The sequence below is a fragment of the Macaca thibetana genome, chromosome 10 (genome assembly GCF_024542745.1).
Source record: "Macaca thibetana thibetana isolate TM-01 chromosome 10, ASM2454274v1, whole genome shotgun sequence".
NCBI classification, from domain to species: Eukaryota; Metazoa; Chordata; class Mammalia; order Primates; family Cercopithecidae; genus Macaca; species Macaca thibetana.
Window position 1 is genome coordinate 27,092,419 of NC_065587.1, and position 62,904 is coordinate 27,155,322.

At 48.0% G+C, this 62,904-nt stretch overlaps 1 protein-coding gene and 1 pseudogene across 1 annotated transcript; both read right to left on the minus strand.

Annotated features, from left to right (window-relative positions):
- Window positions 1-9,927: 9,927 nt before the first annotated feature.
- Window positions 9,928-29,800, minus strand: LOC126964054 (aspartate-rich protein 1-like). Its single transcript, XM_050806910.1, has 9 exons — window positions 29,137-29,800; window positions 23,969-24,036; window positions 21,914-21,935; window positions 19,177-19,280; window positions 17,739-17,760; window positions 14,679-14,745; window positions 10,620-10,690; window positions 10,373-10,488; window positions 9,928-10,047 (listed from the first exon to the last, which is right to left on the minus strand). Exons 1-9 carry the CDS (start codon window positions 29,336-29,338, stop codon window positions 9,928-9,930), a joined length of 792 nt encoding a protein of 263 aa, XP_050662867.1. The 5' UTR covers window positions 29,339-29,800.
- A 6,495-nt stretch (window positions 29,801-36,295) lies between these two features.
- Window positions 36,296-56,219, minus strand: LOC126929545 (immunoglobulin lambda constant 6-like; annotated as a pseudogene).
- Window positions 56,220-62,904: the final 6,685 nt, after the last annotated feature.

Consider the following 62,904-nt stretch of genomic DNA (forward strand, 5'->3'; position numbering starts at 1 on the left):
TCCCAGTACCTGCACCCCAGCTGTGCCATGTGGAGCCCCCTTCCCACAGAGCCCGAGGTCCCTTCAAGACCCCTTGGCCATAGCCTATGGCTTCCTGTCACCCTTAGTTGGGGCACAGCTCTTTTTGGTGTGTGAGACACCGGCCTACACTCTAGCTCTTCCATCTCAGAGTCGAACCCAAGCTCTTCTCAAGGGCTGGTCTGACCAGGCGTGAGTCTCCAACCCCTTTGAAATATTTAGGATGGGAAGGGCGAGCTTTGTTGGCTCCCCTACTCTGGGGCGGTGGTAGGGAAGAGTGGAGGGTCTCCTGGTGTGCCTGAACCCCACAGCAGTGAGCTGCCAGATCTCCCAGGGGTGGCTGCTGCCTCTCAGGCCACTGTGCCCTGCTATGGCAGATGCCCCCTGAGATGCCAGTGACCAAAGGTTGGCCCTTCCTGGGTCCTCTGTGCCTGGCCTCCCAGCCCCTCACATGGCTTCACCCACAGCCTCCTGCTGGCTTCTCAGGCCCCGGGCCAGGCAGCTTCAGGGGGTGACAGGGAACTTGCAAGTTCTCTTTTCAAACCCACCCAGTTGCTCTGCAAAATCCTTCCTGAGCCCTGAGGCCAACCAGCATGGGAAGGGGAGTGGCCGGTCCACCCTCATTGCCCTTTCCTGTCATGCAGGGTCCCACGGTGTCATCAGCAAGGGTCTGATCCGCTCACTGGTGTGGAAGCTGCAGAGGAAGGAGCAGCTCCGGGAGCTCATCCTGGACCCGCTGGCCCCTGCCTGCAGGAGGATGCAGGAGAGGGTCTGGCACCTCCTCCCCATGAGGAAGGTGAGAACAGGAAAAGCACTGGTGATAATCCTGACACCTAGTGGTCACTGAGAGCCTCCTGTGTGCCAGGCATTGTCTCCAAACCTCACATTTAGACAACCCTCCAGCGAGGTGATGTCTGCCTTCACAGGTGAGGAAACGGAGGCGCAGTGTCTTGTCTCTCACCCCAGGTCACATGGGATCACAGTCTACATCCTGGCCTCAAAACTGGGGGAGCACAAAGACTCAGAGCTTGCTGTGGTTGGGGGGTGTTCCCACACTGAGCCCCTCATTGTGAGGATGGGCCGGTCACCGACCCCCAGAGTCCCTGCCTTGGCCATGGCCATGTCCCCTTGCTAGGGGGGCCCTCTTGCCTTCCCTAAGTCCTGGCTTCTCTTTCTTCTGAGAGTCTCATTAGAGGCCTGGGTGAGTATTTCTCCAAGTGTGGCCACTGAACCAAACCCCGGGTGGTCTGTGGAAATGCAAGTTCCCAGACCCCACCCCAGCCCCGTCATCTTAGGTTTGCACAGAGGTCCCTTTCTGTGGGACCTGGAGAGTGGCTTTCCAGGAGAGAGCTTTCTCTCTGAAACTGTGGCCTCCCCAGCCTCCCCGCATCCTCCTGTGTCCACTGTGACCACCATCCTTGCCATCACTTTCTGTCATCCCCAAGTGGAGCTCCTGAGGACAAGGCTTTGCTCTGTTTGCTGCTCCAGACCCAAAGGTCGCAGTAGGAGAGCTTTAGCTCCAAGTTGAAAATCACTTGGCCCAAAAGAGCGCTGAGATGGGAAAGCCCAGCTCTTGCCTCAGCGTCTTGCTGTGTGAATGAATCAGTGAATCACTGCAGGGTGGGGACAGGGTGGCACCTCCCCTTGAGGGCTAGGTTGTAAGGGGGTGAAAAGAGGCCCACTCAGGCTGTTAGGAATGCCCTGTGTTGGTGGCCTACTGGGAAGTACGTGGCCCTGGACGCACAAGCCATTAGCCTGCTCCTGGAGCTGCTGTACTCACCCATGGGCAGGGTGTGCCTGAAGGCCACCAAGGCCCTCACCATGCTGCCAGAGGCCCCCGAGGACTGCAAGGTCCTGCAGGCAGGCCCACATGCACACCTTCCATGTCCCTGAGGAGGACTCTTACAACAAGGCTTACGAGGGCAAGACCTTATGACAGGCGACCCAGATCGCCATCGATGTCATTGAGTGGAAGCCCTGAGCCCCTCATTGGGTCAGATCTGATCAGCCACCTCTGCACCTGAATCAATGCGCTCAGACTCTTTATTTCAAGTCGGAATGGCACTTTTTGTTCCTGGAGCACAGTTATGTCTCTTCCCACTCTCTTGCCAAAGGGGAAATGCCAGGCCCAGAAGCACCAGGTCCTGGGTGGTAAAGGCCAAACCCAGTGCTGGGGGTGGGTGGGAGGTGGCCTTGGAGTTTTACTGTCTGCTGGGGCCAAGAGTTCCCCTCAGAATGTAGAGAGCAGGATTGAGACTTCCAGGGACAAAGCTGGGGGCAGGAACTTGGGCTGGGGGAAGGAAGGAACCCAGCTGCAGCAGCCACCACCCAGGTTTCAGAAGCTCCAGTGATTGACCCATGGGGTGTGGCTGGGTGTCACTCTCCTCAGCCAGGTTTGCCTGTTCCCACCCTGGGTGGCAGGAAAGAAGGCAAAAGGTGAAACCCGATGCAGGTTCTTTTGACTGAGGATGACTCTGTCTTTTGACTGAGGATGACAGGCTCCCCCAAGGATGAGAGCTTGGGAGAGGGAGAGGTTCTGGTTTTCTCCTTAAGATCTTCCCAGCAAATAGCTGCATTCTTCAGTCACCCAAGCGCGCCCTCAGGCTGGCCTGAAGCCCAGCCACCTCAAAGGCACATTCCTGGTGCTGTCCAGGAGGGGAGCCTAGGAATCACACGAAAGTCTCCATCACTTCTTTATGCCAAGCCTGGGAAAACACCTGACTGCAGAACTTGAGCCTCCCTCAGATGTCACTGCAGCACGCACTGGCCTGCCCTTTGGGTCAGCACCCTGGTCAGCTCCTCGGAAGGCCTTCACCCTGGATGAAGAAGAGACAACCCCTTTTCAGTGAGAGCAGGCTCCCAGCTTTGTGCATTGTGACATCATCCCACTAAGCAGCCTCCACGCCAGCATCTCCTGGGCTCCTGCCTCTGCAGTCCAGGCTGAGAAGAAATCAGAGATGTGGGAACTCATCAGCCAGGGACAGAGGTGCCTCTGTTACAAGGGGAGGGCCTCTGTTACAACACAGCCTATGTTGGGACCTAGAAGTCCTGAGCACCACACCCTTGCCTCCATTCTCCAAGGCCCATTTACCACACCGTTATCAGCTTCCAGGATTTAAGAAGCTGCTGCTGGGAGAGGTATGGGAGCCAGCCTAGAAGAGGCAACTGGTAGTTCAACTGTAGCCCAAAGGCACAAACTGCCACCCCAGACAGACAAGGCTGGATAAGGGCAGTGGGACAGCCAGTGGCTATAAGCCCACAGTGTGGAGGGAGCCACCTGTGTTGAGACCCCAGCTCTACACTGACTGTTTATCTTGCCTGGGGCAAGTTGATTAACTGCTCAGTGCCTCAGTTTTCCTAGTTCTAAAATGGGGATAGTAATTGTCCCTATCATAAGTGGGTATGATTTTGGCAGTGCCAGGTGCATCATACTGAAAACAAGTGCCTCGTACATTGTGGGTACCCAGGAAGCCAGCTTACAGCCCCTCAGAGGAAACTCATCAGCAGGCATCTGAGGGAGCCTGGATCCCTGCATCCTGCAGGTGCCTGGGGTCCTACGCCCAGAAGAAGCTGCTCCCTCACTCCACAGCAGTCTACACAGCACCCCCTGACCAGGGGTACACCTCCTTGTGCAGGTGTCAGGAGGGACCCCTGGGCTTCTCTGGGCTCTGACCTTCCCTGGCAGGACTGTAGAGGGCCCAGAACCCTGCCTTCTCCCAGCCAGGCCCTTCCCTCCCTTTCCCAAACTCACAGCCTCCTCACCGCTCTCTGCCTCAGACTCAGGACTAATCTCACTATGTCCTTCATCTCTGTTTGCATCAGGGGCTGCAAGAAGCTCAGTTCACCTCCCCTTCATGGCCTTGAATACTCCTTTTCTTACTCCATCTGCTGAAACCTTTTTTCCAAGCCCTCTGGAGGCCCCAGGGCCTCAGCCACTCCCTGGAACATTCTTCCCTTTCTTGATTAGACTGAAACCTAGCTCTCCAGAGACCTGCTTCCCCACCCTGGGCATCCTCCTATGTGGGGCTGCTTTCCTCCCTGCCTGCCCCTCATGCCCTCACTGGAATCGAACAGGTCCTTACAGACCATCTCCTGTGCCTGTTCTGAGGAGCCCTCTGGTTCGGAATCCCTGCACAGGCTCTGTGGTCCTGGCCCTCTCCCCTCCCCAGCACCACACCACCAGATTGCTCTTGTAGAGCACCACGTGGTCTCCATGTGAGGGAAACAGGACTGCTAAGCTGCATGACTACCTCCTCCTCCAGGATGCTTTTCACATCTTCCACGATCCCCTCACTGGAGACCTTCCACGGCCCGGACTCATCTTAGGCCTCCCTGTTCTCTCCATGTGCTACTGGGGTGCCTGCCGATCAGATAATGAGCGGTGCTGTCACTGAACTGACTGCCCGCGGAGACTCGTGGTCTTTGGTGCATTCCAGGCTCCACCACAGACTCTGCATCCACAGACAACTGTGGTCCTGGCTGCTCTCTGCCATCAGGTTACCCTTCCATTTTTACTTATTGCCTAAAGAACTTCATACAAAATTCTATTTAAAACCAGTTTAGGCCGGGTGCAGTGGCGCATGCCTGTAATCCCAGCACTTTGGGAGGCCGAGGTGGGCAGATCACGAGGTCAGGATATGGAGACCATCCTGACTAACACAGTAAAACCTCGTCTCTACTAAAAATACAAAAAATTAGCCAGGTGTGGTGGCGGGCGCCTGTAGTCCCAGCTACTCAGGAGGCTGAGGCAAGAGAATGGCATGAACCCAGGAGGTGGAGTCTGCAGTGAGCAAACTCTTAGCTCTTAGCTGAGACTCACATTCCTCATGTATATAATGACTATAACAAAACTAATTCTGTCTCAAACTGATTGTGACACTTGAAGGAGGCAACATAGAGAAGTGCCCATATACTCAATTTATATCTGTTATTATTTTCATTCTTATAACTTAAGCACCTGCTTATTAACTACAGTCATATGTGGCAGAATGACATTTTGGTCAATGACAGACCACATGTATGACAGTGGTCCCATAAGATTATAACAAAGCTGAAAATTTCCCTTTCCCTAGTAAAGTCGTAACTGTTGGAATGTCGGCGCAGTGTGTTACTTACGTGTCTGTGGTAAGGCGGTGTAAACAAACCTACTGCGCTGCATCATTAGAGTCAAACAACATTTCTTTTTGGTAAAGATTTTAAGTAATGTGTTATATAAATGAAAGACTAACCACGGTGATGGAATTTTTAGAAACAGATAAACTAAGAGTCCATGAGGATTTGGAGAAACGGCTATTCACATATGATGTTAGAGGAGCATGAATTGGTGTCATCATTTTGGAAAAAGTTTGGCATTATTTATGATAATGAAAGATATGCCCCCTTCTAACAGTCTACTCCACAGAAGTGCGTGCTGGTGCTATTCCAAAACCATTGACAAAAATACTCAAAGCACCATTACTTGAGATAGTCACAATTATATTAAAAGTAACTCTGGCCAGGTACAGTGGCTCATGCCTATAATCTGAGCACTTTGGGAGGCTGAGGTGTGCAGATTGCCTGAGATCAGGAGTGCGTGACCAGCCTGACCAACATGGTGAAACTCTGTCTCTATCAAAAATACAAAAAAATTAGCCAAGCGTGGTGGTGGGCGCCTGTAGTCCCAGCTACTGAAGAGGCTGGGGCAGAAGAATGGCGCAAACCCGGGAGGCAGAGCTTGCAGTGAGCTGAGATCACACCACTGCACTCCAGCCTGGGCGAGAGAGCGAGACTGTCTCAGAAAAATAAAATAAAAAAAGAAAAAGTCTAGAACTTAAGTGATGAATATCAACTTAGAGAACAAAACCAAAGCCAAAGTTTTGAAGATAGGAAATAGTGTGATACTATCTTTTGTGGGAAGGAACTATTGGCTTCTCCAAAAATTAGAGAACTGGGGAGAAAGAAACCTCATCTCAGAATCTGTGACTGGGTTGGAAGTGGAGGCTGGAAATATGCTCAAGGTCAAACATTCCTCCTCCCTTCAAAGGAGACTGGAGTTTTACCAGTGAGCCCAGCGTGAATATTCACTCCATCTACCCCAGGAGATTCCTTTAAACCAGGAGCGCACAGTGAGGACAGAAACATGAATGTGCACTAACAAGTCCTGAAAGTTCACAGGGTGATTCTCGATTTCCCCTTGGCACACAGCAGAAGAACTGTTTCTCTAGGTTCCAGGAAATGCCTGTGAGAGAGCTGTGTCCCCCAGAGTCCCTTCATCACAGATGACACCCAGTGCTTAAGCCTACACCCTTGTGTACAATCCCTAGGAGTGCTGACTAATCCAAACCAAAGGCTCTCATGTTCCACAGGCAGAAAAGAGCAGGTGGACTGCAAAGAGAATCTCTCATGAACGTGGCACCCCCATAGCCCATAGAGACAGTTCTTACCATGATGCCAAGAAACTCTGGAAACAACAAGCCAGACCTCACACATATTTCCATTTTCCTTCTGATTTCATACCCCCTCCTTCAGCCCCTCCTCACAAGCAGCAGGGATAACCTGGAGGCTCCTGGGAACCTTTTCCCATTGGGTTTTTCCTGGCACGTAGTTCCCTACCTGGATGAGTCTCCTCATCACTTATGCTCTCCAGCGTCAAGTCTTTAGAAAGAAAAACACCAGGATAAGTCATTAGAGAGAGTGACTCACCCGCTCCTCCTACTTTAGCTGAAGCTGATTGATGGGCTATTCTCCCACCCCACGCTGCTTCATACATGATCCCCTCATCTTTCTTCTGGGTTGACAAACTGCCCTACAGCTCCTCGGGCCAGAGTTCTATACTGGCAGAATCACTTTCATGAGAACCCCAAGCCTCTTTCCCAGCAGGAACCCAGAATCAGGTTTCTATACACTGATGCTAGCAAGTTTTTCCCTCAGGAAGTGAGTTATTTCATGGTACATACCGTTTTCATTCCAAGCTGTTCCCTGCAATTATATAAAAGAAAACATCGTGAGAATCAGATTCTGCTGTGTGCTTCACACAGATCTGTTATTCTCCAGACAACGATAAAAAACCAGAAGGTGGTACAGCGATTGAACAATAGGTCAAAGTCCCCAAAGCCTAGCACAGAGGATAGCTATAGAAAAACAATACCTTAATTCACAGAATTTACCTTTAATTTTATATTCAAATGCACAATGCTTAATCCAAGGAGGAAAAGTGGTATTGTGGAAAATGCCTCAGTATTCCAGTTGATACTGGACGCTGTCATTGAAAAGCACCCTAGCTGACCATGTATCAGTTGGGAAGACACGCCTACTGAATTCCAGCCCCACAAAGAGAATAGTGTACAGTGTACATAATGTGCACTGCCAGATTTTCATATCGAAATTAATTGAGAAGTAAAGAATCAGGAAAGCAACATTGCTGTAGAAGACAAAAAAGGGGAGTCTTACCTGGACATCATTATTATCATCATCATCATCTTTTTGTTCTTCATCTTTGCGTTGTGGTGAGCCTCTTAAAAACAGGCCATCCTCAGGACAAACTGGAAGGACACAGAGGAAAGATCAGTGCACTGGTGGTTGGTGACTGTGAGTCACTCAGGGAGCTTTGCTGGATGTGGTGTATGGAGGTGGTTGACAAGCGTGAACTGAGTTGATGCTGGGCTATTCCCGAGTGGGAGAGGGATGGCAGAGAAGGAGAGCAGGAAAGACAGGAGACGTGAAGGCGTCGGCCTCGTACTAGAGGCATCAGGCAGCAACACAAAACATACAACCCCAAATGGATCTAAAATGCATACTGAGGGTCAATGGAAGAGTCCTTTTCTCCCTCTCAAATGTTTTGAAACTCTTCAAAACAAACAGCATTTTCTTAACGTATTCAAGACCACTTCAGTACACTAGGATCTAATTATGCTGATACCACATTTAGCATCTGTTTTAAAGGATTTATTACTTGATTAAAAGCCAATTTTATGGTAAAATGGACTCAATTTTACCCAAATTACTCTATTCTATTAATCGCACATTCTTTTTCATAGAGATCATTTAAAAATTCAATGTTAAAATGCTGCAATTAAAAATAGTCATGATTTCCTCTTTGTAAGTCTTCTTCTGGAACCACTTCTACACACCCTTTTGGACCCCTGTGATCAGGCGCTCCAGCAGCTCCTGTGTGACTCTCCCTGAGGAGATTCCCTAAAAATCAGGCTTCCTTCAAACAGGCCAAGCTCACACAGCCTGCTCTACCTACACCAGTGAAGCTGAGAGACGTGACTCTGAACACTTTCTGCCATGAGGATAAGCTTCCAGGTTCAAATACACCTTATCTACTGAAATGAGGAAATGTATACCAATAGAAATGAATGAATTCATGAAAAAATGTTCATGAGTACGGGGGTGATTTTTGGTTAACTAGCTTACATAAAAATTATTTTTTTGGCTGAGCACTCTGGCTCACACCTGTAATTCCAGCAGTTTGGGAGGCTGAGGTGGGCGGATGACCTGATGTCAAGAGTTCACGACCAGCCTGGCCAACATGGTGAAACCCTGTCTCTATCAAAAACACAAAAAAATTAGCCAAGCGTGGTGGTGGGCGCCCGTAGTCCCAGCTACTCGGGAGGCTGAGGCAGAAGAATGGCTCGAACCCGGGAGGCAGAGCTTGCAGTGAGCTGAGATCACACCACTGCACTCCAGCCTGGGCGAGAGAGTGAGACTTTGTCTCAGAAAAAAAAATAAAAAAAGAAAAAGTCTAGAACTTAAGTGATGAATATCAACTTAGGGAACAAAATTGAAGCCAAAGTTTTGAAGATAGGAAATAGTGTGATACTATCTTTTGTGGGAAGGAACTATTGGCTTCTCCAAAAATTAGAGAACTGGGGAGAAAGAAACCTCATCTCAGAATCTGTGACTGGGTTGGAACTGGAGGCTGGAAATATGCTCAAGGTCAAACATTCCTCCTCCCTTCAAAGGAGACTGGAGTTTTACCAGTGAGCCCAGCGTGAATATTCACCCCGCCATCCACCCCAGGAGATCCCTTTAAACCAGGAGCGCACAGTGAGGACAGAAACATGAATATGCACTAACAAGACCTGAAAGTTCAGAGGGTGATTCTCGATTTCCCCTTGGCACACAGCAGAAGAACTGTTTCTCTAGGTTCCAGGAAATGCCTGTGAGAGAGCTGTGTCCCCCAGATTCCCTTCATCACAGATGACACCCAGTGCTTAAGCCTACACCCTTGTGCACAATCCCTAGGAGTGCTGACTAATCCAAACCAAAGGCTCTGATGTTCCACAGGCAGAAAAGAGCAGGTGGACTGCAAAGAGAATCTCTCATGAACGCAGCACCCCCATAGCCCATAGAGACAGTTCTTACCATGATGCCAAAAAACTGAAAACAATAAGCCAGACCTCACACATATTTCCATTTTCCTTCTGATTTCATACCCCCTCCTTCAGCCCCTCCTCACAAGCAGCAGGGATAACCTGGAGGCTCCTGGGAACCTTTTCCCATTGGGTTTTTCCTGGCACGTAGTTCCCTACCTGGATGAGTCTCCTCGTCACTTATGCTCTCCAGCGTCAAGTCTTTAGAAAGAAAAACACCAGGATAAGTCATTAGAGAGAGTGACTCACCCGCTCCTCCTACTTTAGCTGAAGCTGAATGATGGGCTATTCTCCCACCCCACACTGCTTCATACATGATCCCCTCATCTTTCTTCTGGGTTGACAAACCTTCCTACAGCTTCTTGGGCCAGAGTTCTATACTGGCAAAATCACTTTCATGAGAACCCCAAGCCTCTTTCCCAGCAGGAACCCAGAATTGGTTTCTATACACTGATGCTAGCAAGTTTTTCCCTCAGGAAGTGAGTTATTTCATGGTACATACCGTTTTCTTTCCAAGCTGTTATCTGCAATTATATAAAAGAAAACATGAGAATCAGATTCTGCTGTGCGCTTCACACAGACCTGTTATTCTCTGGACAACAATAAAAAACCAGAAGGCAGTAGACTGATTGAGCCATAGGTCAAAGTCCCCAAAGCCTAGCACAGAGGATAGCTATAGAAAAACAAGACCTTTATTAGCAGAATTTACCTTTAAATTTAATTTTATATGCAAATGCACAATGCTTAATCTAAGGAGGAAAAGTGGTATTGTGGAAAATGTCTCAGCATTCCAGGGATACTGGATGCCGTCATTGAAAAGCACACTAGCGGACCATGTATCAGTTGGGAAGACACGCCTACTGAATTCCAGCCCCACAAAGAGAATAGTGTACAGTGTACATAATGTGCACTGCCAGATTTTCATATCAAAATTAATTGAGAAGTAAAGCAATCAGGAAAGCAACATTGCTGTAGAAGACAAAAACAGTGGGTCTTACCTGGACATCATCATCATCATCATCACAATCAACATCACAATCAATGTCATCATCATCATCATCTTCGTCTTTGTATTGTGGTGAGCATCTTAAAAACAGGTCGTGTTCAGGATGAGCTGGAAGGACACAGAGGAAAGGTCAGTGCACCGGTGGTTAGTGACTGTGAGTCACTCAGAGAGCTTTGCTGGATGTGGTGTATGGAGGTGGTTGATTAACAAGTATGGACTGAGTTGATGCTGGGCTGTACCCCTGAGTGGAAGAGGGATGGCAGAGAAGGGGAGCAGGAAAGACATGAGACATGGAGGCCTTGGCCTTGTACTAGAGGCATCAGGCAGCAACACAAAACAGTCAATCCAAAATGGAACTAAAATGCACACTGAGGGTCAATGGAAGAGTGCCTTCCTCCCTCTCATATTTGTGTGTGTATATATACCTATATATATATATATTTGATGCCTATTTTTTCAGACATACAAAATATTGGTGTAAAAAATCAAAAATTTCTGTCAGTCATGTTAGATCTAACTTATCAGCTGTCAACATGAAGATCCTAGGAAGTAAAGAAGGTACAAATAAGTGGAAAGGCATCCTGTATTCATGGATAGGAAGACCAAACCTGACTAACACACAATACTACACAATGATCTACACACTCACAACAATTATTGTTAAACTGGTAACAGCTATCTGTGCGGAAATGGAAAAGATAATCCTACTATTTTAATGAATTTTATGTGCTTCAAGTAACCATGATGATGTCAAAAAAACAGTGTTAGAGAATACACATTCATGAGATTAAAATCCACACACACACAAAATACAAAAATTCAGACAGCATGGTTCCAGCACGCATAAGTTTCACAAGTATAGAGAGCCCAGAATTGAATGCACACATATACAGTAAACTGATCTTCAACAAAGGTGTCAAAAACACACAATGGGGAAAGGACAGCCTCTTCAACAAATGATGGTAAAACTGCATATTCTCATTCAAATAAAGACAGAATGCTGACAATGTGCTCAATGTTATACTTCTCCCTCCATTTCCAAGACACTGGAGCTTTTGCAGGGAGCCCAGAGTGAATTTTCATTCTGTCCTCCACACCCAGGAAGAGCTCTTGACACCAGAAGTAAGCAGGAAAAACAGACAAATGAGTGTGCTGCCAGGAAACCTAACAGTTCATAAGGTGAGGATTAATCTCTCCTATGCATCTGGGCACATCACAGAAGAATTCTGTCTCCAGGAGTAAGTAACTGCCTGTGACAGAATTGCATCCCAAACAAAAGACTTTGAGATTTTGCAGTGGCAGAGGCAGAAAAGAGCAGGTGTTCTAGAAAGATCATCTTTAAATAATAAATAAGAAGAGGTGATTGAAAACACAGGATACTCAAAAGCCCATAAACATAGTACTTCTCACCATGATGACATTAAACTCTAAAAAGAACAAACTTCACTTATATTTACCTTTTCTTTTTCTCTTTCTACACCATCCCTCAGCCTCCCAAGCAGCAGGTATAACATGAAGGTTCCTGGAAATGCTGTTTTATTAGACCCCATCTGATGTCTTGTTGCCTACCTGGAAAGGCATCCTCTTCCCTGCTGAGATTCTCCAGAATCCACTCTTTAGAACCACCAACATCAGGATAAGTCAGTGAGAGCTGCACTCACTTCTCCTACTCCAGGTGAAGACACACTGGCTCACACAAAAGCTCCTGGTTGGTCCTCTGGGTTCACACACATTTCTACAGCCCCACTGGTCATAGTTATACACTTACAAAATCATTTGTTCTCACCACACCCTCAATATTTTTAACAGGAACCCAGATTAAGGTTTCTATATATTAAAGCCAGCAAGGTTGTTTCTCAGAAAGTGAGTTAGTTCAAGGTACGTACCCTGGTCAGGCAATGGTAAAATCTGCAATGAGACAAAAGAAGATGCCATGAGGATTAGATCAACTCTGCTGCACCCCTTACACAGATCTGTTAGTCTCCTGATGACTTCACAAAACTACTTGTGAAACACTGGTGAGTCAAGGTCAAAGGCCAAACATTCTAGCATAGAGGACACGTGTGGAAAAGACAAGAGCTTTCCCCACAGAATTTCTTTGAGGTTGATTTAGGTTGGTAAATGCACAAGGCCTCATCCAAGGAGAAAAACTGGTGTGGAGGAAAATGCCTCTGCATTACAGCTGGTGATGGACGCTGTCCTCAAAACACCCCAGTGTGTCATGTATGAGATGAAAAGAAACTCAGACCGAACTCCACCCTCACAAAGAGAATTGTGTATGAGGCCGGGCGCGGTGGCTCAAGCCTGTAATCCCAGCACTTTGGGAGGCCGAGACGGGCGGATCACGAGGTCGGGAGATCGAGACCATCCTGGCTAACACGGTGAAACCCCGTCTCTACTAAAAAAAAATACAAAAAAAAAAAAAAAACTAGCCGGGCGAGGTGGCGGGCGCCTGTAGTCCCAGCTACTCGGGAGGCTGAGGCAGGAGAATGGCGTGAACCCTGGAGGCGGAGCTTGCAGTGAGCTGAGATCCAGCCACTGCACTCCAGCCTGGGCGACAGAGCGAGATTCCGTCTCAAAAAAAAAAAAAAAAAAAAGAGAATTGTGTATGTTGTATATAATCTGCCTTGTCATATTTTTATGTCAAAATTAATTGAGAAGGAAAGAAATCAGGTGAAGGAAATAATGTATACAGTGGTCCATTTTTAACACAAAGTGCTTTGAACCGGTCTAGGTCAGCAAAGGACAGAAGAAATAGGATATGCCAGACTCCTGCTTGGATGGGCAATGCCTGCTTCTTGGGCCCCCCTCCTCCCCACTTAGTTGCCCTCACTTCAACCAAAGAAGTTTAGTCTAAGATGAAAGTTTACTAGCCTGCAAAATAGCTCACTTTGTCTGTTCTTATCAGCCTGCCCAGCTACTTAGGTCATAAGTCAAATACTTGAAGAGCCCCTGAACTGACTAGGATGGCAATGCATTATGGGCTGCAACAAAATGCAGTAAGACAACCCTAGAAAAATACCTAAACTCCTCCCCCAAAATCAATAGGCAACACCTGGGAAGATTGTGACTCCACAGTACTCAGCCTATGAGGAACCACGAGAGGGACCTGCACACTAGGGGATAAATTGCTTATTGAAACTGTGCTGGGTGTGTCTGCCCATCAGACACCGGATCTTGCAACATTGTCATGAAAAGTCTCACTTTCAGCCAGGTGGGGTGGCTCATGCCTGTAATCCCAGCACTTTGGGAGGCTGAGGTGGGTGGATTACCTGAGGTCAGGAGTTCAAGACTAGCCTGGCCAACATGCTGAAACACTGTCTCTACTAAGAATACAAAAATTAGCTGGGCATGGGACACATGCCTATAATCCCAGCTACTCGGGAGGCTGAGGCAGGAGAATACATTGAGCCCAGGAGATGGAGCCAAGACTGTACCACTGCACTCCAGCCTGGGCAACTGAGTGAGACTCTGTCTCAAAAAAAAAAGAAAGGAAAGGAGAGGGGAGGGGAGGGAGGAGGAGGGGAGGGGAGGTAAGGGAAAATCTCACTTTTGCTGTTTTTCAGCTCCCTGAGTCCATTCTTTGGGTATGGACTGGTGAGTTTGTTTCTCACATCAGAAAACCAACATTTCCTTAGAAGACAAAGAAAGGTGGTCTTACCTGGCCATCATCATCATCATCGTCATCATCATCATCCCAATCATTAATTTCACTTCGTGGTCATCTTCATCATCAGATTTTTAAACAAAATAATTACACACAAAAACATTATTACATTTAAACAAAATTTCCATTTACAAATACATATTCCATTACATATTTTACCTTTTCAACATAAAATAATTAAAATAAAAAACCTAAAAAAACAGATTAATATCTAAATATGACATGTCCAACACACCCTAACATTTAACTTTATCAATATTAAATTACACAATCATTCACTTTCATTCATTTATTATATTTTTACAAAACTACCAACTAAATACATGTAACAATTGACTCTACCAACCACAACAACACTTACAAACCAAACATAATAACCTTCCCACCCTTATATTACTTATTCATTCAACACATATTTCACTTTTCCACCCACCACACCTAATTACACTTCACATAACATAATACACCACATACACTCTTAACAATTTTACCAAAACAAATCTAAAACAATCATTAATTATACACACAAATTTATACACAACAATTTCAAAAATATAATTTTAACATCTAATTCACACATCATCCCCAATATACAAAACAACATACTTTTTACCATACATATAACTATTACCACATAATCCAATCATTAATTTCACTTCGTGGTAGGCTTACTAAACTCAGGTTGTTCTCAGAAGAACCTGGAAGGACACAGAAGAAAGATCAGTGCCCTGGGTGTTTGTGACTGTGAGTCACTCAGGGAGCTCTGCTGGATGTGCCATGTGGAAGTGGTTGATTAACAAGCTTGGACTGCGTTGATGCTGGGCTATTCCCCTGAGTGGAAGAGGGATGGCAGAGAAGGGGAGCAGGAAAGACATGAGACATGGAGGCCTTGGCCTTGTACTAGAGGCATCATGCAGTAACACAAAACAGTCAATCCAAAATGGAACTAAAGCACACACTAAGGGTCAATGGAAGAGTGCCTTCCTCCCTCTCAAATGTTTTAAAACTCTTCAAAACACACAGCATTTTCTTAACGTATTCAAGACCGTGTAAGTACACTAGGACCCAATTATGCTGATACTACATCTAACATCTATTTTAAAGGATTAATTACTTAATTAATAGTGAAATGGATTCAATTTTACCCAAATTACTCTATTCTACTGATCACATATATATATATATATATTTTTTTTTTTTTTTTTTTTTTTTTTTTTTTTTTTGAGACAGAGTCTCCCTCTGTTCCCCAGGCTGGAGTGCAGTGGCATGATCTTGGCTCACTGCAAGCTCCACCTTCTGTGTTCACACCATTCTCCTGCCTCAGCCTCCCGAGTAACTGGGACTACAGTCACCCACTGCCACACTCGGCTAATTTTTTTGTATTTTTAGTAGAGACAGGGTTTCACCATATTAGCCAGGATGGTCTGGATCTCCTGACCTCCTGATTCGCCCACTTCGGCCTCCCAAAGTGCTGGGATTACAGGCATGAGCCACCGCACCAGGCTGATCACAATTTCGTTTTCATAGAGGTCATTTAAAAAATGAAATATTAAAATGCTACAATTAAAAATAGTCATGATTTCCTCCTTGTAAGTCTTCTTCTGGAACCAGGGTGTGTGCACACAACCTTTTGGGCCCCTGTGATCAGGGGCTTCAGCAGCTCTGTGTCACTCTCCCTGAGGAGATTCCCTAAAAATCAGGCTTCATTCTAACAGGCCAAACTCACACAGCCTGCGCAACCTACACCAGTGAAGTTGAGAGTCGTGACTCTCAATACTTTCTGCCATTAGGATAAATTTCCAGGTTCAAATATACATGATCTACTGAAATGAGGAAATGTATACCAACACAAATGAACACATCCATGAACAAATGTCCATGAGTATGGGGGTGATTTTTGGTTAACTAGCTTATATAATATTTTTCATTTGAGGCCTATTCATTCAGACATACAAAATATTGGTATAAGATGTCACAAGTTTGGCCAGGCATGGTGGCTCATCCCTGTAATTCCAGCACTTTGGGAGTCCGAGGTGGGCGGATCACAAGGTCAAGAGATCGAGACCATCCCAGTCAACATGGTGAAACCACATCTCTACTAAAAATACAAAAATTAGCTGGATGTGGTGGCATGCACCTGTAGTCCCAGTTACTCGGGAGGCTAAGGCAAGAGAATCACTTGAACCCGGAAGGCAGAGGTGGCAGTGAGCGGAGATCACATCATTGCACCCAGTATGGTGACAGAGTGAGACTCTACTCAAAAAAAAAAAAAAAAAAAAAAAATCACAAATGTATATCAGTCATGTTAAATCTAACTAATCAGCTGTCAACATAAAGATTCTAGAAAGTAAAGAACTTACAAATAACTTGAAAGGCATGCCGTATTCGTGGATAGAAAGACTAAGCATGACTAACACACAATACTACACAAATGATCTGCAGACTCACAACAACTGCTATTAAACTGGCAGCAGCCATCTGTGCAGAAATGGAAAAGATAATCCTAAGACTTTAATGGATTTTTGTGTGCCTCAAATAGCCATGGTAACATTGAAAAAGAATAGTGTTAGAGGAAGCACATTCATGGACTGAAATCTACAAAAAACAGAGAAATTCAGACAGCATGCTTCTAGCATGAGGGCACCCATAAGTATCACAGATATAGAATCGAGAGCCCAGAATTAAATGCACACATACAGAGTCAGCTGATCTTCAACAGAGATGCCAAGAATACACAACGGGGAAGGAAAGCCTCTTCCGCAAATGATGGTTAAACTGCACATGCTCATTCAAAGGAAAAATTGAATGCTGACAGTGTGCTCAAGGCTGTGCTACTCCTTCCATTTCCAAGACACTGGAGCTTTTGCAATGAGCCCAGAGTGAATTTTCATTCTGTCCTCCATGCCCAGGGAGATGTCTTCATACCAGAGGTAAACAGCAAGGACAGACAAATGAATGTGCTGCCATGAAACCTAACAGTTCATAAAGGTGAGGATCCATTTTTCCTATGCATCTGGGCACACCGCAGAATTTTATATCCAGGATTAAGTAACTGCCTGTGACAGAACTGTGTCCCAAACCAAAGGCTCTGATATTTTGCAGTGACACAGGCAGAAAAGAGCAGGTGTTCTCAGAAAAATAATCTTTAAATAATAAAGCAAGAAGAGGTGATCGAAAAGACAGGATACTCAAACGCCCATAAACATAGTACTTCTCACCAAGATGACGTTAAACTCAGAAAATAACAAACTCAGCTTATATTTACTTTTTCTTTTTCTCTTTCTACACCCTCCCTCAGCCCCCCAAGCAGCAGGTATAACATGAAGGTTCCTGGAAATGCTGTTTTATTAGATCCCATCTGAAATCTTGTTGCCTACCTGGAAAGGCATCCTCTTCCCTGCTGAGATTCTCCAGAATCCACTCTTTAGAACCACCAACATCAGGATAAGTCAGTGAGAGGTGCACTCACTTCTACTCCAGGTGAAGACACACTGGCTCACACAAAAGCTCCTGGTTGGTCCTCTGAGTTCACACACATTTCTACAGCCCCGCTGGTCACAGTTATACACTTGCAAAATCATTTCCTCTCACCACACCCTCAATATTTTTAACAGGAACCCAGATTAAGGTTTCTATATATTAAAGCCAGCAAGGTTGTTTCTCAGAAAGTGAGTTAGTTCAAGGTACATACCCAGGACAGATGACGGTGAAATCTGCAATGAAACAAAAGAAGATGCCATGAGGATTAGATCAATTCTGCTGCACCCCTTACACAGATCTGTTAGTCTCCTGATGACTTCACAAAACTACTTGTGAAACACTGGTGAGTCAAGGTCAAAGGCCAAACATTCTAGCATAGAGGACACATGTGGAAAAGACAAGAGCTTTCCCCACAGAATTTCTTTGAGGTTGATTTAGGTTGGTAAATGCACAAGGCCTCATCCAAGGAGAAAAACTGGTGTGGAGGAAAATGCCTCTGCATTACAGCTGGTGATGGATGCTGTCCTCAAAACACCCTAGTGTGTCATGTATGAGATGAAAAGAAACTCAGACCGAACTCCACCCTCACAAAGAGAATTGTGTATGTTGTACATAATGTGCCTTGTCATATTTTTATATCAAAATTAATTGAGAAGGAAAGAAATCAGGTGAAGGAAATAATGTATACAGTGGTCCATTTTTAACAAAGTGCCTTGAACCCGTTTAGGTCAGCAAAGGACAGAAGAAGTAGGATATGCCAAGCTCCTGCTTGGATGGGCAATGCCTGCTTCTTGGGCCCCCCTCTTCCCCTCTTAGTTGCCCTCACTTCAACCAAAGAAGATTAGTCTAAGATGAAAGTTTAGTAGCCTGAAAAATAGCTCATTTTGTCTGTTCTTATCAGCCTGCCCAGCTACTTAGGTCATAAGTCAAATACTTGAAGAGCCTCTGAGCTGACTAGGATGGTAATGCATTGTGGGCTGCAACACAATGTAGTAAGACAACCCTAGAAAAATACCTAAAACCCCCTCCCCAAAATCAATAGGCAACACCTGGGAAGATTGTGACTCCACAGTACTCAGCCTATGAGGAACCACGAGAGGGACCTGCACACTAGGGGATAAATTGCTTATTGAAACTGTGCTGGGTGTGTCTGCCCATCAGACACCGGATCTTGCAACACTGTCATTAAAAGTTTCACTTTCAGCCAGGTGGGGTGGCTCATGCCTGTAATCCCAGCACTTTGGGAGGCTGAGGTGAGTGGATTACCTGAGGTCAGGAGTTCGAGACCAGCCTGGTCAACATGGTAAAACCCCGTCTCTACTAAGAATACAAAAATTAGCTGGGCATGGGGACACATGCCTGTAATCCCAGCTACTCAGGAGGCTGAGGCAGGAGAATTCATTGAGCCCAGCAGATGGAGGTTACAGGGAGCCAAGATTGCACCACTGCACTCCAGCCTGGCCAACTGAGCGAGACTCTGTCTCAAAAAGAAAAAAAAAAAAAAAAAAAAAAAAAAAAAAAAGGAAAGAAAATCTCACTTCTGCTATTTTTAAGCTCCCTGAGTCCATTCCTCGGGTTTGGACTGGTAACTTTGTTTCTCACATCAGAAAACCAGCACCTCCTTAGATGACAAAGAATGGTGGTCTTACCTGGGCATCATCATCATCATCATCATCATCATCATCATCATCATGATCACCATCATAATCTTCACTTCGTGGTAGGCTTAAAAAACTCAGGTTGTCCTCAGAACCTGGAAGGACACAGAGGAAAGATCAGTGCCCTAGGTGTTTGTGACTGTGAGTCATTCAGGGAGCTTTGCTGGATGTGGTGTATGGAGGTGGTTGATTAACAAGCATGGACTGCGTTGATGCTGGGCTATTCCCCTGAGTGGAAGAGGGATGGCAGAGAAGGGGAGCAGGAAAGACATGAGACATGGAGGCCTTGGCCTTGTACTAGAGGCATCATGCAGTAACACAAAACAGTCAATCCCAAATGGAACTAAAGCACACACTAAGGGTCAACGGAAGAGTGCCTTCCTCCCTCTCAAATGTTTTGAAATTCTTCAAAACAAACAGCATTTGCTTAACGTATTCAAGACCGTGTAAGCACACTAGGACCCAATTATGCTGGTACTACCTCTAACATCTATTTCAAAGGATTTATTACTGAAGTAAAAGCCTGTTTTATTGGTGAAATGGACTCAATTTTACCCAAATTACTCTATTCTATTAATCACACATTCTTTTTCACACAGATCATTTAAAAAGTAATACTAAAATACTACAATTAAAAACAGTCATGATTTCCTCTTTGTAAGTCTTCTTCTGGAATAAGGGTGTGTGCACACAACCTTTTGGGCTCCTGTGATCAGGGGCTTCATCAGCTCCTATGTCACTCTCCCTGAGGAGAGTCCCTAAAGGTCAGGCTTCATTCATACAGGCCAAGCTCACATGAGGATAAGTTTCCAGGTTCAAATATACATGATCTACTGAAATGAGGAAATGTATACTAATGAACAAATTCATGAAAAAATGTCCGTGAGGACAAGGGTGATTTTTTGGTTAACTACTTTACATAATTTTTTTTTAATTTGATGCCTATTCATTCAGAAATACAAAATATTGGTATAAGAAATCACAAATTTGGCCAGGCGCGGTGGCTCATGCCTGTAATCCCAGCACTTTGGGAGGCCGAGGTGGGCGGATCATGAGGTCAAGAGATCGTGACCATCCTGGCCAACATGGTAAAACCATGACTCTACCAAAAATATAAAAATTAGCTGGGTGTGGTGGTACATGCCTGTATTCCAAGCTACTTGGGAGGATAAGGCAGGAGAATCACTTGAATCCGGGAAGCGAAGGCGGCAGTGAGGAGAAATCACATCACTGCACCCCAGTATGGTGACAGAGTGAGACTCTGTCTCAAAAAAAAAAAAAAAAAAAAGAAAAAAGAAATCACAAATTTATATCGGTCATTTTAAATCTAACTAATCAGCTGTCAACATAAAGATTCTAGAAAGTAAAGAACATGCAAATAAGTGGAAAGGCATCCTGTATTCATGGATAGGAAGACTAAGCATGACTAACACACAATACTACACACATGATCTACAGACCCACAACAACTGCTATCAAACTGGCAACAGCCATCTGTGCAGAAATGGAAAAGTTAATCCTAAGACTTTAGTGAACTTTTGTTTGCCTCAAATAACCATGGTAACATTGAAAAAGAATAGTGTTGGAGGACGCACATTCATGAGATTGAAATCTACAAAAAAAACAGAGAAATTCAGACAGCATGCTTCTAGCATGGGGGCACACATAAGTATCACAGATATACAATTGAGAGCCCAGAATTAAATGCACACATACAGAGTCAGCTGATCTTCAACAAAGGTACCAAGAATACACAATGGGGAAAGGAAAGCCTCTTCCACAAATGATGGTAAAACTGCATATTCTCATTCACATGAAGAAATGGAATGCTGACAGTGTGCTCAAGGTTGTGCTTCTCCCTCCATTTCCAAGACATTGGAGCTTCTGCAGTGAACCCAGAGTGAATTTTCATTCTATCCTCCATACCCAGGAAGAGCTCTTGACACCAGAGGTAAAAGGCAAGGACAGACAAATGAATGTCATGTGTCTGTGCTGACATGAAACCTAACAGTTCATAAGGTGAGGATCTACTTCCCCTATGCATCTGGGCACATCACAGAAGAATTCTGTCTCCAGGATGAAGTAACTGCCTGTGACAGAACTGTGTCCCAAACCAAAGGCTCTGATATTTTGCAGTGGCACAGACAGAAAAGAGCAGATGTTCTCAGAAAAATCATCTTTAAATAATAAAGCAAGAAGAGGTGATCGAAAAGACAGGATACTCAAAAGCCCATAAACATAGTACTTCTCACCATGATGACATTAAACTCGGAAAATAACAAACTCGGCTTATATTTACTTTTTCTTTTTCTCTTTCTACACCATCCCTCAGCCTCCCAAGCAGCGGGTATAACATGAATGTTCCTGGAAATGCTGTTTTATTAGATCCCATCTGATGTCTTGTTGCCTACCTGGAAAGGTATCCTCTTCCCTGCTGAGATTCTCCAGAATCCACACTTTAGAACCACTAACATCAGGATAAGTCAGTGAGAGCTGCACTCACTTCTCCTACTCCAGGTGAAGACACACTGGCTCACACAAAATCTCCTGGTTGGTCCTCTGGGTTCACATACATTTCTACAGCCCCTCTGGTCAGAGCTATACACTTGCAAAATCATTTGCTCTCACCAGATCCCCAATATTCTTAACAGGAACCCAGATTAAGGTTTCTATATATTAAAGCCAGCAAGGTTGTTTCTCAGAAAGTGAGTTAGTTCAAGGTACGTACCCTGCACAGGTGATGGTAAAATCTGCAACGAGACAAAAGAAGATGCCATGAGGATTAGATCAATTCTGCTGCACCCCTTACACAGATCTGTTAGTCTCTTGATGACTTCACAAAACTACTTTTGAAACAGTGGTTAAGTCCATGTCAAAGACAAAACATTCTAGCATAGAGGACATGTGTGGAAAAGACAAGAGATTTTCCCACGGAGTTTCTTTGAAGTTGATTTAGATTGGTAAACTCACAATGCGTAATTCAAAGAGGAAAACTGGTGTGGAGGAAAATGCTTCTGCATTACAGTTGATGATGGATGCTGTCATTTAAAAACATCCTAGCGTGTCATGTATTAGATGGGAAGACGTTCCCACTGAACTCCACCCCAAGAAGGACTATTGTGTATGTTGTACATAATGTGCCTCATCATATTCTTACATCAAAATTAATTGAGAAGGAAAGAAATCAGGTGAAGGAAATAATACATACAGTGGTCTTTTTATTTTTTATTTTTATTTTTTTTGAGATGGAGTCTAGCTTTATCGCCAGGCTGGAGTGCAGTGGTGCAATCTCAGCTCACTGCAACCTCCACCTCCCAGGTTCAAGCTATTCTCCTGCCTCAGCCTCCTGAGGAGCTGGGATTACAGGCATGCGCCACCACACCTAGCTAATTTTTGTATTTTTAGTAGAGATGGGGTTTCACCATGTTGGCCAGGATGGTCTCGATCTCCTGACCTGTGATCTGCCCACCTTGGCCTCCCAAAGTGCTGGGATTACAGGCATGAGCCACCGCACCGGGCCACAGCAGTCCATTGTTGTTTTTTTTTTTTTTTTTGAGACGGAGTCTCGCTTTGTTGCCCAGGCTGGAGTGCAGTGGCACGATCTCGGTTCACTGCAAGCTCCACCTCCCGGGTTCACGCCATTCTCCTGCCTTAGCCTCCCGAGTAGCTGGGACTACAGGCGCCCACCACCACACCCGGCTAATTTTTTGTATTTTTAGTAGAGACAGGGTTTCACCGTGTTAGCCAGGATGGTCTCGATCTCCTGACCTCGTGATCCGCCCGCCTCGGCTTCCCAAAATGCTGGGATTACAAGCGTGAGCCACCGTGGCCGGCCACACAGCGGTTCATTTTTAAGAGAAAGTGCCTTGAACCTGTTTAGGTCAGCAAAGGACAGAAGAAATCCTAGGCTCCTGGTTGGATAGGCAATGCCTGCTTGTTGGGTCCCCCTTCCACCCCGCTTAGTTGTCCTCACTTTAACAAATAAGTTTAGTCTAAGTTGAAAGTTCACTAGCCTGCAAAATAGCTCACTTTGTTTGTTCTTATCAGCCTGCCCAGCTACTTAGGTCATAAGTCAAATACTTGAAGAGCCCCTAAGCTGACTAGGATGGCAATGCATTGTGGGCTTCAACAAAATGCAGTAAGACAACCATAAAAAAAAATACCTAAAGCCCCTACACGTCAATCAATATGTGACACCTGGGAAGATTGTGACCTCATAGTACTCAGCCTATGAGGAACCAGGGGAGGGACCTGCACACTAGGGGATAAATTGGTTGTTGAAACTCTTCTGGGTGGGACCGGGCATGGTAGCTCACGCATGTAATCCTAGCACTTTGGGAGGCCGAGGCAGGCAGATCACTTGAGGTCAGGAGTTCAAAACCAGCCTGGTCAACATGGTAAAACCCCCATGTCTACTAAAACTATAAAAAAATTAGCTGGGTGTGGTGGCAAGCGCCTGTAATCTCAGCCACTCAGGAGGCTGAGGCAGGAGAACTGCTTGAACCCAAGAGGTAGAGGTTGTGGTGAGCCAGGATCATGCCACTGAATTCCAGCCTGAGCGGAAGAGCAAAACTCTGTCTCAAAAAAAAAAAAAAAAAAAACAAAGAAACTGTGCTGGCTGTGTCTGCCCATCAGACACCCGATCTTGCAAGACCATCATTAAAAGTCTCGCTTTCTCTGTTCTGCGGGCCTCTGAGTCCATTCTTTGGGTGTGGATGGGTGAGTTTGTTTCTCACATCAGGAAAGCAACATTTCCTCAGAAGGAAAAGAAAGGGGGTCTTACCTGGGCATCATGATTGTCTTCCTCACTTGGTGGTAGAGATTTTAAATTCAGGCTGTCCTCAGGGGGAACTGAAAGGACACAGAGTTAATGTCAGTGCCCTGGTGGTTGGAGACTGTGAGTCCCTCAGGGAGCTTTGCTGGATGTGGCATATGGAGCGTGGGACTGAAGATTCTGAGACCATCTCAGAGAAACAAATATGTTCAAGTAGTGAGCATGAGGGAGTCTCACCAGATACCTCGCATCTTAGTCAGGGCCTGGACCTAATAAGACTCTTGCATTCCCAAGTCCCAGAAGATATTAACCAATCAAAACTCAAGGCTTTGATGTTTGCTGTAACATAGAAAGGAAAAACTGGTCTTCTGGAAAAGGTAATTACTAAAATCAGAGCAAGGAAAAAAATGGTTACAAAATGGTTAAAAAAAATGGTTACAGCACACAAAGCCCATGGACACTAATGGTCTCCTCTCTATCTTATTAAAATACAAAAGGAATAAGTCAGACTTCTACACATATCTCCTTTGGTTCTGACTTTCTCGCCCTTTTCCTAGGTTCCAAAGAAACAGGTGTCACCCAACTGCTCCCAGAGATCCTCCTAGAGTATCATTCTCTACCTGCAGATCTGCCTCACTGCAGCTGCCCTCATGGACGGTGTCCATTGGCCAATCTTTAGAGACAAAAACTCCACAAGAAATTATTCCAGAGAGCAACTCGCCCACCCTCCTACTCCAGGTGAGGCCACACTGGGTTACGCGAGATCACTCTGCCCCTCCCTCGGTGTTGTCAGACTCTCCCTGGGCTCTGGGGAGTCAGAGGTCTCTAGAAAGGCATCGCTCACACTTGCCAGCCTTTAACTGAGAAAGAAGAACTGAAGGAACCATGTTTCAACTTTTTCCTTCCACTGGCCCATTATAGGTCTCACCTCCAATCTCACAGCCCTGAGATTCCCACTTTGATGTGCACGCTTTGAGTTACAGGAGTTCAACAATCAGCCCCTCAGCCAGGCTCACAGCAGATGTGAAAGAGCATTCTGTTGGGCCATTGCACGGTGGCTGTCGCGATGAGATTTTTTTTTTTTTTTTTTTTTTAATTTTTTGAGACAAAGGTTCACTCTTGCTGCCCAGGCTGGAGTACAATGGCATGAACTCAGCTCACTGCAACCTCTGCCTCCCGGGTTCAGGCGATTCTCCTGCCTCAGTCTCCTGAGTAGCTGGGATGACAGACATGCAACACCATACACGGCTAATTTTTGCATTTTTAGTAGAGATGGGGTTTCACCATGTTGGCCAGGCTGGTCTCACCATGTTGGCCAGGCTGGTGGGTGATCCACCCGCCCCGGCCTCCTAAAGTGCTGGAATTACAGGTGTGAGCCACCATGCCAGGCCCTGAACTTTTACTTGTAAATATTTAAATGTATTGAAATATGAGGAGGCACATATATGACTGACAACCACAATAAATGACACAGGAAATCCAGACATGAGGAAGACATGACCCCCTCCCCTGGTGTTTTCTTGTGAAATGGTTTACAGCTGTGCTCCCACCATACATTTATGGTAACTTCCTGGGCATGTGCACAAGGCCCAGTCACTGTGTGGGGCTGGGGATATGACAACAATGAGGACAACATCCAGGTCCAGAGGGATTCCAGCAGGGGGCGCATGTGCACACAGGGGAAGACCGTGGCCCTGCACTCCCTGTCTAGACCGGATCAGAGCAGCAGGAGCCGAGGGGCAGGGGCACCTCACTGTCCTCAGGAGCTCAACCTCATCTCCAGGGACCCTGACTCAGAAGCTGGGGCAGGCTCCAGGGTTGGTGTAGGGCTCAACAGGCTGGACAGGCTGAGAAGGGAACATTTCCACATGTGCGCTAGATCCCAGCCCAGGGCTGACCTAGAACTCACCCCAGGGATGAGTTCACTACAGTGCCCATGGGGCCTAACATGTTCTCCCCAGGACTGAGCTCTGGGGTAAGGACTAATGAGGAAGACACAGTCACTGCCCTGGCAGGAAACACCCGTAGCCAGGGTTCCTCTATCCACCCTGTGGGAAGACACAACACAGATAGAGTTTGACACTGAAGATTCCAAACCTTCTATAAAATAAGTGGAAACTGATGTGTTCTGGATTCCACAGAAGAGTTGCAAGGATGAGCTGGACTCTGGAATCAGTCCCCATCCCTTTGCTGGCTCCTGGTGCACTGGAACTCATGTCCCTCCCCACCTCCCCTGGTACTAGTGCTAAGGGGCTCTGTCCAGTTGAAACACATGTCAGCCAGGCATGGGGGCTCACGCCGGTAATCCCAGCACTTTGGGAGGCCGAGGTGGGCAGATCGCCTGATGTCAGGAGTTTGAGACCAGCCTAGCCAACATGGAGAAACCCCATCTCTACTGCAAATACAAAAATTAGCTGGGCATGGTGGTGCATGCCTGTAATTCCAGCTACTCGACAGGCTGAGGCAGGAGAATCACTTGAACTTGGGAGGTGGACGTTACAGTGAGCTGAGATCGTACCACTGCACTCCAGCCTGGGTAACACAGTGAGGGTCCCTCTCAAAAAAAAAAAAACAAAAAAAAACACATTTCTAGGCCAGACAACCCTTGGCCAATACTGTCTCCTCAAGGACCATTCCTCAAGTGACTTCCAGGAGAGGTGAAAAGGAAAAACTCATCTGTCCTACGCCCAGAAAGATCAGGCCTGGGACCTGTCTGTGTCTGTCCTGACTTGTGTCCTGTCTGCTCTGTGTCAGAGAAGTGGGGACCTGATTCCTGTTCTGCCTCCTCACCAATTTCTGCTGGTGTCACTGCCATCGTCACACAGAGATGGAGGAGACAAGAGAAAGCAATGAAACTCCATTCTTGAGGCATTCAGGATGATGTCCACACCATGCTCTCGGCACACAGGAAGGCCAGGTCCTGCTCACTCCTACTCAGAAGGGTTCTCAGAGATATGAGTACTAACCTTGTTAGCTATTTCTCCTCTGCTCTTCTCTTTTATTCTTCTTTTTGAGATGGAGTCTCACTCAGTCATTCAGGCAGGAGTGTAATGGCTCGATCTCGGCTCACTGCAACTTCCGCCTCTTGGGTTCAAGAGATTCTCCTCTCAGCCTCCCAAGTAGCTGGGATTACAGGAACCTGCCACCACACCCAGCTAATTTTTGTATTTTAAGTAAAGACAAGGTTTCACCAGGTTGCTCAGGCTGGTCTCGAACTCCTAACCTCAGGTAATCCACCCATCTCGACCTCCCAAAGTGCTGGGATTACAGGCATGAGCCACCGCACCCGGCCATGGATTGGAGCATTTCTAAGGCTTGAGGTAGTCCTGTTATTAAATACAATGCAGTATCTTCCTGATCCTTCCCTGCTTTGACCAAGTGCTGAGGAATGAGCCCAGCACTGACAGATGTTGACCTGCACTGTTCTATGTGAACCCTTACACTTCTCAGAATCTGTGAACTGACCAGAAGCCTGTGGGCTTTCTATGTGTATTTCACAGTAATGTCCATGCAAACGTCTGTTGTTCCATGTACCTTTTGCTACCCTGGGTTTTGTGACCACTGGGGCCCCATTTGATGATGGGCAAAGTTTGGCAGCTTATAGGTCACACAGTTCCAGGGGCACACATAGGTGCTGGAACTCCCTGGTGTGGGATCCTGTCACCAAGCCTGAGTGATGACACAGGTGAGTAATACAGACCATCAACACTGGGACCCATTTCTGGGTTCACTTTTGCCTCCTCCATTCAGGAGGTCAGAATCTGGGTTCACTCCTTTCTGCACTCTCTCCAGCTAAGGAGTAGGGATATTAAACTGACCTTCAGGTACAGCTGTGGTGAGGGAGGAAAGAGGTCATTTATGTAAAGTGTATGGTGGTGCTGAAGTTTTGCTTCCTTTTTATTAGAAGACATGACTCTGGAGGCTGAGGTGAGAGGACCACATAGGCCAGGAATTCAAGAAAAGTGACACTTGTACTGTGCTGGGCATGGGGGCCACATTTTTTGGGGAAAACACACATTTACAAACACACTCACACTCACTACGCATGGATTCACCCCTAGCTACCTCCCAACCCTCCTGCACACAAACCCACACCATCTAAATGATACGGCTGTTTCCAGGGTCTCCAGTGGATGATCACAGTTCTTCACTGAGCCATCTGCTCCTCACACTGCACTCCAGGTCCTCACTCTTATCAGGAGCCGGAAGCCAGGCAGGCTCTCCAGACAAAAACAGGCAAGAGAGTCCCCCACGACCCATCACTTAGATTTGTCATCAGCAAGGGAGTGGTCTTAGAATATGAATAGTGTTAGAGAGGAGAACAACACACACTGGGGCCTGTCAGGAGCCAGGGGAAGGGAGAGCATCTGGATAAACAGCTAATGCACGCAGGGCTTCATACCTAGGTGAAGGGTTGACAGGTGCAGCAAACCACCATGACATACTTTTACCCATGTAACAAAACTGTACATCCTCACATGTATCTCAGAACTTAAAAAAAAAAAAAATTAAATTAGGGGCTGGGTGCGGTGGCTCGTGCCTGTAATCCCAGCACTTTGGGAGGCTGAGGCAGGTGGATCACGAGGCTAGGAGATAGAGACTGCTGCCCTGGCTAACATGGTGAAACCCCGTCTCTACTAAAAATATAAAAAATTAGCCAGGCGTGGTGGCGGGCGCCTGTCGTCCCTACTGCGGAGGCTGAGGCAGGAGAATCGCTTGATCCCAGGAGGCAGAGGTTGCAGTGAGCTGAGATCGCACTACTGCACTACTGCTTGGGCAACAGAGCGAGACTCCATCTAAATAAATTAATTAAATAAATAAATAAAATAAAAATAAGCTACCTTAAGGGATGGAAGAAAAGAAACAATCTGATCCTTACCTGGTTCCTTCATTTAGGTACCAAACTGGCTGGATAGGTCGGCTAGAGAATGGGATGGGGATTGGGGTATTTGAATTTTCATTGAGAAAAGGGCTCTCCCTTTTCTAGATAAAAAAGCCTCAACGACAAAGACAAGAGGCAGAGTCAGCCTTTGCCCCCATGTCCCAGGTCTGGGAGAGCTGGCTATGGGCAGGAGGGAGCTGGAAGCTGAGGATGTCTCTGGGGATGAGGCTATGGGAAGGGGGTGAGGGTGGCCACAGGTGTGCCAGAGAGTAAATGGCACCCATGGCTTTTTTACCTGTGAGCATCTTTTGGTTGCTGATGTGCTGCAGGTCGTGGCCCTCGGTGGCTCCCACATCCAGCTTGCCAGGCTCTACAGTAGTGGATTCTGATGTTGCAGCAGCCACAGCCTCATAAGTATCAGATTCATAACAGGGTTCCTCCTCCCCCTTGCACCAGCCACAGCTGGAGTCGATACAACAGGTCAGTATACACCCCATCGGGCACCCACACTCCACTCCTGCCAGAGCCTTTGATGAAACTGAAACGGTGCTGCCCGAGGAGCCACACTACTGAGGCTGGCACAGCACTTGTAGAAGCAGCCTGACTCCAGGCAGATCTGGGGCCTCAGTCACGACCTCCCAAACTGCCTGGTCTACGAGGTCGGGGACCTACTATCTTCTCTGAAAAATAAATGAACACAAGTGCCGAGAGGCACAAAAACTGCTGGAACACAGCACAGTCGGAGCTCCTCCTACTACTACTACTACCCGCTTCCGACTGAGGGCTGCTGGCCCTGGCTGATGCCTATAACCCACAAAGCTTCCTATGTCACCTGGTTACCAGGAAACAGCCAGGCCAGGCTAGTGACTCACAATGTCCAGCCCCACAGCCCCACTCAAGGCCTCACAATGCTCATCCCTGCTGCTGCCCATCTTGTGGCCACCCTGCCCCTCTATGCTGACTGCACTACTCAGGCTTTTATTCACCCTGGGCTGCCTGAGCTTTCCAGTCCTGAGAAAAGTGCAGGGGGGTTGCTATTGGAAGTCACCCTTAGCAATAAACTCAATAGAAAACCCTGGTACAGCCAGGAGTGGTGGCTCACGCCTATAATCCTAGTACTTTGGGAGGCTGAGGGGGGTGGATCACCTGAGGTCAGGAATTCGAGACCAGCCTGGCCAACATGGTGAAGCCCCATCTCTACTAAAAATACAAAACATTAGCTCAGTTTGGTGGTGGGCACCTGTAATCCCAGCTACTCAGGAGGCTGAGGCAGGAGAATTGCTTGAATCCAGGAGGTGGAGGTTGTACAGTGAGCCAAGATCGCACCATTGCACTCCAGCCTGGGTGACAAAGGTGAAACTGTCTGAAAAACAAAACAAAACAAAACAAAAAAACAAAAGAAAGAAAACCTCAGTTACTAAAGTCAGTTCCACCAGCATTTCTGTTTTTTCTGAGTTTGACAGCTTTCATTTGTACCAAATGCAGTTATACACAAATTTTTGACTGCTTTTCTAATTAAATGCTTCTCTCCTGTCCTACAAGAGTTAGTTCTTGTCTGCAACTTGACCATAGCTACGCCCAGGGCCCTGGTCCCACTCTCAGTAGAGAGTTATGGCTGTGTATCCTGAATGAAAGCCTGGGACACATCACACTTTCCCCTCCTGGTCTATAAAATAGGGACTGAACACATCCTTCCCAGCTCTGTAATGCTAGGACCTACCAACTCCCTTTTCTCCCTCTGTTTCTTCTTTCCATGGCAGGGGTACTCAGATATTTCTTTTATTTACTTATTTATTTTTTGAGATGGAGTGTTGCACTGTCCACCAGGCTAGAGTGCAGTGGCATGATCTCGGCTCATTGCAACCTCCACCTCCCAGGTTCAAGCGATTCTCCAGCACCAGCCTCCCGAGTAGCTGGGACTACAGGTGCATGCCATCACATCTGGCTGATTTTTGTATTTTTAGTAGAGATGAGGGTTTCATCATGTTGGTCAGGCTAGTCTTGATCTCCTGACCTCAGATGACTGGCCCACCGTGGCCTCCCAAAGTGCTGGGATTATAGGCATGAGCCACCACCTCTGGCCTCAGATATTTCTTTCACTAACAAATCATAAAGTTTTATTTTCTTATGCAAAATTGAGAACCCCACAGTGGGGTACCATTGGCCTCATAGGATAAAGATGAACAGTCAACATCTGGCAAGTATTATGTGCCTGACAGTTCCAACTGTGGCATACTCATTTAACCCTCAGAAACAGTCCCATTGTACACATTTTGGAAAAGTCAAGTAACTTCCCCAAGGTCCCACAACCGCTCAGTGAGTTCAGGCAGATGAGCAAACAAAGGCTTAGAATTCAGTTGTCTGAGGCTACACTGCTGGACAGTGGATGAACCTGGAATACAAAGGCTCATTCACTGTCCAGCACTAGAGTTTAAATAGAGTTTAAATTTTGTTCCAGAAACATGAGAGTCACTGAACCACACAGAAGTGAGGAGTCTCTATCAGACGTGTTTGCAGTGAAGTCTCTGCACAATAGAGAAGGACTGATGGAAGCAATGGGACCAATTAAGAGACATTATGTTGGGAGGCCAAGGTGGCTGGATCATTTGAGGTCAGGAGTTCGAGACCAGCCTGGCCAACATGGTGAAACCCCATCTCTACTAAAAATACAAAAATTAGCCTGGCGTGGTGGCGGGTGCCTGTAGTCCCATCTACTCGAGAGGCTAAGGCAGGAGAATCACTTGAACCCAGGAGGTGGAGGTTGCAGTGAGCCAAGATCACACCATTGAACTCCAGCCTGGGCAACAGAGAGAGATTCTGTCTCAAAAAAAAAGAGAGACATTATGTTCGTCTGGGAGAACAGATAAGGAAGTGACTGAAGTGGATGGAAAAGTTTTGTGATCATTTGGGAGACAGAACAGGAAGTGTTAGCTGATTAGATGTGGAAGAACAGGGGAAGTAAAAGGAAAAACAGGCTGCTAAGGCTCTAGTTGGAAGGACTGGGTAAATAACAGCGACTTTCTCCTACACAGAGAATGTAGGAAGAGGAAGCGATATGGGGAATAAGATAGTTTTCAGCTGGGCACAATGACTTATGCCTGTAATCCCAGCACTTTGGGAGGCCGAGCTGGGTGGATTATGAGGTCAGGAGTTCGAGACCAGCCTGGCCAACATGGTGAACCCCCATCTGTACTAAAATTATAAAAAATTAGCTGGGCGCAATGACGGGCGCCTGTAATCTCAACTACTCGGGAGACTGATGCAGGAAAATCACTTAAACCTGGGGGGTGGAGTTTGCAGTGAGCGAGATCGTGCCACTGCACTCTAGCCTGGCCGAAAGCACAAGATTCCATCTCAAAAAAAAAAAAAAAAAAAGATAGTTTTGGACTCTTAAGTATTACATTGAAATGGAGTTCTCTGGTAGAAAGTTGGATAGAAACTTCTATAGGCTAAGTCCATTCTGTGACATCACAACTCATGTTTTAAAAAATACACACCATTTATGAAATTTCCTAAAATTTACATACTAAATTTTAGTCATCATTTTCTTATGACAACCTATTAGTTACTACTTTCTTAGAGTAACTTTGAATTTACGATCGTCGTGAATGAGGTGTCATGTAAAATAAAGCTGTTATATAAAAACATTTAAATTTTATTGTCTGTCATCAGAGCACATAAAAAACAATTGAAGGCATGGATATGGCAGGGATTGCTTTAAAAAGCTGTGCCTTATAAGGGGAGTTGGAAAGAAAGGAGACTTGGGGGCCGGGCGTGGTGGCTCTTGCCTGTAATCCCAATGCTTTGGGAGGACTAAGCGGGCAGATCACTTGAGGTCCGGAGGAGTTCGAGACCAGCCTGGCCAACATGGCAAAACCCTGTCTCTACTAAAAATACAAAAATAAGCCAGGCTTGGTGGTGGGCACTTGTAATCCAAGCTATTTGGGAGGCTGAGGCAGGAGAATTGCTTGAACCCAGGACACGGATATTGCAATGAGCCGAGATGGTGCCACTGTACTGGAGCCTGGGTGACAGAGCAAGACTCTGTCTAAAACAAAAAAAAAAAGAAAAAAAAGAGGCCGGGCGCAGTGGCTCAAGCCTGTAATCCCAGCACTTTGGGAGGCCGAGACGGGCAGATCACGAGGTCAGGAGATCGAGACCATCCTGGCTAACACGGTGAAACCCCATCTCTACTAAAAAAATACAAAAAACTAGCTGGGCGTGGTGGCGGGCCCCTGTAGTCCCAGCTACTCAGGAGGCTGAGGCAGGAGAATGGCATAAAGCTGGGAGGCGGAGCTTGCAGTGAGCTGAGATCCGGCCACTGCACTCCAGCCTGGGCGACAGAGCAAGACTCCGTCTCAAAAAAAAGAAAAAAAGAAAGAAGACTTGGGGAATAGGGAGATTTAAGTGGCATTAAGTAAAGCCTGCAAATGTGAGCAGTGAGAGTTGAGGTACCTGAGTGTTCAGAAACGGCTGATGGGGTGAGTCTCATCACAATGGAGATGGCGTCTGCTTCTCATTTCTCTAATGGCCGTACCTACCACAGCACCTGGTCAACAGGGACTCAATACCTAATACCCCAATGAACACAGTAAAATTCAGCCAGTTCAAAAATATGTCCATACCCACCAACTTCCCTCATGGAGTTTTACTTCTTTCACTTACTGTAATGTTTTGAAGTTCATCCCTCCTGTGGCCTGTATCCATAGTTTCTTTTCTTTGTATAACTGAGCAGCACTCCACTGTATGCACAGACCACATGGGTCTATCCATTCTCTAGCTGACGGACACTTGGGTTGTTTCCAGTTGTTGCCTGTAGTGAATGAGGCTGCTGAGAACATTTATGTACACCTCGTTTTGGAACACATGCTTTCATTTCTTCTAGATAAATTCCTAGGGCTGGAATTGCTAAGTCAAATGCCTAATTTATGCTTAACTTCTTTTTTTGCCTTTCTTATTCATAGAAAATATTATACTGATACATAATATTGGACATTTCTATGAGGTGCATGTGCTGTTTGGTTCTGTGCATCCAACATGTCATCATCAAGTCAGGATATTTGGGGTATGGCCTTGAGTATTTATCATTTATATGTGTTGAGTGTATTTCAAGTTCTCTCTAGTAGCTATTTTAAAATATACAATACATTATTGCTAACCATAGTCACCCTATTCTGCTATCCAACATTAGAACACACTCCTTGCATCTAACTGTAAGTGTGTATTCATTGACCAACCTCTCTGCATTCCCTTTTCATACCCGGAGGAGAGAGGAAGGAGGGAAAGGAGCTGTGGGTGGCTGAATTAGGTCCAGGGATGGCTGTGTCCCAGTCCCGGGACCTGTCCATGTGCTGTGTTGTGTGGCCACAGGGACTTTACAGATGTGAGGATGTGAAGGAGCTTGAGGTGGAAGATGATCCTGGGTTATCTGGGTGGGTCCAAGGTGGGGTCCTTATAAGGGAAAGAAAGGCAGGAGGGTCAGAGTGAGAGCAGGTGTAGGGCTGGAGAAAAAGAAAAGAAGAGAAGGAGCGAGGGTGAGAGAAGACGGTGGGGGGTGGGGTGAGAGAAAGAAGAGTGGGAGAGAGATTTGAAGATGCTGAGCTCTGACTTTAAAGTAGGAGGACGGGGACAGGAGCCCAGGGTGTCCTCTAAAAGCTGGAAAAATCCTGGAAATCGATTCTCCCCAGAGCCCTCAAAAGGAGCCTGGCTGGGCTGGCACCCTAATTTTAGCACTCTAGGATTCATTTTGGACGTCTGACTCCAGACCAGGGAATCAAAGTGCGATTTTTTAAGCCTCTAAATTAGGGGTCATTTGTGACAGCAGCAGCCACAGCAAAGTCAAACAGGAGCCATGGGAGAGACTCCCTAGGATGCCCCGAGGGTCCCTCCCTGGCCCCACCCACAGAAACACAGGCCTAACCACTGCTGGTGCCCCCACCCCTCTAACACCCCGCTCAGCAGGAACCATGCAGGAGGGGCTGAGTGTGGCTGGGCCATGTTCTCTCCCCTCACACCTTCTTCTCAGAGAGCAGCTGGAGCCCCAGACCCAGGGAGCCTCCCAGAGAAATTCCCAACACAGGACGTGGTTTTCCACCTGAGGCTCAGGATCCAATGGAGAAGTGTTTCCCAAAAATGATGCTTCCTCCAAAGATGGCCAGTGACTTTCTGTACCAAACATCTGAGAAAATCTCCATGTCCTAGGGCTGCCAGGCAGTCACCTGTGCACATGTCGGAGCCCAAATCCCATCAATAGTGAGGCCTTGAGTAAAACACATCCCCACTGGCCAGGCGTGGTGGCTCAAGCCTGTAATCCCAGCACTTTGGGAGGCCGAGATGGGCAGATCATGAGCTCAGGAGATCGAGACCATCCTGGCTAACACGGTGAAACCCTGTCTCTACTAAAAAATACAAAAAACTAGCCGGGTGAGGTGGCGGGCGCCTGTAGTCCCAGCTACTTGGGAGGCTGAGGCAGGAGAATGGCGTAAAGCCCGGAGGCGGAGCTTGCAGTGAGCTGAGATCCGGCCACTGCACTCCAGCCTGGGCGACAGAGCAAGACTCCGTCTCAAAAAAACAAAACAAAACAAAAAAACACATCCCCACTTTTAATTATGATGAGATGCCTGGCCTCAGCATTGAAAACACCAACTTCCCTCAAGCAAAGACTTGTTTAGTCTCTTAGAAATGATGGAGCACACCAGCCTGAACAACATGGTGAAACCCTGTCTCTAATAAAAATACAAAAATTGGCCGGGCATTGTGGCACTACCTGTAATCCCAGCTACTCAGGAGGCTGAGGCAGGAGAATCGGTTGAACCCGGGAAGCAGAGGTTACAGCGAGTTGAGATCATGCCATTGCACTCCAGCCTGGGCGACAGAGCGAGACTCCATCTGAAAGAAAAAAAAAAAGGAAAGAAAGAAATGATGGAGCTATCACCCCTCTTGCACTGGTTCCTGGGGAGCTCAGAGCCTATCTTTTGCAAGTGTCCTGAGCCTCTTGCAGGCCTTTCATGTGTGTTTCCTTCCTGGCTTCCTCCTATTTTTCTCACACCTCTGAACCTGCTGTCAGGTGAAAAATCGAGGCGGGCCCAAAATTTAAGAGCTCATGAATTTGATGGTGTGGGAGTGTCCTGGACAGTCCAGCCCTTGGGGGTGGGGAGTTGGGCAGAGAGGAAGGAGGGCATTCCAGGAGCCAGGGCCAGAAGCAGAGGGACTCCAGGCCCAGAGTAGGATTTCCAGGCTGAGGAAAGACAGGCCGTGGGTGGGTAGAGGATCCAGACCAGGACAGGGACAGAGGGTGTATTTGGAGGTTCAGCCACAAATAGCTCCCTCCAGAAAGCAGGCAGTGAGTGGGGGGTGAGCTGCAAGAAGGAAGGGGAGGAGGGAGAGAATGGATGGACCAGTGTTCAGTGAGGCGACTCCTCCTATCCTGGCCTATTTCCCCAGGCGACACACCTGGGAGACTGTGATCCTCTCCTCCAGGTTACTTTCCCACTGGTGCCAGGATTCCCCCAACGCCACACTGAGAGCCCAGGAGAAGCATCAAATCATATGAGAGATAAGAAATGAAGAGAGGGAACAGGATTTCTGGTTGACCAAGAGGATATTTATTGAGGGTTTACTGGGTACAGGGAGAAGGGCTAGATGGCTTCGGATCCAAAGAGAGACCCCTCCCCTGGGATCGTGCAGCTCCAGGACCCTGTGGGTGGGGTGAGGGTTGGGAACCTATGAACATTCTGCAGGGGACACTGTCTTAACCACGGTGTTCCCTTCATGGGTGACCTGGTAGCCATAGCTTCTGTGGGACCTCCACTGCTCAGGTGTCAGGCTCAGGTAGCTGCTGGCCGCGTACTTGTTGTTCTCTGTTTGGAGGGCGTGGTCATCTCCATGCCCTGGGTGATGGGGGTACCATCTGCCTTCCAGGTCACCGTCAAGATTCCTGGATAGAAGTCACTCATGAGACACACCAGTGTGGCCTTGTTGGCTTGGAGCTCCTCAGAGGACAACAGGAACAGAGTGACCGAGGGGTTGTCCTTGGGCCGACCTGTGTGGACAGAGGAGGGGGTGAGAGACGGCAGAGGGAGAGTGGGGTGTTGTGGAGCGCCTCTCTCTGTCTAGTCTCTGGGAGGGTTCATGCTGTGGCCGTCTGGTCCACCCAAGGCCTCTCCTTCCCACCTCATTCCCCTCTTTTCCACTGGAGCCCTCTGGAGAGCAGACAGCCCTGTACCTTCCTAGGGGCCTTCCCAAGTCACCTTTCCCAGGCGTCCTGGTCCAGCTCTTTCCTCTGCAGTCTCAGTTTCCCCATGTGTACCCAGGGCAGGCTGTGCTCCCTCCTTCCAAACAAAAATATTTGGCCTGGCACAGTGATTCATGCTTGCAATTTCAGCACTTTGGGAGGCCGAGGCTGGTGGATCACCCGAGGTCAGGAGTTCAAGATCAGCCTGGCCAACATGATGAAACCCTGTCTCCACTACCATACAAAAATTAGCCAGGCATGGTGGCGGGTGCCTGTAATCGCAACTACTCAGGAGACTGAGGCAAGAGAATCTCTTGAACCCAGGAGGCGGAGAGTGTGCGCCTGTAATCCCAGTTACTGGGGAGGCTGAGGCACGAGAATTGCTTTTCAAAGAGACACAGGTTGCAGTGAGCTGAGATCTCACCACTGCACTCCAGCTTGGGTGACAGAATGAGATTTTTTTTTTTTTTTTTTGAGACCATCAGTGCTATTTTATCTTCAGTGTCTTATGAGTAAACGTCTATAATTGTTTATTGCACTAAGTTTATTATTTTTATTTTATTAAACTTTAGGTTCATGAGGTACATGTGCAGGTGTGTGCCATGAGTACACTGCAAAATGCTAAGGTGTGGGCTTCTAGTGAACCCATCACCCAAACACTGACCATAGTACCCAACAGGTAGTTTTTCAACATTTTCCCTCCTGCCCTCCCCACCTGTGGAGTTCCCAGTGTCTGTTATTTCCATCTTTATGTCCATTCGAACCCATTGTTTAGCTATTTATTTATTTATTTATTTATTTATTTATTTGAGACAGTCTCGCCCCTTTGCCCCAGCTGCAGTGCAGTGGCGCCATCTTAGCTCACTGCAACCTCCCACCCCCGGGTTCAAGAGATCGTCCTGCCTCAGCCTTCTGAGTAGCTGGGATTACAAGCACGTGTCATCACACCGCGAACTTTTGCATTTTTAGTAGAAATGGGGTTTCACGATGTTGGCCAGGCTGGTGTCAAATACCTGGTCTTAAGTGATCCACCTGCTGTGCCCTCCCAAAGTGCTGCACCTGGCCCATTTTTAAATAATAATTTTCTTTCATTTTATTTGCTAATAGTTTACAATAGAATTATATAATGCACTTTTTTTGGGGGGGGGTGGGACAGGGTCTCACTCTGTCACCCAGGCTGGGGTGCAATGGCTCAATCACGCTTCCCTGCAGCCTCAAATTCCTGAGTTCAAGTGATCCTCCCACCTCAGCCTCCTGAGCAGCTAGGACTACAGGCACACACCACCATGCCCAGCTAATTTTTCTATTTTTTGTAGAGACAGGGTCTTGCTATGTTGCCCAGGCTGGTCTCAAACTCCTGAGCTCAAGCAATCTGCCTGCCTTGGTTTCCCAAAGTGCTGGGATTATAGGCATAAACCACTGTCCCTGGCCTAATAATGTAGAATCTTACTGAATGCTTCATAATATGATTTTAAAAATTTGTATTTGAAATGTATTTAAATATGTAGTTTGATCTTTTGAAAAACATATGAATTCCTAACAGATTATAAAATACTAGTTGTGCCCAGGAGGTGGAGGTTGCAATGGGCAGAGATCACACCACGGCACTCCAGCCTGGGTGACAGAGCAAGACTCCAACTCAAAAAAAAAAAAAAAACTAGTTGTGTTAGGTTTCAAACCAGAGAAGCAGAACCAGTAGGATACACAGATTCAGATATAGATTAACATATAGAGACACACATCTGCATAGATAGATTTATTAATAAAAGGTTGGCTTCTGGCCAGGCACAGTGGCTCACACCTGAGGTCAGGAGTTTGAGACCAGCCTGGCCAACATGATGAAACTCTGTCTCTACTAAAAATACAAAAATTAGCCAGGCGTGGTGGTGCATGTCTGTAGTTCCAGCAACTCGGGAGGCTGAGGCAGGAGAATCGCTGGAACCCGGGAGGCAGAGGTTATAGTGAGCCAAGATTGTGCCACTGCACTCCAGCCTGGATAACAAAGCTAGACTCCGTCTCAAACAAACGAACAAACAAACAAGCTATATAGAGACATACATCTACACAGATAGATGTACTGGTAAAAGCTTGGCTTCTGCATTTGTGAGGTTGGCTAAGCAAGCCCAGAGCCCGCAGAACTGGCCGTCAGGAAACGACTATCACCGGCGGGCTGGAGCCACACAGGCAGGGCCAAAGCTTGCTTTTCACAGGCACTCAGGAAGAAAGATCCAGAGGGAAGGGAGCACAATTGTGGACTCAGCTGCTATTTGACGTCTGTGCTCCAGGAATTCCTAAGCCCTCTCTTTTTTAAAAAAATATATAAACTTTTTGGCTGGGTGTGGTGGCACGTGCTGTAGTCTCAGGAGGTTGAGGCAGGAGAATTGCTTGAGCTCAGGAGTTAGAATCTAGCCTGAGCAGCATAACAAGACCTTGGTTCTAAAAAAGATTTAAAAAATAGGCCGGGCACGTGGTTCACGCCTGTAATCCCAGCACGTTGGGAGGCCAAGGCGGGTGGATCACGAGGTCAGGAAATCGAGATCATCCTGGCTAACACGGTGAAACTCTGTCTCTACTAAACATACAAAAAATTAGCCAGGTGTGGTGGAGGATGCCTGTAGTCCCAGTTACTCAGGAGGCTGAGGCAGAAGAATGGTGTGAACCTGGGAGGTGGAGCTTGCAGTAAGCTGAGATCTCGCCACTGCACTCCAGCTTGGGTGACAGAGCGAGATTCCATCTCAAAAAAAAAAAAAAAAAAAAAGTCCGGGCAGGGTGGCTCACGCCTGTATTCCCAGCACATTGGAGGCCAAGGCGGGTGGACCACTTGAAGCCAGTTCAAGACCAGTCTGACCAACATGGTGAAACTCCAACCCTACTAAAAATTAAAAAGTCAGCCGGGCGTGGTGGCGCATGCCTGTAATCCCAGCTGCTCGGTAGGCTGAGGTGGAAGAATTGCTTGAACCTGGGAGGCAGAGGTTGCAGTGAGCCAAGATCGTGCCACTGCACTCCAGCCTGGGTGACAGAGCGAGACCCTGTCTCAAAAAAATAAATAAGAAAGATTTTTAAAATAAAACACTTCTAATTTTTTAATTACTTTTTTCTTTAGCAGCACATTGAGAAGTTGAGTACACTTTTAATTTTGAAAGTTTTAGAATTACAGACAAATTGCCAAGACAGCAGAGAGTTCACACATACCCTTGTATCTGGCTTCCTTCTTATGAACATCTTAAATTAGTATGGTAAATTGCTACAGGTAAAAACCTGGCTGGGCATGGTACCTCACGCCTATGATCCCAGCACTTCGGAACGCCAAAGTGGGAGGATTACTTGAGTCTTGGAGTTCAAGACTAGCCTGGGCAATATAGTGAAACCATGTTTCAGTTAAAAAAACATTTAAGGCCAGGCATGGTGGCTCACGCCTATGATCCCAGCACTTTGGGAGGCCAAGGCAGGCCAATCACCTGAGGTTGGGAGTTCAACACCAGCCTGACCAACATGGAGAAACCCCATCTCTATTAAAAATACAAAATTAGCCAGATGTGGTGGCTCATGCCTGTAATCCCAGCTACTCGGGAGGCCGATGCAGGAGAATCGCTTGAACCCAGGAGGCAGAGGTTGTGGTGAGCCAAGATATCACCATTGCACTCCAGCCTGGGCATCAAGAGCAAAACTCCATCTCAAAAAAACAAATTTTTTTTAATGAAAAAAATTTTGGAGAGATGGGTTCTTGCCCTATTGACCAGGTGGGAGCACAGTGGCATAGTCACAGCTCACTGCAGCCTCAAACTCCAGGGCTCAAGCAATTCTCCCTCCTCAGCCTTCCTAGCAGCTGGGACTATAAGTGTATACCACCATGCTAACTAAAAAAAAAAAAAAAAAAAAAAAATTTAGAAAGATGTGGTCTCGCTATGTTGCCCAGGCTAGTCTCGAACTCCTGACCTCAGGATCTCCCCACCTTAGCCTCCCAAAGTGCTAGGATGTGAGCCACCATGCCCAGCCCCAATAAACCAATACTGATACACTAAGGTTCAACTTGATTCAGATTTCTTTACTATTTCCCCTAATGTCCTTTTCCTGTCCCAGGATCTCATCCAGGGGACCATACTATGTTTAGTTCTTAAGTCTCCTCAGGATTGCTGGAGTGCAGTGACTCCATCTCGGCTCACTGCAACCTCTGACCACTGAGTTCAAGCGATTCTCCTGCCTCATCCTCCCAAGTTGCTGGGATTACAGGCACCTGCCACCATGCCCAGCTAATTTGTTTGTTTTTTTGTGTGTGTTTTTTTGTTGTGTTTTGTTTTGTTTTGAGAGGGAGTCTCCCTCTGTCGCCCAGGCTGGAGTGCAGTGGGGCAATTTTGGCTCACTGTAACCTCTGCCTCCTGGGTTCAAACAATTCTCCTGCCTCAGCCTCCCAAGTAGCTGGGATTACAGGTGTGTGCCACCACACACTGCTTTTTTTTTTTTTTTTTTTTTTTTTTTTTTTTTTTTGGCCGGGGGGACGGAGTTTGAGATGGGGTTTCACCAGGCTGGTCTCAAAACTGCTGGCCTCAGGTCATCCACCCACCTCAGCCTCCCAAAGTGCTGGATTACAGGTGTGAGCCATCTGCCCAGCTTGGCTAGTTTTTTTTTGTTTTTGTTTTTTTAATGCAGTAGCTGAGGTCTTGCTATGCTGTCCAGGCCTCCCAAAGTGCTAGGATTACAGGTATGAGCCACCACTCCGTTCCTGGCCTAGGAGGTCACTGTGATACCCTGTTTGAAGGTGATGGGGCCTGGACAGGGCAGAGGCTGTGATGGGAGCCCCCTCTTCCCTTCCCATCTATGACTCTCACTGCCCTTGCCCAGTTTTCTCCAATTCCAGTTATTTAAATTTTTTTAGTTTCTTAGAGACAGGGTCTCACTCTGTTGTCCAGGCTGGAATACAGTGGTGTGATCATAGCTCACTGCAGCCTCCATTCCTAGGCACAAGTGATCTTCTCGCCTCAGCCTTACAAGCCACTGAGATGATGTGCATGGGCCACCACGCTGTGCTAGTTATTTATTATTGGGTAGAGACAGGGTCTCCTGTTGACCAGGCTTGTCTCGAACTCCTGGCCTCAAGCATCCTCACACCTTGCGCTTCCAAAGTGCTGGGATTACAGGTGACCCTGCTCTGCCTCTCCAGTCCCTGACCGTCCCCACAGGCCAGGCCCAGAAAGCCCAGCAACGAGGGAGCCAGGCTGGGGCAGGAAACACGCAGCAGCCTCCTCTCACACTCATTTTATTTGGGGGCACGTGCGGGAGGACCTAGGCCTGAAGAGGGGCGGAGGGGCTAGAGACACCTGGCCATTCCGGCTCTGTCTCGTGTGTGTGGCTTCCCTGAGGTTTCACCAATGATCACAGAATGACGGTGCTAATGCTCAAAGTGGCCCCGGGCAAGGTGGAGGGGGAGGCCAGGAGGTTATATCTTCAGGTGGCGCTCATTGGCTGTGTAGATATCCTCATCATTGGGGTTGAGTTTGAAGGTGCCCTGGGCCCACTCCTCAGCCACCTAGAGCAGGTAGCAGCAATGCCAGGGGTCAGGTGAGCAGGCATCAGCAGCCGAGAGCCCCTGCCCCGGTCCCATCCTATCCCTGATGACTGACTGTCCCTGTCCAGGAGCTGAGTCCTGGAAGTGCACCCTGGGAGGGGGCATCTCGGGCCCAGCACACCTTTACCCATGAGCCATGTGGGCCACAGGGTTATTAAAGGAGTGAGGTGGCCATCAAGGCACACAGTTAAACAGCACTTGTGTATATAATTAGTTCAATGTAAAACCGTCCATCTCGGCCTTGGTGAGAAGCCCTGCTGGGTCACTCTGGCCAGGAGAGCAGGAACAATTAGTCTCGCCTCCACCCTCCAGAACAGCGCCTCTTGCAGAGTCCTCGGGAAACTCACCAAGTCTGATGGCAGCAGGGGCATCGGATCATTCTAACTGGGAAGACAAGGAGGCTCAGACCTTCCCAGAGTCACCCTGGGAGTGAGCACGGCCACGTGGCTGAACACCAAGACAGAGCCAGGCTGGAGTACAGTGGCGTGACCTCGGCTCACTGCAACCTCCGCCTCCTGGGTTCATGAGATTCTCCTGCCTCAGCATCCCAAGTAGCTGGGATTACAGACACGCACCACCACACCCGGGTAATTTTTGGATCATTAGTAGAGAGGGGTTTGACCATGTGGGCCAGGCTGGTCTTGAATTCCTGACCTCAGGTGATCCTCCCGCCTCGGCCTCTGAAAGTGTTGGTATTACAGGCATGAGTGACTGAGTCTGGGCTTGAAGTTGGGGTCTTTCCCACCACATGGCACCACCCCAAGGAGATGGTGGCAGGGCCTCAGGCACCCCTGGGACCAGAGCCGAGCTTCTAGAACCTTTCCTGCCACTGACCAAGGTGCCAGGTGCCATCCTAATTGATGACACAACCCTCTGGGGTAGGCATCAATACAACTCCACTATGCAGAAGGGGAAACTGAGGCACAGGGAGGCATGCAGCCTGTCCTTACCTGGGGTGGGAGAGCCAGGGCTGCAGCCCAGCAGTCTGAAGTCAGAACCCATGCTCTTCACCGCTGTTCCACCAGGGTCTCTGGTCTTGGCTCTGGTGTCCTGAACTTCTGCTGCAGGGGCAGGCAAAGAGGCACTGACGGTCTCCACCAACCCTAAGTGTCTCCCTCACAGCTCTCTCCCTCACAGCTTGGAGTCAGACTAAGATCCCAATTCCTACTGCTCCCTTGGCTCTGAAGAGCACCCTGACACCCCCCATTGTCCCTGGCCTTCTAGGAGGTCACTGGGTGACCCCTTACTCCCAGGAGCCAAGGGCAGAGAGATGGCACGTAGCATCCACATTTTGTTCTTATTTTTGAGACAGAGTCTCACTCTGTCACCCAGGCTGGAGTGCAGTGGCACGATCTTGGCTCACTGCAACCTCCGTGTCCTAGGTTCAAGCCTGATTCTCCTGTCTCAGCCTCCCAAGTAGCTGGAATTACAGGCATGTGCCACCACACCTGGCTGAGCTTTGTATTTTTAGTAGAGATGGGGTTTCACCATGTTGGCCAGACTGGTCTCGAACTCCTGTCCTCAGATGATCCACACACCTCAGCCTCCCAAAGTGGTGGGATTACAGGCATGAGCCACCGAGCCCAGCCCATTTTGTCATTTAAAAAACTTTTTTTAAATTCTTTTTTAGAGACAGGGTCTCACTCTGTTACCCAGGCTGGAGTGCAGAGATACCAGCATAGTTCACTGCCGCCTCAAACTCCTGGGCTCAACCAATCCTCCTGTCTCAGCCTCCCCAGTAGTTGGGACTACAAGCATGTGCCACCACACCTAGACATTTCTGAAACATTTTGTAGGGCTGGGCGCAGTGGCTCACACCTGTAATCCCAGCACTTTGGGAGGCCGAAACAGATGGATCACGAGGTGGGGAGATCAAGACCATGCTGGCCAACATGGTGAAATCCTGTCTCTACTAAAAACACAAAAATTAGCTGGGCATGGTGGCGCTCGCCTGTAGTCCCAGCTACTCAGGAGGCTTGACAGGAGAACCACTTGAACCCGAGAGGCAGAGGTTGCAGTGAGCCAAGACAGTGCCACTGCACTCCAGCCTGGGTGACAGAGGAAGACTCTGTCTCAGAAAAAAAAAAAAAAAAAATTGTAGAAAATATGTTGAGACAGGATCTATGTTGCCCAGGCTGGTCTTGAACTCCTGGGCTCAAGCAATCCTACAGCTTCTGAAAGTGCTGGGATTATACGCATGAGCCAAGGGGCCGGCCACATCTATGTTTTAAAAGCAGGCAGAGGCCAGGGAACGGGACAGATCGGGGAGGGGTACAGAGTACCTGAGAAGCAGCCCTAGTGCCCAGGACTGGGAGGAGGGTGGGGTGGAGGTGGGCACATCACTTCACTGATGTCCTTTTTGTGGATGCGACTCTACAATGGCCAATGGGGACATATGTCTTCCTCCGTCCCCCTGCAATGCCCCAGACCTCTGTTAACCACCTAGCCTGGGGCCTATTATAAAAACCCAGGGTTGGGAAGCCCAGGTGGGTGGATCCCTTGAGGTCAGGAGTTTGAGACCAGTCCGGCCAACATGGGGAAACCCCGTATTTACTGAAAATACAAAAATTAGCCAGGCGCAGTGGCAGGCAGCTGTAGTCCCAGCTACTTGAAAGTCTGAAGCAGGAGATTCACTTGAACCCTGGAGGAGGACGTTGCAGTGAACAGAGATGGCGCCACTGCACTCTAGCCCCTGGGACACAGCAAGACTCCTTAAAAATAATACAGTACCTGTGATACCCTTGTTTTGAGCATTCAGTCAGATAAAATATTTGCAAATTGCATACATAATATGCATAATACATATTCCTGGTGCTCAGGAAGGAATTGGGAAATGCCAGCGGTTACCAAGGGAGGGCTCGCAGGGGATAGGACATGCTTTAGCTCCACTCCTGGTTCCTATGTGCACCCCAGAGACCTCTACCATGCTCTGGCCCCGAGCTGTGAGCTGACCCCTCCATGCCCAACAGCCCCAGCTGCCAAAGGACTTTGCCCTGCAGAGAGAGCCTCCGCCCCCACCCCATCTTTTGAACTGGTCCTGCTCATCACGCCCCAGCTGCCCCACCAAGCCTAGATCTCCCGCACAGCACCAGGTGGGGCCCTGGATCTGATCACTAGGGCCAGCCAGTCAGAATTGGACCCAGCCTGCCCCTCAGCTGGGAGCCTGGCACCACCTCCCCCAGCGGGCTCCCGGGCCACCCTGCCTGGGTTGTTAGTAATAAAAACAACTGCTTAATACATGGGACTGCAGCCAAACCAATTAGTACCAACCTAGAGGAAAGCCTGGGGCAGGCTGAGGTCACCTGGAGTGCTGGGCTGGTCCGACTGCAGATCACTCTGCTCTAGGACCAAGTGCCTATCCTTACTGGCAGGCATAATAGGATCCCATGGGGAAATCAGAGTGAGGTGCCTCCCCTTGGGCACTGAGAGGGGAGGCCCAGTGTGGTAGCAGAAGGTGCTACTCCGAACCAGGACATGTCTGGGCCAGAATGGTCTCTTCAGGGCCAGGGGTGGGGCACTGAGCTGGGCTGGGTTGAATGAGCAACAGTCAAGGTCGAATGTACATGGGAAATATCAATTTTGGTTTTGGGGTTTTTGTTTGTTTTGTTGTTGTTGTTTTTTTTGAGATGGAGTCTGGCTATCGCCCAGGCTGGAGTGCAATGGCACAATCTTCACTCACTACAACCTCCACCTCCCAGGTTCAAGTGATTCTCCAGCCTCAACCTCCCTAGTAGTTGGGATTACAAGCTCTTGCCAACATGCCAGGATAATTTTTCTATTTTTAGTAGAGACGCAGTTTCACCATGTCGACCAGGCTGGTCTCAAACTTCTGACCTCGTGATCCGCCCACCTCGGCCTCCCAAAGGTGCTGGAATTACAGGAATGAGCCACTGCACCCAGCCCGTCTGGCCCGTTTTTTCTTTTCTTTTCTTTTCTTTTCTTTTCTTTTTTCTTTTGAGACGAAGTTTTGCTCTTGTGACCCAGGCTGGAGTGCCATGGCACAATCTTGGCTCCCTGTAACCTCCACCCGCCGGGTTCAAGTGATTCTCCTGCCTCAGCCTACCTAGTAGCTGGGATCACAGGCACCTGCCACCACCCCCAGCCAATTTTTGTATTTTTGGTAGAGACGGGGTTTTACCACGTTGGCCAGGCTGGTGTGGAACTCCTGACCTCAGGTGATCCACCTGCCTCGGCCTCCCAAAGTGCTGAAGTTACAGATGTGAGTCACTCCTCCCGGCCCCTTGCCTGGTCCAATTTTTTTTTTTTTTTTTGACATATTACAGGATTGTGGCAACCCTGTGTTGAGCTAGTGTATTTGTGCCATTTTTCCAACGGCACATGCTCACTTCCTGTCTTGGTTCATTCTTGGTAATTCTTATTGCATTTCAGTAATTCTCATTGCCTCCCAAATTGCTGGAATTACAGGCCTGAGCCACCGCACCTGGCGGTTAATTTTTTTTTTTCTGAGATGAGATGGAGTCTCCCTCTGTCTCCAGGCTAGAATGCTGTGCCACGATCTCAGCCCACTGCAACCTCTGCCTCCTGGGTTGAAACGATTCTTCTACCTCAGCCTCCCCAGTAGCTGGGACTACAGGTGTGAGCCGGCAGTTTCTTTGTCCTCCTCCTCCTCTTCCTCCTGTTTCTTTTTCCCCCTCCTCTTCCTCACAGGCATGAGCCACCTCACCTGGCCTGGCTGTTTCTTCCTCCTCCTCCATTTCCTTTTCCTCCTTCTCCTCCTCACGGGCATCAGCCACCTTGCTGGGCCTGGTTGTTTCTTTTTCCTCCTTACTTTCTTTTTCTTCCTCCTCCTCCTCCTTCTCCTCTATTTCTTTTTCCTCCTCCCCCTCCCCCGTATCTTTTTTTTCCTACTCCTCCTCCTCACAGGCATGAGACCTTGCACCAGCCTAGCTGTTTCTTTCTCCTCCTCCACATCCTCCTCCATCTCCACCTCCTCCTCCTCCAACACCTCCTCCTCCTCCTCCAACACCTCCTCCTCCTCCTCCAACACCTCCTCTTTCTCCTCAAACACCTCCTCTACCTCACCTCCACCTCCTCCTCCACCTCCTCCTCCTCCTCCACCTCCACCTCCTCCTCCTCCTCCACCTCCACCACCTCCACCTCCTCCACTTCCTCCTCCACCTCCTCCACTTCCTCCTCCACCTCCTCCTCTTCCTCCTCCACCTCCTCCTCCACCTCCTCCTCCACCTCCTCCTCCACCTCCACCTCCTCCTCCACCTCCACCTCCACCTCCTCCTCCACCTCCCCTCCTCCTCCTCCTCCTCCTCCTCCTCCTCCACCTCCACCACCTCCACCTCCTCCTCTTCCTCCTCCACCTCCTCCACCTCCTCCTCCACCTCCACCTCCTCCTCCACCTCCACCTCCTCCACCTCCACCTCCTCCTCCTCCACCACCTCCACCTCCTCCACCTCCTCCTTCCCCTCCTCCTCCACCTCTTTCTCCTCCTCCTCCTCTACCTCCTTCTCCTCCTCCACCTCCACCTCCTTCACCTCCTCCTTCCCCTCCTCCACCTCTTTCTCCTCCTCCTCTACCTCCTTCTCCTCCTCCACCTCCACCTCCTTCTCCTCTTCCTCCACCTCCACCTCCACTCCTTCTCCTCCAACACCTCCACCTCCTCCTCCTCCAACACCTCCTCCTCCAACACCTCCTTCTCCTCCTCCAACACCTCCTCCTGCTCCACCTCCTCCTGCTCCACCTCCTCCTCCAACTCCTCCTCCTCCAACTCCTTCTCCTCCAACTCCTTCTCCTCCATTTTTTCCTCCTCCTCTGTTTCTTTTTCCTCCTCCTTTTTTCCTCCTCCTCCTCCTCCATTTCTTTTTCCTCCTCCATTTCTTTTTCCTCCTCCTCCGTTTCTTTTTATCCTCCTCCATTTCTTTTTCCTGCTCCTCAATTTCTTCCTCCTCCTCCTGTTTCTTTTTCCTCCTCGTGCTCCTCCATTTCTTTTTCTTCTCCTCCTCCACCTCCTCCAACTCCTCCTCCTCCATTTCTTTTTCCTCCACCTCCTCTGTTTCTTTTTGCTCCTCCTCCTCCTCCATTTCTTTTTCTCCTCCTCCATTTTTTCCCCTTCTTCCTCCTCCTCACAGGCACGAGCCACCACGACTGGCCTGGCTGTTTCCCTTTCCTCCTCCTTTCCTCTTCCTCTCCTCCTCCACCTCTCAAATTGCTGGGATTACAGGCATGAGCCACCACTCCTAGCTGTTTCTTCTTCTTTTTCCTCCTCTTCCTCCTCCATTTTATTTTATTTTATTTTTGATGTAGAGTCTCGCTCTGTTGCCCACGCTGGAGTGCAGTGGTGCGATCTCGGCTCACTGCAACCTTCACCTCCTGGGTTCAAGCAATTCTGCCTCAGCCTCCCAAGTATCTGGGATTACAGGCGGCAGCCACCATGCCCAGCCAATTTTTGTATTTTTAGTAGAGACAGGATATCACCATGTTGGCCAGGCTGGTCTCGAACTCCTGACCTCATGATCCACCCTCCTCAGCCTCCCAAAGTGCTGGGATTACAGGTGTGAGCCACTGCTCCCCATCAGATTTTTTTTTTTAATAGAGATGGGATGTTGCTATATTGACCAGGCTGGTCTCGAACTCCTGGCCTGAAGTGATCCTCTCGTCTCTGCCTCTCAAAGAGCTAGGATGACAGGTGTGAGGCACCATGCTCAGCCCATATGTAAATAAATACAAGTGTTTGTATCTTTATGTCTACAGAGATGTCACTTGATATTTTAATTGTTACTTTAATATTTTAATATCAATATCATGACAACAATTATCAAATACAACATCCAATTAGAATAACAGGCATTTCTGATCTCCCACCTCAGCCGCCCTCTTGTGTGGTTTTTGAGGTTAAAGGTTTTTGTTTTTGGGTTTTGTTTTGTTTTTTTTTTGACAAGACCTAAAAATAATCTCTGAATTCTGAGTGTCTTCAAAGACTCCCTCCCCTTTGCATAAATACTTTCATAGACAGTTGTTTTATTACCTAAAATAAACTTTATTTAAGTATAGTTTGCATACAATACAATGCACTTATTTTAAGTGTATAGGTTTTTTTGAGACAGGGTCTTGCTTTAACTGTACAGTTTGATGAGGCTTAGCAAATGGATATATCTGAATACTCACTGCCACTATCAAGATATAGAACTTTCCGGCCGGGTGCGGTGGCTCAAACCTGTAATCCCAGCACTTTGGGAGGCCGAGATGGGCGGATCATGAGGTCAAGAGATGGAGACCATCCTGGCTAACACGGTGAAACCCCGTCTCTACTAAAAAAATACAAAAAACTAGCCAGGCGAGGTGGCGGGCGCCTGTAGTCCCAGCTACTCGGGAGGCTGAGGCAGGAGAATGGCGTAAACCCGGGAGGCGGAGCTTGCTGTGAGCTGAGATCCGGCCACTGCGCTCCAGCCTGGGCAACAGAGCGAGACTCTGTCTCAAAAAAAAAAAAAAAAAAAAGATATAGAACTTTCTGCTGGGTGCAGTGGCTCATGCCTGTAGTCCCAACTTTGGGAGGCTGAACCGGGAGAATTGCTTGAGGCCAGTACTTCCAGGACAGCCTCAGCAACATAGGAGATACCTGGCTACAATTTTTTTTAAAAATTAGCCGGGCATAGTGGCATGCACCTGTGGTCCCAGCTTCTTAGGAGGCTGAGGCAGGAGGATCACTTGAGCCAGGAATTGGAGGCAGCAGTGAGCTATGACCACAATACTGCACTCCAGCCTGGGTGACAGAGCAAGACGCTGTCACACACAAAAAAAAAAAAAAAAAAAAAAAATTAAGGCCAGGTGCGATGGCTCATGTCTGTATTCCCAACACTTTGAGAAGCCAAGGTGGGAGCATTGCTTGACCCCAGGAGTTCCAGACCAGCCTGGGCAATATAGTGATATATCATCTCTACAAAGAATATTTAAAAATTTAGCCAAGCGTGTTGGCAAAGGCCTGTGGTCCCAGCTACGTGGGAGGCTGAGGTGGAAGGATCACCTAGGTTCAGGTCAGGAAGGCTGTTGTGAGTTGAGGCAGCACCACTGCACTCCAGCCTGAGCAACACAGTGAGAACCTGTCTCAAAACAAAAACAAATCAACAAAAAAGAACTTTCCCTAGGTCGGTGCGGTGGCTCATGCCTGTAATCCCAGCACTTTGGGAGGCCAAGGCAGGCTGATCACCTGAGGTCAGGAGTTCAAGACCAGCCTGTACTACATGGTGAAACCCTGTCTCTACTAAAAATATAAAAACCAGTTCGGTGTCACGGTGCATGCCTGTAATCCCAGCTATTCGGGAGGCTGAGGCAGGAGAATTGGTTGAACCTGGGAGGCAGAGGTTGTAGTGAGCCGAAATTGAGCCACTGCACTCCAGCCTGGGTGATAAAGTGAGACCCTGTCTCAAAAAAAAAAAAGAACTTTCTCATTACTCCAGGGAGTTCCCTCTGACCCCTTCCAGGCAATCCACCTTCCAGCCCTGACCCAGGCAACCACTGATCTGCTCTGTGTCACTATGGATTAGATCTGGTGTTTCCAGAATTTCACATCAATAGAATTATATGGGATGCTCTTTTGGGTCTAGCTTCTTCCACACAGCATGTTTTTGAGATTCATCCATTTTCTGCATGTTTTAGTATCTTGTTCCCAAGTATCACTTTTAGCAACAGGAAACAGAACAAATTTCATGAGTATATCAGTTACACTCCTTATTCGGGCAAGAATCTTTGAATCAATTTTATGACATGAAATGGTGTCTACCACTTTGCAGCTGCTGAAAACAAGAGACACATCCTCGCGTGCAATGGGACGATCTCGGCTCACCACAACCTCTACTTCCTGGATTCAAGCGATTCTCCTGCCACAGCCTCCTGAGTACCTGGGACTACAGGTGTGCCCCACCATGCCTGCTGGATAATTTTTGTATTTCTAGTAGAGACAGGGTTTCACCATGTTGACCAGGCTGATCTCAAATTCCTGATCTCAGGTGATCCACCCGCCTCAGCCTCCCAGAGTGCTGGGATTACAGGTGTGAGTCACCACACCTGGCCTTTCTTGTTTTCCTGAAATTCCTTTTCTCTCACAACATTATCAAGCTCAGTATCAATTTTCCATAAGCTGCAAAAAGAAAAAAAAAAAGAAGGCCAAGGAGCTCAAAACCTAACATATGAAAAGGGAAAAGGCAAGAAGGGAATTTTAAACAGGTGGAATGAGGGACATATAATGTGTTTCTTGGTTCTGCCTGATATAAATTTCTAACTGTAGCCTGGGCAGCATAGCAAGATCCCATCTCTACAAAAAAAAATATACAAAAACCAGCCAAGAGTGCTGGTACACACCTGTGGTCCCAGCTACTTAAGAGACTGAGGTACAAGGATCTTGCGCCCAGATTGAGGCTGCAGTAAGCCGAGATCACATCACTGCGCTCCAGCCTGGGTGCCCGAGTGAGACTCTGTCTCAAAATAAAAAGAAAAAAGAAAGAAAGAAATTACTTTGTTTATTTCTCTGAATGCCTGTGGTCGGCAATTCTCCTGCCTCCGGTCACCCAAGTAGCTGGGACTATAGGTGTCTGCCACCACGCCCAGCTAATTTTTTGTATTTTTAGTAGAGACGGGGGTTTCTTCATGTAGGTCAGGCTGGTCTCGAACTCCTGACCTCAGATGATCCGCCCGCCTTGGCATCGCAAAGTGCTGGGAATACAGGTGTCAGCCACCGCGACCAGCCGAAAGTTTCCATTTCTAGCAAGTTCCTGGGCAATAATTATGATGGCCAAGAATGGCAGTCTGGGAACAACTGCTCTGGAAGATTTTATCTGTGACCCAGAGCTTTGACCCTTTTGGGGATTTGGTGTCACGTCCTCACTGCTGGAGTTTGCTTCTTTAGTTAACAAAATCTGTCATTGCTCCCAAATCACCTCGTAGGGCTTATTCATTCTTCCTTGAGTTGAGCTTCTTTATCCTTGTTGTTATTAAAATGTAAGTTTCAAACATTTCGTTTTTCTTTTAGGGACAGGGTCTTGCTTTTACCCAGGTTGGAGTGCAGTGGTGCCACCACAGATCACTGCAGCCTCCCGCTGCTGGGCTCAAGCGATCCTCCCGCATCAGCCTTCCAAGTAGCTGGGACTATAGGCACACACCACTACAACCGGCTAGTTTTTTGCTTGTTTTTTAGATAGAGTCGTGCTCTGTCGCCCAGGTTGGAGCGCGGCAGCACCCTCTCAGCTCACGGCAACCTCCACCTGCCAGGTTCAAGCGATTTTCCTGTCTCAGCCTCCCCAGTAGCTGCATTACAGGCATGTGCCACCATACCTGGCTAATTTTTGTATTTTTATTAGAGATGGGGTTCCACCATGTTGGCCAGGCTGGTCTCAAACTCCTGGTGTCAAGTGATCCACTCGCCTCAGCCTCCCACAGTGCTGGGATTACAGGTGTGAGCCACTGCACCCGCCTTGGCTTGTTTCTTTTTCTTTTTTTTTTTTTTTTTTTTTTTTTTTTAATGTGGTAGCTGGGATCTTGCTCTGTTGCCCAGGTTGGTTTTGAACTGACTCCTGGCTTCAAGTGATCCTCCTACCTTGGCCTCCCAAGTGTTGGGATTACATGCGTAAACCACCGTACTTGGCCTTTAATGTCAGACCCCTCTTGTCAGGAGTTTGGTGAGATTTATGTAGGAGAGGTCTCTGTGTTACCACGGGCTCTCTACTAAACACTCGCTGTGTGCCCAGCCTGGCCTCACGGCCTTCTGCAGGCTTGGTGTGGCCATGCCTCCCTTGACTGCAGCACAGGGCAGGTCCCCTCCAGGCCCTACATCCCAGTCACCCTCCCCTCAAGGTCAGTGTGGGGGAATTTATCTGTACGTCACTCTCTAGGGTGGAGGAGGTATCGGTTTTGCAGGAAGCTAACCCAGTGCCTGGCATCACATACTAGCTGGGTGACTGACTTTATCACTCCATACACCATGCCCCTTAGGAGGGCATAGGTCACCCTTGCAGCACTGGTACAGGCCTCAGCTGAGTAATACCCCGTGATGGTGCCTGAATGGTCCAGGAAAAGGTAGGTTCAGCAAGGGGTGAATGAGGGCAGGGGGAGCCCAGGGGACGCTGGGAAGGAAGGGAGATGGACAGCGACTGACAGGACCACCCATGCCCATCAGGTCCCACCCGTCCTGCCAATGACACCCAAGGCAGGAGGTCATTTTCCCCCACCCCCCAATGAGACAGAGACTCACGATGTTGCCCAGGTAGGTCTTGAACTCCTAGCCTCAAGCAATCCTGGCTTAGCCTCCTGAGTAGCTGGGATTATAGGCATGCACCATCACACCATGCTTTTTTCTTTTCTGTTTTTTAGGAGATCACTGTGGTTTTATTGTTGTTGTTTTGTTTTGTTTTTTGGAACAGTCTCACTTCGTCACCCAGGCTGGAGTGTGTGGTTTTATTGTTGTTGTTTTGTTTTGTTTTTTGGAACAGTCTCACTCCGTCACCCAGGCTGGAGTGCAGTGGCGCAATCTCAGCTCAGTGCAACCTCCACCTCCTAGATTCAAGTGATTCTTCTGCCTCAGCATCCCGAGTAGCTGGGAATACAGGCATGCCCCACCACGCCCGGCTAATTTTTCTATTTTTAGTAGAGATGGAGTTTCACCATGTTGGCCAGGCTGGTCTCAAACTCCTGACCTTAGGTGGTCCACCCACCTTGGCATCCCAAAGTGCTGGGATTATAGGCATGACCCACCACACCTGGCGGGTTTTTTTGTTTTTTGTTTTTTGTTTTTTGAGATTGCCTGGGCTGGAGTGCAGTAGTGAGATCATGCACACTGCAGTCTCAAACTCCTGGGCTCAAGCGATCCTCCTGCCTCTAGAGGCCTCTAGATGTACATGACCACACCTGGGTAATTTTCAATTTTTTTTTTTTTTTGAGACGGAGTCTTGCTCTGTTGCCCAGGCTGGAGTGCAGTGGCGCCATCTCGGCTCACTGCAAGTTCTGCCTCCCCGGTTCACGCCATTCTCCTGGCTCAGCCTCCTGAGTAGCTGGGACTACAGGCACCCGCCACGGTGCCTGGCTAATTTTATTGTACTTTTAGTAGAGATGGGGTTTCACCGGGATAGCCAGGATAGTCTTGATCTCCTGACCTCGTGATCTGCCCACCTTGGCCTCCCAAACTGCTGGGATTACAGGCGTGAGCCACCGCACCCAGCCTCAAATATTTTTGTAGAAACAGGGTCTCACTATGTTGCCCAGGCTGACCTGGAATTCCTGGGTTTCAGCAACCTTCCCGCCTCAGCCTCCCAAAGTAGAAATATCAGTACTGTTGTGATTAGCCACCATTTATTGAGCGCCTACTGTTGCTCAGTCCTGTGCTAGGGATTCGATGTATGTTATTACAGCCTTCTATGAAGTGAGCAATATCACAATATCACGCCTATTTCACAAATGAGGAAAGAGGTTCAGAGGGCTCAAGTTACTGGTACAGAAACCGAGTCTGTTTGGCTCCAAAGTCCAGGCCCTGCCCCCCTGCCCTCTCCCATGACCCAGAAGCTTGAAGGGCACTGAGAAAGAGGAAATGAATTGCTAGCTAATGAGGGCCAGAAAGTGCTGGAACCCAGAGCTCCTGCTTCCCGGAGTTCCCTTCATCAAGCATCAAACAGCTTCTTTAACCTGAAGGGTCCAAAGCAATGGCCTCATAATCTAGTGCCTTTCGGAGGGAGGCCGACAGCTATTATTACCCCCCACTGCCAGATAAATCAACTGAGGCCCAAGGAAGGAAACCTGTGCCTGGGACTCCCGCATCTCAGTGGTCGGGAAGAGAAGCCAGGAGTCGCTGATCCTAAGGAGCAGCGTCCAGTGAGACAGGAAGGGATCAGGCACCGGGGTTGCTGGAGCCACGGGGCGACGTCCCCTTTTTCCTGGCTCTTTCCACATGCCACAGTTCAGGACAATAATACTTTAGGGGCTGAGACTTATTCTACAAACAGGGACAATTGCTGTAGCAGAAAGGGTGTGGTACGGGGTGGGACCTGACAGGACATGTGGGAAGAAGGAATGAAGAGGTGGGGGTCTGAAGGCGTGGGAGCAGTTTTCCTGGCCAGGCAGGCATCACTGTGAGGTCAGCGCAGAGCCACTCTACCCCTAGTAGCGTGGGTTGGTGGGTTTGCCATAAGGGCTGCCTGGGGACAGTGATTAGTCCCGGTAAAGGTGACTGCTGAGCTCCAGAAGATGCGCCTGGGAGTGCTGGGGGTGAAGGCTTCCTGAAGGCGGATTCCCAGCAGGGTGGCCGAGGCAGGTCTGGCGCCCCCAACCTCTCGTTTCGAGGCTGGGAGGACCGGCGTCCCCGAGGTCCCACTCACCTCCGAGGCCATGTTGGGCGGGTCCTCGTCGTCCGGAAGCTTGGGTCCTCCAGGTCTGGAAGACAAGAGTTGACTGACGACCTCCTCGGCCAGCAAGGTCCCCGGGCCGGACCGACTACGAGCTCAGGGCGTTGAGGACTGAGCGCGCGCCACGGTTCTTGGCGTCCTCCGCGCCCGTCCCGCCCCTCCGGCCGCGGCGCACTCACCTCCGCCTGGCCGCGCGGACAGTGTCGCGCCCGCCACTGGCCTGAGCTTTTCGGGCCTGGATGGCATCTGCTGGCGCCCGGCCCTGTCCCCGCCCCTGGAGGCAGCCGTGCCAATAGGAGGCCGCCTGGCGGGGTGGGCGTTGCCTCCGTCCTCCAATCCTGGCTGTGGGTGGGGACACCCCCGGCTGAGCTGTAGACTGGCGGTCCCGGGACCGCGAAGCCGGCGGGGAAAGGGTCAGGGGCACCCCGGCAGGGAAGGGGACGGAGCTGGGGTTGGGAAGGGTGGTGCCTCGGCGTTCGCGCTGTGGCCAGCAGACATGCAGGAGACTGGAGACTCTGGCCATGGGTAGAGGCTATGACATCAGGCCTGGGCCTGGCGGGTTCAAGAGATACATAAGATGAAATGGCATGTTCGCTCATTCATTCATTCATTCATTCAACAAACACGTAGGGAGCACCTCTATGTGCCAGATACAGAGTTAGAAAGGCATCCAGGAAAAAGGAAGGAGCATAAGAAATAAAGCCTGTGCCAGGCGCGGAGGCTCACAGCTGTAATCCCAGCACTTTGGGAAGCAGAGGTGGGAGGATCGCTTGAGGCTATGAGTTGGAGACCAGCCTGGGCAATATAACAAGACCTCGTCTCTACAAAAATTTAATTAAAAAAAGAAAATAGCCGGGCGTGGTGGTGCACCCCTGCAGTCCCCTAGCAGTATACTCAGGAGGCTGAGGCAGGAGAACTTGAGCCCAAGAGTTGGAGGCTACAGTGAGCTATTGTGCCACTGCACTCCAGCCTGACTCCTCTAAAAAAGAAAAGAAATGAGGCTGGGCACGGTGGCTCATGCCTGTAATCCCAGCATTTTGGGAGGCTGAGGTGGGCGGATCACCTGAGGTCAGGAATTTGAGACCAGCCTGGCTAACATGATGAAACTCCGTCTCTATTAACTGGGTGTGGTGGTGGGCGCCTGTAGTCCCAGCTACTCAGGAGGCTGAGGCAGGAGAATGGCTTGAACCTGGGAAGCAGAGGTTGCAGTGAGCCGAGATCGCGCCACTGCACTCCAGCCTGGGCGACAGAGTGAGACTCTGTTTCAAAAAAAAAAAAAAGAAAGAAAGAAAGAAATGAAACAGAAAAGAAATGAAGCCTGACTTCAAGAAGTTCCAACATAGCATGGAGCAGGAGTGCAGGGAGCACAAGGGGGTGGGTGTAGGGGGGCGTCTCTGTTGGGTACTCAGGGAAGATGTCCTTGATCTGATTCAACCAAAATGACAGGCTGGATTCTAGGCACTGGGAGTACCCTGAAGGGGCTTCCCGTAAACCGTCCTCTGCATTGGGTCTTGGAAGATAGGGGGAATTTGCCCAAGGAAGAAGGGGAGAAGAACATTCCAGGCAGAGGGAGAAGTCTGGACAAAAAGGGTGACTGGCCTGCTTGGAGAACAGGAAGTCATCCAAGTGGCTATAAGAAAAGGTAGGGAGGAGACATGAAGGAGTTTGGGGGAAGGCTGTGAAGAGTTTTGAAGGTCAAAACAGGGAGTTTGATCTTGGTTCTTTAGGTCATAGGGAGCCCCAATCAATTTTAAAATCAGAGGAGCCAAATTTATTTTATCTTGTTTTATTTTTATTTATTTTTTGAGACGGAGTTTCGCTCTTGTTGCCCAGGCTGGAGTGCAATGGCATGGTCCCGGCTCACCACAACCTTTGCCTCCCAGGTTCAAGCGATTCTCCTGTCTCAGCCTCCCAAGTAGCTGGGATTACAGGCATGCAACACCATGCCCGGCTAATTTTGTATTTTTAGTAAAGATGAGGTTTCTCAATGTTGTTCAGGCTGGTCTCGAACTCCTGACCTCAGGTGATCTACCCCCCTCAGCCTCCTAAAGTGCTGGGATTACAGGTGTGAGCCACTGCTCCCAGTCAAAACCCCATCTTAAAAAAGAAAGAAAGGAAGGAAGAAAGATAAATCTAGCTATAGTATTGAGCTATATGGGATGGAATAGAGGGAGAAAAAGAGACCAATGGCTGGAATGTGTTATAGTTTAAAGACTTTATGCCCTGGCTCAACTTAAGAGTGGAATTATTTGGAATTCTCAGAATATATCCGACTGTTTCAAGTCTTCCTAAATGCTCTTCCCTGTGCCTGGGATGCCCTTCCCTCAGTGTCGGTCTTGCTATCTCCCATTCATCCATCAGTATTCTAGCCAAACATCATCAATGTCAGGTCGATCCAGGTGTCCAACTCTGGGCTCCCATGTGATCCTGAGTAGTATGGGCATTTAGCAACATTTTCCTGATTTGGAAGCACTGTAGTAGTGCCTTCTGGGCCTTCTCCACCATCCAAGTGGTAAGCTCCTTGCAAGCAAAGCTTCATCTGACACATTTGCCCTGACTCCCAGCCCTCTCCTGTCTTCCCCCACAGAAGCCCTAGAACTGGGCTGCAGCTGACCACTGGGAAGACAGGAAAGACTGTGAGACCAACTGTATGCCATGTGGTCCTGAAAAATGCGAAAATGGAGTGGCAAGTCCTGAGATCCACCAGCCAGTGTCGAGGCCTGGCATCCCTTTCTGGGAGGCTTCGTGTGAAAGCCAGTGGCATTCTGCAGACGTGAGGTCATACTTCTGAATATGCAGCAAAATACCGGGGCCATACGCTTTGACAAATGAATTGAGGCTAGAGAGTCGGAGAAGTGGTTTGACAGCAGGGCTGTAACCACAATACCTAATATGGGTAAGTCACCAGGTGGCAGGCTCTGAGCTAAAATCCATCTGATTGCATCTTCATGACAGTACTGTTTATAGATAAAGAAACAGAAGCCGGCCGGGCATAGTGACTCATACCTGTAATCCCAGCACTTTGGGAGGCCGAGGCAGGTGGATCACCTGAGGTAGGGAGTTTGAGACCAGCCTGACCAACACAGAGAAACCCCGTCTCTAATAAAAATACAAAATAAGCCAGGTGTGATGGCGCATGCCTATAACCCCAGCTACTCAGGAGGCCGAGGCAAGAGAATCACTTGAACTCAGGAGTCAGAGGTTGTGGTGAGCCGAGATCTTGCCATTGCACTCCAGCCTGGACAACAATAGCAAAACTCTGTCTCCAAAAGAAAAAAAAAACAGAAGCTGCAAAGGGTTAGGTGTTAGAGGACATGTACACAGGTAGAAGGGGACACTCAGTCTGGCTGCCCAGATGACAGAAGAGAGATTGTCAGTCCAGGTTTCTTTGCAGCAAACAGCAAGCTTGCAAGCTTGGTGGAGGTCACGCTGTAGGTATGCGCAAGGGAACTCAGGAAGAGGAGAAAGACAGGAAAGCAGCATAAAGGCTTGTAAAAAACAAAAAAATCAAAAACAAACAAAAAGCAGACAAATCAAAAGAGTCTGCAGCTGAGTCCCTGACAGTCGACACTGAAATGGACTTGAGCCTTTATCTTGAGGAAGCATCCTTGGTATTAAAGACTCATAAGAGTCCCAGGCACAGTGGCTCATGCCTGTAATCCCAGCACTTTGGGAGGCCAAGGCAGGTGGATCACCTGAGGTCAGGAGATCGAGACTGGCCTGGCAAACGTGGGGAAACCATGCCTCTACTAAAAATACAAAAATTAGATTAGCTGGGCGTGGTGGTACACACCTGTTAGCCCAGCTACTCAGGAGGCCAAGGCAGGAGAATCGCTTGAACCTGGGAGGTGGAGGTTGCAGCGAGCCAAGATCACGCCACTGCACTCTAGCCTGGCAACAGAGTAAGACTGCGTCCCCCCAAAAAAATTAGCCAGGTGCAATGGCGTGCACCTGTAATCTCAGGTACTTGGGAGGCTGAGGCAGGAGAGTCACTTGATCCTGGTTGCAGTGAGCTGAGATCGCACCACTGCACTCCAACCTGGGCTACAGAGTGAGACTTCATCTCAAAAAAAAAAAGAAAAGAAAGAAAAAGAAAAAAATACTTCAAAATACTAATAGTGTAATAATCAACTGCACCTCATAGTTTGCTAAGCACGTTTGCATTCCTTATACCTCTGAGCCCTCCAAGGCTGTGAGTGGCATCATTCCCCCGTTACAGCTGAGGACCCTGAGGTCAGAGGCTGTAACTTGACGAATGGGCTCAGGGCAGATCCCGACACCAAACCCAAATGTGATAAGAAGAGAGACAGGTGGGCCCAATGGCAGACCTATAGTCTATCCAGAAATGACACTCCACATATGGTTAATAACTCCTAGAGATGGGAGTGAGGGGTGAGCATGGCCTTTTGAGGTTAGATTAGTTAATATATATTAAAATATTAAGATGAAAATAAATTATGCCTTGCTCAATAGTATTAATGATAGAATTTCTTGTATAAAAAGAAATTACAGAAAGAACCAGAAAACAAACTCTAAAGATTTGTTATTTATGTACAGAGGTATAGCAAAATATATACACAAATTTAAAAAATAAAATGCTGAGCTAAACTCTACCATGCAAATTCAAGAAAAGCAAAGGGCTTCAATTATAATATTCGGAAAAGACAAGTTTAAGCTAGAAATATTAAAAGAGGCAAAGAGGGTACTAAAAGGCATCGTTTTTCTCGCTTTTTTTTTTTTTTTTTTTTTTTTTTTTTTTTTTTTTGAGACAGAGTCTTGCTCTGTCACCCAGGCTGGAGAGTGGTAGCACAATCTCGGCTCACTGCAACTTCTGCCTCCCGGGTTCAAGTGATTCTCCTGCCCCAGCCTCCCAAGTAGCTGGGATTACAGGCACACACCACCATGCCCAGCTAATTTTTTGTATTTTTACTAGAGATGGGGTTTCACCATTATGGCCAAGCTCATTTAGAACTCCTGACCTCAAGTGATCCGCCCACCTCGGCCTCCCAAAGTGCTAGGATTACAGGCGCGAGCCACTGTGCCCGGCCGAGTTTTTCAATATATCATTATTAAATATATATGCCCCAAACATGATACTTATTTATTGATAATTTATACCCTGCCTATTTCTCAAAAATGACTTGAGAAAAACAGCACAACACAGCGACAATACACATACAGAAATTAAAAGTGAAACAGGAATACATAAAGATATAACACACAAAAATCAAACTATGATTAGATCAGGTAAATGAGTGTTCTGAACTATTTTGGTGTCACAGAGGCATTTAAAAATATAGTAAATACTACAGATCTTTGTTCCAGCAAAATTCCTTCATGCACATATCCAGCTTTGTTCAATTCCTAGGGGTCTACAACCAATAAACCCCTACATGCTAAAGACTCCTAGGCAGGCCATGGACCCCAGGTTAAGAACTCTAAAGCAAATGAAAGTCAGAGAAAAGTATGGATTTGAACAAAACAATGAAAAAATTGAGTTAACAAATAGAAATGGTAGAACAGAAACACATTTTGAGATTACACAAATGCTTTTATAATAATTGATAATATATCCAGGCCCAAAGAAGTCTATGGACACTTAGAAATGTTGACACCACATACAATAAGAGATAAGCAGCAATACCCTAAGCATTCATCACTTAGAAATATATATATATTTTTGGAGACAGAGTCTCGCTCTTTCACCCAGGCTGCAGTGCAGTGGCGTGATCTCGGCTCACTGCAAGCTCTGCCTCCGGGATTCACACCATTTTCCTGCTTCAGCCTCCAGAGTAGCTGGGATTACAGGTGCCCGCCACCACGCCCAGCTAATTTTTTGCATTTTTAGTAGAGACGGGGTTTCACCGTGTTAGCCAGGATGATCTCCTGACCTCGTGATCCACCCGCCTCAGCCTCCCAAAGTGCTGGGATTACAGGCGTGAGCCACCGCGCCTGGCTATTTTTTGTTTTTGTTGTTGTTTTCCCAGAGATGGAGTCTTGCTCTGTCACCCGGGCTGGAGGGCAATAGCACAATCTCAGCTCACTGCAACCTCTGCCTCCCAGGTTCAAGCGATTCTCCTGCCTCAGCCTCCCCAGTAGCTGGGATTACAGGCGCCTGCCACTGTGCCCAGCTAATTTTTGTATTTTTAGTAGAGATAGGGTTTCACCATGTTGGCCAGGCCGGTCTCAAACTCCTGACCTCGTGATCCACCCACCTCAGCCTCCAAAGTGGGATTACAGGTGCACACCACCATGCCCAGCTAATTTTTTGTATTTTTCCCATCTCTACGAGTTATTAACCATATGCGGAGTGTCATTTCTGGATAGACTATAGGTCTGTCATTGGGCCCACTTGTCTCTTTTCTTGTCACAGTTGGGTTCGGTGGCAGGATCTGCTCTGAGCCCATTCCTCAAGTTATAGCCTCTGGGATTACAGGTGTGAGTCACCACGCCCGGCCCACTTAGAAATATTTTTAAATAATAACACTTGGGCAAAAGGAAATTCTTAATACTCTAACAAAAAACACCACATATCAAAACTTAACGAGTGCGGACAAAGCTGTCTAAGAAGAAGGAAAAAAAAAATGGCCGGGGGCGGAGGCTCACGCCTGTAATCCCAGCACTTTCGGAGGCCAAGGTGGGCGGATCACAAGGTCAGGAAAGCGAGACCATCCTGGCTAACACGGTGAAACCCCGTCTCTACTACAAAAAATTAGCTGGGCATGGTGGTGGGCGCCTGTAGTACCAGCTACTCGGGAGGCTGAGGCAGGAGAATGGCGTGAACCCAGGAGGCAGAGCTTGCAGTGAGCTGAGATCATGCGACTGCACTGCAGCCTGGGCAACAGAGCGAGACTCCCTCTAAAAATAAAACAAAAAAAAAATCATAGACCAAAGTACCTACATTTACTACAAATA

Coding starts and splice junctions, on each gene's coding strand:
- LOC126964054 (XM_050806910.1), bottom strand. CDS start 29,338: ATGGGGTGTATACTGACCTGTTGTATCGACTCCAGCTGTGGCTGGTGC. Junction 17,761..19,176: donor ATGATGATGATGATGCCCAG/GTAAGACCACCA, acceptor GTTTCATTGCAG/ATTTCACCGTCATCTGTCCT. Junction 10,489..10,619: donor CATCCCTCTTCCACTCAGGG/GTACAGCCCAGC, acceptor GTGTCCTTCCAG/CTCATCCTGAACACGACCTG.